The sequence below is a fragment of the Eubalaena glacialis genome, chromosome 13, assembly GCF_028564815.1.
Source record: "Eubalaena glacialis isolate mEubGla1 chromosome 13, mEubGla1.1.hap2.+ XY, whole genome shotgun sequence".
In the NCBI taxonomy this organism is placed as follows: Eukaryota; Metazoa; Chordata; class Mammalia; order Artiodactyla; family Balaenidae; genus Eubalaena; species Eubalaena glacialis.
In genome coordinates, this window is record NC_083728.1 from 5092428 (window position 1) to 5160619 (window position 68192).

Sequence of the window (68192 nt, forward strand, 5' to 3'; positions counted from 1 at the left end):
TTTTGGATGTTTTATGGACAAACAACGTGAGTCCAGAGGTAAACAGGGACGCGCCGAGGTCACTGTGGCGGTGAGTGGTTTGGCTGGGCTGGAGCCAGAACTCCTGACTCCTAACATCCTGACTCTTCCTGATCATTGCCATCGTCATGGTCATCGTCATTGTCATCGTCACTGCCATCACAATCTGACGCTCACTTTGGGCCAAGCACCAGGATTGCAGCTTTACATGCATCTTCTCATTTACTCAGAACAGCTATTGGAGACCATCAGTGTGGTCCAACAAAATGTGCATCTTAAACACCAGAATCACCCTCGTGATGGTGCAGCCCGTAGGATCTGCGTTCCACTGTGTCCGCGCTGGGGCAGAGCTCACCCCATTAACATTTTTGGTAGAGCACAGACAGTTGAAACCCGCCACACACTCTACTTCCCAATAAGCCACACAGCCTGGAGACACTGCAGGAACCTATGGATTTAGGTGGGGCAGGAGAAGGCCACCCAGTGCCATGTCGGGGACCAGCTTCCAAGGAAAGGCCCACTGGCCCTAGGGGTCTGCAGGGAGGTCAGTCGCAGCCCGCAGATGCCCCCCTGTTCCCCCTCCTTCCCCACTGGCTCCTCCTCCACTTCTGGCAGCATCCATCAGGAAGACCAGGACCATTAATGGGGTCTCATCCAGATCCTAGGCCTTTGGTGAGACCTCTGGTTTGAGTTTGCTTAAATTGTTTGCTAAAATTAATGGCATGGGCTTCCCTGGTGGCACAGTGGTTAAGATTCTGCCTGCCAATGCGGGGGACACGGGTTCGGGCCCTGGCCTGGGAAGATCCCACATGCCGCAGAGCAACTAAGCCCGTGAGCCACAACTACTGAGCCCACGTGCCACAAATACTGAAGCCTGCGCGCCTAGAGCCCGTGCTCTGCAACAAGAGAAGCCACGACAATGAGAAGCCCGCGCACTGCAACGAAGAGGAGCCCCCGCTCGCCGCAACTAGAGAAACCCCGCGGGCAGCAACAAAGACCCAACGCAGCCAAAAATAAATAAATAAATAAATTTATTAAAAAAACAAAAACAAAAAACTAATGGCATGTTTCTTAATTTCCTGGAGCTCTGGGGAAACAGGCCAGGAAAAAAAAAACCAAAAAACCGCCTCTCATTCATTTTCTCTCCACCTTCTGCAAATGAAAGAGAAAATGGAATGAATGGTGTGGTTGATAAATGAGAACGGCTGCTTAAAGCCCCGCTTCCCCACTTCCCCGGAGGCGAGATAGGACTACACAGCTCCCGAGAGACTTGGAAGCCGGCTCTTCTCAACGGGTTTCAATCTGAGACCCCACCAGCCACAAGGCACAGGCAATCTCAGCCCCATCAAACCCACCTTGAAACCCGGTGGGAAGATGCTTGGAGTGTGGGAGGGGGAGGAAGACACACTATCTTGTTAACCCTTTTCCTTAGGGGCATTTTGCACCATTACCCCAAGTCACTATTACCTTGGTGTTGCAGAATTGGGACATTCTGCAGTACACTCTATAAATTCTTTTTTAAGCTAGTTTGAGCCAAATATAACAGGTAAGCTGTCCAGACCTGCTTAAAAAGGATAAACCCCAGCTAAGCGCATAAATTACACCCCACTGCTTTTATCATATAAACACGGGCCAGAGAGCCAAGTGCATTAAAGAGGCGAGACACAGGCCCTCATTGCTATCTCATTAAGCCCATTAAATTTTAGGAAAGAAAATACCTTCACATCTTGGGTCTGGCTTAAACTATCAGGGAACAGATTAGAGTTAATTAATGCCGTGAACTCTGAAGCCGCCAGCCAGGAGGCTCCCAGCGGAATCCACACCTGCCACAGACTCGATTTCAGAAAATCTAAGTGGGCACTGATGTGCCCTCCCCTCCTCCCCGCATCCCCGACGCTGGAACCCTAGGTACCTAATCTGTAACTCCCGAATCTGGATCAAGAGATAAACCCCACCCCTGAGACAGAAAGTCGGTGGACCCCAAGCAGAAACTGTGCAAAGGTCTGTCGCTGGAACTCCGGAAATTGCCAGGGGTTCCAGGCTGCAAGACGAGACTGCTAAGTTGCTTCTGGCAAGTTGGAAAGAGCTTATCAATTATTCATGCAATTGGATAAACAGGGATTTTATCTTGTAGCGTGAATCAAGAGATAAAAATTCCATTTCAAGAGGGAGGGTGGAGACTGAACTCTGAATGTTAATTGTAAACTGAAAAAAAAAGAAAAGAAGGAAAGAAAAAATAAGTAAGTTCTTCTGCTTGGGCTGTGCCCGGAGCACTTGTAAGCTTCCCCCCACCCCCAAATTTCTGTCTGCTCCCCTGGAACGTAAGTCATCTGCTCCCCAGACGACGCACTGCCTCTTCTATTGATGTAGTGAACCAGCCATAAAACTCCCACTTGGCAGTTGATGGTGGGACCCCTCTGGATGGATGTTTCAGCCCCCAAACAACACCACCTTCAAGGTATTTCTACTTAAAATCAATTTGCTGCTTCCAGACTGAAATCGGAAGCAGAGGAAAGTTTACAAACAGACGCCTAACATGTCGAAAGGCTCAAACAAAATAAAACAAGAGCAAATCCAACACTCAGGCTACACAGGCCAAAAAAGAATATGACTAATACGACTTCGCTTTCTGTCCTCTCGTCTCCCCTGCCCCCGTGGCCTTGCACCTGGCTGTTCCTTAAAGGCTGGAAAATTAAGCCAAAAGGTGAAATTGGGGAATTAGTGGTTTATTTAGACATTCACATTATTAAATTTGACCACAGATTGGAAAATGTAAATATAAATGGAGAAGAAAGTCCTACATCCCAGCGTCAGCCAGGCTTGTCCTCGTGTGGTCAGATTCCGAGTGACCATCATTTTTATTCTTTCTACTTTGTATTTTCCAAAGAATATATTAGGAACAGTGTTCATGTTATAATGGGAGAGAAATAATCAACTTTGTGCTTTTTAAATGCCACGTTAGGAGCGTAGATTGATTTTTCTAATTGGGGGACAACCATAAACTTTATTGTTAAAAAAAATTAACAGTTTGCGGCCATGCATGCCCTCCAACTTTTCTTTTTTAATTTTTCTCCTCTGACAAAAGCCCCTCAAAATAGAGGAATTGTCACAGTAGGTCTGCTGGCTTGCCACCCAGTTGTGGGGTGGGCAGGGGGGAGGCTGGTGGCTGAGGACAGGTGAGACCCTGTCCGGGCAGCTCTTCTGCAAACACCTGCAGGAAGGAGAAGTTAGCACCTGCGTGGCGCCCCAGGGTCTAGGCAGAGAGAAGCGGAGGGAAAGAACCACCTGGGTGATGCCTCCTGCCCTCGCTGGGCCTCAGCTGCAGGAAGGGGGGTCCACGTTTTCCTCTCTCTTTTGCTCATCTTACCTTTTGGAGTCTGAGCATAAAGTTGCAATCACGTTACTGAGTTCATGGTGGGCTAATAACCCGGGTCTGTGTGAGGCCCCTCCTTTGTTGTATTTTGTCATTTTTCCCTCCCCCGCCCCATCTCCATGCCCACTTCCCTCCTCTCCCACCTAAAGGCAGCCTCTTGAATCTGTTGGACGTATTGCCTTAGATACACACACACGAAAACCTGTGGATGCGGGTCTGTGTTCAGAGCTTCCATGAATAAGCCCTTCTGCTTCCTACCTCTTTCCCGAGACACTACGTTTTCTAGATCTCTCTGTATGGTTGTGTGTATCTGGTTGGTTTCTCCGACATCATCAAGGACCCCCAGTGCAGTCCACATGTTGGACAGACATCTAGGGGGCCGCCACTTCCCTCCCCGACAAAGACACTAGGATGAAGCTAAGACAGCCTGGGCCGGGGAGGAACGGGAACTCAGAGCCCTGCACCTGCCCCCTTCCCATCTCCTCTTCCCAAGGAGGCCCCCAAGGGACCATTTGAAAACCAGTGAACTGTCCATCTCCTGAGGCCCTCCCAGCTCCAGCGCCCTGAGTACTGTGCCCTGCATGGGGTCTCAGGCATGCAGGAGTCACCCACAAATGGAAATGGCCACCATCTTACCAAGGACCACAACCCACCAGGCCCCACGCTGACAGCTTACTTGCATCACCTCCGGAATCACCTCTCTGAGGATTCTCACTTTTTAGATGACCAGAAAGGCTCAGAGAGGTTGCCCAAGCTCACACACCTCATGCATGGCAGCGCCAAGACATGAACTCTGTCCAACATCAAAGGAAAATATAAATATAAATGGAGAAGAAAATCATACATCCCAATGTCAGCCAGGCTCGTCCTCGTGTGGTCAGATTCCGAGTGACCGTCATTTTTATTCTTTCTACTTTGTATTTTCCAAAAAGTATATTAGGAACAGTGTTCATGTTATACTGGGAGAGAAATAATCAACTTTCTGCCAACCATGAGCAGCTCTGGCATCAATTAGAGATGCTGGTTGGGCTGGGGACCCAGAGATTTCAAAAGAAAACCAACCACAAACTTCCCAGGCAAGCGAGCCTGGTGGCATGAGAACAAGTGTTTGCTCTTCACTCAGGAAAGAGTTGAAGCATCTGCCCACTATGCTGGGCTCTGCGGCTGCTCATGGGGGAACATATGGCCCCACTTTGGTGAATGCGCACACGTTGAATGCAGGGACTATGATGTATCTCCACAGCGTGGGGACCAGCAACCCAAGGGCGAGTTAGTGGATTAGTGAATTATTACTAACAAAGTAATAAATGAGAGGATAAAATCAACAAACCATTCAGCTCGGGTACCACCCAGAACAACAATCATGACAACTGTAATGGTAGGTCATTCTACCCATCAATCCATCCACCCATCCAACTATCCACCCATCCATCCACCCATCCACCCATCCATCTAGCCATCCACCCATCCATCCGTCCACCCATCCAACTATCCACCCATCCATCTACCCATCCACCCACCCACCCATCCACCCATCCACCCATCCATCCACCCATCCACCCATCCACCCATCCATCCACCCATCCACCCATCCACCCATCCACCCATCCACTCATCCATCCACCCATCCATCCATCTATCCACCCATCCACCCATCCATCCATCCATCCATCCATCCATCCCACCATCCCACCACCCACCCATCCATCCCACCATCCAAAATGTGTTCACTGAACACCTACGTGTCAGATGCTGGGTTGAGTCCTCCAGTGCCCCCTTCCTCCCCACAACAGCCTGAGGGGGCAAGAAGACTGAGACAGGTGTGAGGGCTGGTGGGAGGAGCTTCTGGGCATCCCAGGGCATTCTCACAATCTGCCTCCCCCAGGGGCAGGTGGACCAGGAGTCATTTAGGACCCAGGCAGTTAGGGTCAGGCTGAGGAGCAGGACCTTAAGCCCCAGAGCAGGTCTCATCCAGGCTCCATCTCACACCAGCTGTGTGAACTTTGACTTCCCTCCAGGGAGTCTCAGGGCCTGAGAAGACTGGATCCTGCACCCAGTGCCCACTTGGGCACTGTCTTCCTAATCCTACAGGGTAGTGTGGGCATTATCCCCATTTTACAGAGGAGGAAACTGAGACAGGGTGAGTTGCAGGGCTGGGACCAGATGAGGCCAGGGAGGCACCCAGGGCTCAGAACGTAAGGAGGTGCTCGGCTCCAGGCACTCACCCTGCACCTGCAGAGCCTGGCACTGAGCACCCCTTCAGCTTTCGAGCCCGGGTCCCCTCACCCTGGCCGTAACCCTTGTGAGTTGCTAAGTGGTAGCATTAAGGTTTGCAGTCAAGTCTTCTGACATGACCCAGTGCTCGTTCTGTGATAGTTTATTTGATCATTCATTCATTCATTCATTCAACAAAACGTAGTGAGCCCCCATCACACACAAGGCCTGTGCGAGGCATGGGGGTGGGTGCAGGCAGGGAGATGCACCAGTGCAATGGGGTCAAGACAGACACCACGGCAACTACCAGAGGCGACAGATGAGTGTCCGTTACCCTGGGACCATGGGCTTTCCCAGAGGACAAGAACAGTTTCCCCATCTGAGACACAGGGGTGGTAGTGAGGGGCTGGTTGACTCCAGGGCCAGCAAATGTGATGCTCTGTAGGCAGGAACGGTCACCAAGTGGGGGTCCAGCCTGCTCTGATCTGCCCTTCACTTCATCCAGAGCAGCCCCCGCCTGCCTTTCCCAGCCAGGGAAGCCGGCCTGGATGTTTATTTGGTTATTAGATAACCAGGCCTGGGCACCACTTCTTTGATCAGACACCCTTGATAACAAGCAGAGGAAACAGACCATTTTATAGCAAGATTTCATGGGGTGATCTTATCTTCCCGTGGTGTTTTTAACAGGGACAAGGACGAGGGGGTAGGTGCTTGGCGGAGAGGGAAGAAGGAGGCCCATTCTGCAAAGCTCTCCTATCGGCCCGGCCCCGGACTTTGATCTGGGGGGACGGTGGGGTGGGAGATAAACACAGAGCACAGAGGGCCGGCCTCCCGCCCACCCTGGACATCTGGCTCATGGCCCTCCCTCGTACGGGTTGTGCTTGGCTCCAGCAAAGCCCGCCCTGTGTCCCCCACATACCCCCTGCCGCTCTGACCACTTGGGGAGGGCCCCTGCGGTTGACAACTCAGAAAAGCGCACCTCTGGAGGCCAAAACGCGATCATGCCCACGGACATGACTCACGGCCAGCAGAGTCCGGGCTCAAGAAATAATTGGCTTCTCCCCCAAACAACCTTATTACTACCATTTCCAGTGTTCTCGGGTGATGGTCCTGTAGGTAAGAAAGGGGTCAGGAATTGAGCGAAAACCACCCTTTCTTCAGCAAAATGCGAGGTCTGGACAATATAACTCTCTTGGTTAAAAATAAATATCTATGTTTGAAGCCAAATAAGTTTAGCTTCAGTTCCTTCTCTCTCTTTTGTTTGATCTCCTTGTGACCAGAGGGGAGTCTCGTTCAAACACTATTTGTTCATTTTCTTTTTCTGTTTCTTTTTTTTTTTATGTTTCTTTTTTTTTTTTTTGCCAATGGTAATGGATATGTAAGGATATTGACAACAACATTGGGATAGCAGAGGAATTGAAAATGCTATACATTGATCAATGGGAAACTAGCTAAATTAATTATATTGCATATACACAATAAAATACCATGAAGAAAGCAAACACATATATAGTCTTTGGTTGAACCATATACCATTCTAAGTGCTCTACGTTACATATACTATCTCACATAATTTCCCAACAATACTACTACTATCCCATTTTACATATGAGACAAGAAGTTAAGTAACATGCCCAAGATGACACATATATATATGTATATATATTTTTTTCTATGCCATAATATTGACATTCAGTCCAGTAATCCTCCACTGTAACAGCTCCTTTACTTTGCTATTTGTTCATTTTCTTTGCTTTTCTCTTTTTTCTTTTTGGAATAAAATCTGCGCTGAACAGGGAGCTTATCTGCCCTTGTGCTTCTGTTTTCTCACCTGTAAAACCAGGAGAGCAGCTCCAGTCGGCCTCGAAGGCCCTTTCCGGCTTCCCCCATCCTCCCAAGCATCACCCACCAGTAGTGTGGGGCTGGGCAGGCGCGGGTACCACCTGGAACTCTCAATCTCAACAGATGAGTTTAGCTAAGACTTAGGCATCACTTTGCAATAGTGTTTCCCTGTCATTCCTAAGCCTCTTCGAAGAATGGCTGTTATTATAGAATGGGCTTTCTCATTTAGGATCTCCAGATTCAGAATGAAGCCAAGAGCACGGTCAGACAGGGCATCCTGTGCAGACACAAGAGCATCCCAGACACAAGCAGGGACTCAGGAGTTCTGCCACCTTCCAGCTGTCTGGCCTTGGGACAGTGGCCCAACCTCTCTGAACTCAGTTTCCTCATTCTGTGAAATGGGGCCAACAAGACTTTCTACTTCTCATCAGGTTGTCCGGATATAAAGTATATGCATCTAAAGCACCTGGCCCACACCAAGGTCGAAATAATTATCAGAAATTCCTCTTACTTATAAATAAGCCAATACAACAACTACTACATGAGCACCAGGCCTTGCAGGGAAGTTCCCATTTCTAATAGCAGCACAATAGGTTCTGAAAGTACTGAATCATAACCCCACCTGAGACATCAATGTCACGCCTCCTCCCCGTGCCAAACCATTAATACTCAAAGCCCCGTCAGTGACCTGGGACAGCAAAATGCCCGCATTCAGGAAGTCCAGAGAGTACAGCCTCAAACACTCACGGACAGAATAGCATGCAGTGTTTAAAACTATCCATAATTGTACATTTTGAAAATTTAAAGGCACATAATTGCCACAAATAATCACAATTATGCAATTATAAATAATCACCCCTCACAACTCTCCCCCCGCCCATAAGTTACCCCTTTCACGGAAACTTAATATGTGGCGCGCGTGCGGCCACTGTCTGCCGGGGAGCTGGTGCCATCGCGGTTTCAGGAAGGCCACCTCGAGTCTCATGCTGTTCTCAGCAATTCACAGAGACCAGAAAAAAATGTCATTTTCAGGAAGGGAATTGATCGTTTCTCTCACATTTCCATTTGTGTAAGATCGCGCTGTGGCCTCATTCCTCACTTTGCTATTCTGTTGCCTCCGGAGAAGAGGAAAGCTAAGGACAGCCCGGGGGTCCCCAGTCGGGGGTCCTTGGATTGAAGTTGAAATTGAAAGGCTCCAGAGGCCCCTGGGAGCCTCACCCAAGCTTCTGCTAAGGAATCAAAAGATGGGGTGCTGTCTACCAACCCCCAGGGTCAAGCAGCCCACAGATGTGGGCGGGTGGGTCTATAAGCCCTTTAGAGGGCAGGTCAACCGCCTGGACGTGCACCCTGGACACGGACCTGTCCCTACGTGCCCAAGTCCTCCCCAAGGGGACAATCTCCATCTCTCTTGTCTTATTCTCTCCCTCTCTTCCTCCCTCTTCCTCATTCTCTTATTCTTTCTCCCTTTTCCATTCTCCTTTCTGTCCATCTCTCTCTCCTCTCAGCCTTATTCCTTTGTCCCTGCCTTTCTCTCTTTGTCTCTCTCTCTCTCTGCCCTTTTCTCTCTTCCCCCTCTCCCTTTTTACTTTCTCTCTCCTTTCTTGGTTCTACCTTCTCTCTCTCTCTCTCTCTCCCTTTCCCAGTTAAGGACAACACAATGAAAACAGACACCTTGATCTATGCATCTCAGGCCTCCACCCCCATCCCCACACAGCTTTACTTCCGTTCTCCCGATGATCTGTGCACGTAGGAACAATCCAGTTACTTTTCTCTAATCCATGTGATTCTCTGTCTCTTCTTCATTCATAAATCCAAGAACTTGGGAGGTCCTCCATCCCAGATGCTACTCCTGTTCTTCAAGGCTTGCCTGCCACGGGGGAGCTGCCTGGGGAGGCCCAGGGCCTGGGGTCAGGGGGGCGGGGAGGAGGTGACTGGTTTGGGGGCATCCCGTCCATCCCCCTCCTACTCCTCCCAGCTGCCTTGCCTCTGAGCTGCCACCCTCAGCTGACTCACTCAGATGGGAAATGGGGGTGGGGGGAGGAGTGGGGGTGGGGGGAGGAGTGGGGGGGGGGAACCGCCCTGGTCTACTCCACACTGTTTGCCCAGATGCTCTTTGGAGCCGAGACGAGCTAATCACAGGGAGCGGCTGTGGGCTGCGGGGCGCCCCAGGTTGGCCACATTCACTGCGCTCCTGCACTCGCCGGCCTCCAAGTTGACGCAACTTTTCCAAGAGTATCTGTAAGGCCTGAATAGAAGCCTTGGGGGTCTGAGGGCCCAGAGGGCGTACAGGAGCTTCCCCTGACCCCCTCGCCCTTCTAGGAAACAGCCTGGATAGGGGTGCGCTTTGGCTGGAGGAGCGCACCGCACCGTCTGACTTGTCCCGGACAAGAGTTTGAGGGAGGCCTCCCTGCTCACTGCAAAGACCTGGTGGGGAGGCAAGAACCCGGGCACGGAGGGGGGTCGACTGGGGGTTCTGAATGGCAGGAGGAGCTGCGCCAGAGGGCTGGGCGCGAGGCGCTGCAGTGCGCGCAACGCCCGAGGCTGTCTCCACCTCTTCTGGCAGCTTGGACCTATGAGTGCGCAGCTCGACTTACAACCATCAACAGCCCGGGGGGTGAGCGCGTGCGAGCGCCGAGGGGGGCGCAGGACCCTCGCCACTTCCTCGCAGGACCCCAGCGGGCTGCCGGAGTCCGCTGCCACCGGACGGCCGCGCGCCCACGCCTCCTCTCCCTGGGGGCCGTCCTGCCACCCCGACGGGATGCCCGCAGCCATGCTTCCCTACGCTTGCGTCCTGATGCTTTTGGGAGGTAGGTGCCACCCTCCCCCCACCGGCTCGCCGCCTAAGGTCGGAAGGGAGGGAGCTGCCGTCTGAAGTTCCTTGGGGCTTCCTGGGGACTGCTGTACGCGCCTGTGAACCGGGCCGGCGATTCCGCGCTTTCCGCTCTCTTCTCCAGCCTCACCCGGCCAGCACCTGCCTCACCTCCAGGCTCTTCCTGGGCCCTGTGTGGGGTAAGCCGGGTCCGGCACCACATGCACGTCCGCCGCAGGCTGACCTCCTGGCAGTCGGAGCAGCTCCTGGTGCCGGGCCCTGGGGTGGCTGGGACCTCCAAAAATATTCAGGAGGATCCCAGGCCCACTGAGACTCCCTCGGCAAGGTACAAGCTCCACGTCACTCAGACCAAGGCTACAGAATCTGGTCTTGCCCACTGAATCCTAGACCTGCTGGGACTCAGAGCTATGTCCTGCAGCAGAGCTGGGGAAGAAGTTAGGGGAGGGTACAGTGACCCTGAGCCCTCCCCTAACTTCTGGTGCCCAGCAGGCCTGGGCCAGGGAGGCAAGGGACCACAGGACCCCTGGTAGAGGAGACAAGTGCCATCTCCAGGACTAACTGCTGTCCCGCTGCCTCTTCTTAGGGCGTAGGAATGAACCAAAGTCTGCAAATGCCAGCTGCCCATGGTGCGCCACCATTGGCAAAAATGACAATGATAACCACAGTGTGCCAGGCTCACCCCCAAGCACCCCCACCTTGTGAAGGGTTAAGAATTCTGGCCCTGGAGTCAGACCACTTGGTTCAAAAGCCCAGATCAGCTTCATATCAACCTGTGTGGCCTTGGGCAGGCATGTCCATCAGCTCTCTTAGACTCAACTTTCTCATCTGTCAAATGGGCTCACCAGATCCTCACCTCTGTCTGGGATTACTGTGAGGATTTCGAGAAGGAGAGCAGGAGAAGCACCTAGCACCTGCTTCCTGGCCCTGAGGCGTCAGGTCCTGCAGGAAGACACGCTGCGCAGGTACAGCCAAGCACGCTTTACTCCACTTACAGGCAAGGAGCAAAGTCAGGTCTCCCTGCAGGAGCTCTGCAATCAGCCCCGAATTTCTAAGCAAGATATTTGAAGAAGAGATGAACGAGGTCTGAAGGAAAGTGGAGGGAAGGTGTGTTAGCAGTTTGAAGAGCTGCAGATACATCCACCAAAAGGGGACATTTATCTTAGGGCTGGGGTGAGAGGTCACACAGCCGTCCACCGTCATGGAGTCCTCCCTCAGAGCAAAAATAGGCCACGGCAGCCCTGTGCCAGGACAGTAAGAGTGGAAGGAAGGGGGCGAGGAGAGGGTGGCTGAGAAAAGAGTCTGTGTACTTTCCTTTTGGGCACGGAGCTGGGAAGGGGAGAAGGGGGATGCTGTGTCTTCATCTCTCCTCCACCTCCTCCCCGGCTGTTCCATCTCGTGGGAATGGGACAGTCCAGCGCAGTAGGATAGATTACCCCCGAAACCTGCAGTCTTGGTCACCGCGCAGTGCTGTTGTCCTTGGCAAGCCCCGAGCTTCTGTCATGCCAATAAAATCACTGCAAGTGTAGCCTCGCGGCTCGTTCTCCGGAGTCCTGCTGCTTTGCTCCTTGGCGACCTTTCACCACCGCAAGTCAGACAGATTCCACAGGAGAGAAGCCAAGAGTGCCCGGCGGGCCCAGGCGAGCGCAGGAGCCCGCTGTGGAGCCCGTGATTCAGACCCAGACGCTAGGAAGGGCGCCGGTCCCATGCGGGCTGCCTTCAAAGTTCCCTGCTCTAAGCCAGAAACCATTTTCCACTGAAACCTTTTTCAAAAGTCCTTTTCACCACTGGCTGTATCACCAGGCAAGAGGATCTTTGTGCTTTAGTGAAAGGAAACAGAACCCTGTTAATGCTTCAGATACTTAGATAATTTAGGTACCTGAGCTGAGGGAAGCCTGAACTTCACGTCTCCAGGTTCAAAAACTTTAGTGTAGGCACACCAACGGCCCCAGCGTGGGAACTCACCTTGACACACACACACACACACACACACACACACACACACACACCAGGGTTTCTCAACCTCGGCACTGCTGATGTTGTGGTCCAGATCCTTCTCTGCTGGGCGCCGTCCCGTGCACTGCAGGAGGTGTGGCAGCATCCCTGGCTCCACCTACCACATGCCAGTAGCCACACCTCCCAGTTATGACAACCAAAAATGTCCCCAAACACTGCCAGATGTCCCCTGGGGGCCACAGTTGTCCCTGGTTGAGACTCACTGGTATGGGCAGATCAGATTCAACTGGTAGCTTTTGAGATGAATCTGTCAAAATCACCGGGTCGGTTGGATTTTGTTATTCTTGCTCTGAGCAATCAGGAAATCAAAGGCACAGTTGGCCCAAGAAAAACAACACAATCTAGGTAGTTTCTAATTTGGATGTTGATTTTTCCCATTTGTCCTCTCTCCCTCTTGTCTCTGAAAATGTCCTCCCTGGGGATAACAGGAGCTAGGCTGTGGGTAAGCGTGGTTAGTTACCCGCTGGAGCAAACCCTCCTCAAAACCCTGCAACGCCAGATGTGTCTTGTGCCAGTGCAGTGGCTTCCAGCTTTGGTTCACTCCTCAGCAATTTCTGGCTTTTAAAAATCTCCTTACTCAACAATTTATGCTTGAGGGAGAAAATGAAAAACCACAGCTTCTTTTTTTTCTCTCATTTGTATTTTTTTTTTCTAATTTCAGTCCTGCTTTTATCTCTAGCCATATACTTTGCAATGGCAAGTTATCATTTAGAGACAGATTAACTAGAACAAAATCACGGGCCATTCCATAATAAGTTAGTTGTTGTTGATATGGGGGCTCTGTTTCAAAACCAAGAGTAAAAACTGGGGAGAAAATTAACTTAAGTACACTCGTCTGAAAAATCAAAGGGGACAAGAGGTCAGTAATTGTATTCGTTATTTAAAACAAAGAAGAATTTTGAACAGAATCTGCCCCTTGCTGCTTTGTGAGGCTTGCATTGTAGACAGATCATCATGGCCAGCTGTTTCACTTATGTTCTGACCGAGGCTGGAATCTCCAAATTCAAAACAACCAACTCAAGGCTAATAGAGCAGCTTCCTTGATTTCCAAACCATCTGGATGGCAAACTAGTAAGAAGCTACATGTGAAGAAGTATTTGGGAAATGTATTGGCAGTTCACTATGTTCATGAAAACTGTAAGCCAGAATGAGCCCCTGGTAAGACTTCCAAGATACAGTGCTTCACTGCCAAAGTCAGCCTCTGAACTTGAGGGCACCTGAGCTGAGCTGGGGGGACTCTAGGGAAGGAACTGAATTCTGAAGTTGGCGCCGGAGGTGGCCATGAGTTGTGGCCAGGGGTGGTGGTGTGACTGTCCCTCAAACCAGAATGGCTTTCAGAAGCCCTTTGTGCAGAACCCCCCCCGCCCCGACCCTGGAGCCGGGAGTGCAGGTGTCATGGTGAACGGGATGTCCCAGAGAATGTCAGGCCTCCCAGCTGGAAGGGCAACCAGTCCACTGGGCATTGGGACACCGGGGAGGCAGGGCTGGTGCCCACCCAGGACCTCCACCTGTGCAACGGGCGGTTGCCTGGTCTCTGCTGAATCTAACACATGTCTTGCGTGGTACGGAGAGCTTGAGAGCAGCATCTTGGGAACTGAAGAGACCTGGGTCCCATTTTAGCTTTGTCACCCATGTCCCCATCAGTGAGTTGAGAATGGTGATAGCTCCACCCTCAAGGGATGATCGAAGGGTTAAATGAGATGTCGTGTGGTCAGCACTGGACACCAAGAACCTTGTGACCCCTCCCTGCTGTTAGTGCTGAGAGCTGGACCCTGCACTCGACTCTCCAGACCCGGAGAAGAAAGAGGCAGGTCAGGGCTCTCAGTCAGGCGCCAGTTCAACTTGAGCTTGGGCGCGTCACTTCGTGGCCATCTCCTTTTGGTGGGTGCTGTATTTTCTTCCCACTCTGATGTTCCGTGTGTCCTCAAGAACACCATGGCTAGTCTAATGATACCGACAACAGCAGCAAAATTAGCAACGGTTCCTATTCAGCAAACCAGGGTCAGCCCTCCTTGTACACCATCTCCTATAACCCTCCTCCAGCCCCAGCTGTCAGCCTCAGTTTCCTGACCTGTGAAATGGGAAGGGTGGCCGCCCTCACTGCTGGGGTCGGAGAGGGGGCCCAGGTGAGTTTCCGATCAGAGAATGCATTTTGGGGGCCTTGCTGTGTATGCGCCACTCACTGGGGGGAGATGCTGAGGACCGAGGAACAAATGGGGCAGCTCCTGCCCTTGTCGAAGTCGGAGTCAAACAGACAATGAAATCTCCAGCGAGCAAGTAATAACAATACGAGAGTGACGAGCACTGTACAGAGCAGGTCCGGGGCATCTAGCCTGAGTTGGAAGGTTAAGGAAGGCCTCCCTGAAAAGGTGAAAGAGCTGAAACTTGAAAAAAAGCGGGCGGTTTAACTAGAGGAGAAGGAGGAAGAGGAGGAACAACCAGGGAGAGGAACTAGCATGTGCAAAGGCCTGGATGTGAAAGAAAACAGCCACATGTTCAGGGACCAGAGAGAAGGCCGCTGAGGCTGGTGAGGAGGGAGTGAAGGTGCAGAGGGTGGACGAGGTCAGAGGTTAGCAGGGGCTCAATCGTCGAGGGCCATGGGGCCTCGGAAGGAGTCGGACATTATGTCAAGGGCAATGGAGGGTCCCCTGAAGGGCTTTCAGCAGGGTGCGGAGGGGCAGGGGATGCCTCTAGAAGTAGTGAGTTCCTCACCACTGGAGGCATCCTAGAGCGAACGGGATGATGGCGGGTAGCATTGGCTAGGGAGTTGCCTGGATTTGCTTCTAGCCCCGAAAGTCTCTGATTCTAAGGAGTCCCACCAACCTCCTAGTACAGGACATGGGCTTTCAACTGTCATTTTGGCCCCCCATAGACCACCCTCAAAATTGAGTGCCCAGTAAGGATACTGGTAATGGTGATAGGCTACACTCACCAGCATTCAAGGTGTCCAACCATCCCGGGCTCAGTGCCACCCCTGCTTCAGCACTTGAGGCAGGCTCTGCCCTGGTCCCCATCATACAGCATCCCTGGGAGGAGGAGCAGGGTGGGACGCACAGCCTCTCCCCAGACACCTCCTCTAGGTCATTACTCTGGCTCATTTTTCCTGGTCTCTTCTCCTCACCACCACCATTAGCATCTAATCGAGGCGGTCAGCCACCCTCAGGGGCATTTTGCGATTTAAAACACTTATATTCTATCAAGATGTAGGAGGTAAGAAAGTCCACCAACTAGAGTCACTTATGTTTTATGGGACTCAGTCCCAGCCAGAGCCTCCATCCAGCTCAGCCGTGTTCACAGCCCAGCCTCCTCCTCTGAGCCCCTGCCAGCGCTCCTTGGTCCCCGTGTGACCCTCATCCCCACACACTTCACAGACAAGCTTTCTTCCTCCTCAGAGAAGATGTCACCAGCCACCTTCTGTGACCAGGACACAGTCACACTGTGTCCGCCTGTCCATCCAGCCACACCCCTTTCCACCACAGTCTCCACACACACACACGCTGTTCCTTCGGCTTCGAACACCGTTCCCTGCCCCTAGCCTCCCCTAGCCTCCCCTAGCCTCCCCTTCCCCTGCAGATTTGGGTATAAATTCCTAGCCGTGGAATTGCTGCAGCAAAATGTGTGTGTTAAATTCTTCTACCAGCCTTCCTTCCGAACGGGTTGCACAGTCAACACGCCTCATGGATGGCCTATGAGAGCCCGCATTTCCCACATCCTTGCCAACCCTGGTCATGATCGTTCTTTAAAAATCTCACCAGTGGCAATGCTTGGTTGTTTAGACTCGCATTCCTTTAATTATGAGCAAAGAGGAACGTCTATCTGTCTTACCCCTTTCATTGATTTTCCTGTGAGATGTCTGGTCGTATTCTTTGCCCATTTTTATATCAGACTTTAAAAAAATCTTTTCTTCTTATTGATTTGTCAGGGCTCTTTACGTAGAGAGGAGTAGCTGTCTCCTGTATATGTTGCAGTTTTTCCCAGCTTGCTGTTTGTCCACCGAAGCTTCCTAAAAGAGAATTTACTCATTGTTCCTCGTTTCTTTCATGTTTACTCCATTGAAACGTGCAGAGGCACATGGGTTTTAAGCTAAATGTGCATTTTTTTACCCAGGAGGAGAATAGATGGCCAGATATGCTTACCATAAATGACCATATATGGGGTCTGTGTGTGAGAGAGAAACTGACTTTCCTCAGAGGGAGAGACACAGCCCAAGCGCTGTGCTAAGCACAGCATCAGTGATACCCCGTTTGATTCTTGCAACCTCCCATGCCATGGGCACCATTTTACAGAAGACGAAAGCAAGACCACACACCCAAGGTCATCCAGCCGGCAAGCCCAGGGGCTGAGATTTGTGGGCCCCTCCTGGGGCAGTTCAGCTCAAAGTTCAGGCAAGGACCTCCCTGCCCTGCTGCCGGTTTGAAAGAACCAGGGTTTAGAGCCAAGTCTGGGCACCAGGAGATACACGCGCTCGGAGGCATCTGGGCTGGTGGTTTACATAACACGACTTAATGGGGAAGATTGCAGCGCAGAGACCACAGGCATGCTAACAAGAGCAGCGTTTTAAATCCCCAATTAAATGTTAATCTGAGAGTTGTTGAAGAGGGAAGGATCCTAATGGTCCATCTACAGAGACCGCAGAGCTGGCTGGGCTCTGGAATTCAACTTCCCACATTCAAATCCCAGCTGCTCCACTGACTGCAAATTACTTAATCCTTCCGTGCCTCAGTTTCCTCCTTTGTGAAACGACGTCTACCCCAAGGGGTTGCTGTGAGAAATAGGTGTTGCTGTCCACGTGAAAAGTCTAACAGTGCTAGGCACACAACAAGGGCTTGGTGATGTCACTCACATCATTATTTTCTTCTATGTTTTTTTAATTAATCTATTTATTTATTTATTTATTTTTGGCTGCGTTGGGTCTTCATTGCTGTGAGCGAGCTTTCTCTAGTTGCGGCGAGCGGGGGCTACTCTTCGTTGCGGTGCGCGGACTTCTCATTGCGGTGGCTTCTCTTGTTGCGGAGCATGGGCTCTAGGCGCATGGGCTTCAGTAGTTGCGGCACGCGGGCTCAGTAGTTGTGGCTCGCGAGCTCTAGAGCGCAGGCTCAGTAGTTGTGGCGCACAGGCTTAGTTGCTCCGCAGCATGTGGGATCCTCCCGGGCCAGGGATCGAACCCGTGTCCCCTGCATTGGCAGGCGGACTCTTAACCATTGCGCCACCAGGGAAGTCCCACTCACATCATTATTAAGGTGACAGGACACTGCCCTGCAGGGTCCAATCCTGGGATTATCCTATACTACCCTTCTTAGGGGTGGCTGCAAGGCATTCTGGGACATCAGGAGTGTGGCTGGAGGGGAAGGGTCAGAAAGGGTGGTGACACAGTCAGAGGAGGATGGGGGTGCAGAGTAAGAGAAGGGAGTCAGAACCCCAAGTCCCTGCTTCCAAAGGCGTGCGGGAGCTTGGGTTGCCTTTGTCTGGTAATGTATCCAAAGTGCCCATCTGGTGGGTGGGTCAGTGTCATGCATTTCAGGAAGTCTGTATTTGTGTCCTAAGGCTACTGTACAAGGTACCACAAACTAGGTGCCTTAAAACAACAGAAACTTATTGTCTCACAGTTCCGGAAGTCTGAAATCCAGGTGTCAACAGGGCCACGCTTTCTCTGAAACCTGCAGAGGAGAATCCTTCCTTGCCTCTCGTAGCTTCTAGGGTTTGCTGACAGTCCTCGGCTTTCCTTGACTCTAAAGGCATCACTCCAGTCTCTGCCCCTGTTGTCCCACGGCTATTTTCTCCTCTTCTTATAAGGAGACCAGGCATCTTGGGTTAGGGCCCGTTCTACCCCAATATGATCTCATCTTAACTATTTATATCTGTAACATTCCTATTTCTAAAAAAAAAGAAAAAAAAAAGGTCACATTCTAAGGTTCTGGGGTTAGGACTTGAACATAGCTTTTTGGAGGATGCAGTTGAACCCATAACACCTACTGTTGTGTATCTGAAAGGCCCACTCTGCTGGGTGGGGTGGCACCAGGTGTTTCTGGGAAGAGGAGATTCGAGAAGTTATGGGATCAGCCTGTAATTGAGAGGTGAGTGGGACAGGACCAAGCCATACCCAGGGACCTGGGAGGGAAGGGAGGCCAGGAGACCAGAACCTAAATACTCACCATTAGGCAGTGACTTAAATAAAATTTGAGGGAATTAGGGACCCACAAAAAAATTATGTATCTAAAAAACATTGAATGATGGGAAGATATTTTGGGCATTATGTTAGAACAGAAACCCAGTGTATGTGCATTTGATCTCAGTTATGTTTTCATGGTGGAGGGGGGCATCCTTATCTTTTAAAATACAGACAAAATCATATGAAATGGGTGGTTATTTCTGAGAGGTGGGATTATGGGTGATTTCTCCCTTTGTCTTTTTATGTTTTTTTCTGTACTTCCTATAGGATCCATTCCATCTGGGGCTGGGGAGTCCACGGAAAGGGGCTGAGTTTGCCCCAAATCTCCCAGATTTGCACTCTGGCACGTTTGCTAGGATCTCAGCAGGAGAGGTTGGTTAGAGAAATGATGGAGGCTGGGGCCTGTGAAACCTGACCCGGCTGCAGGGCTGGGTCCTGGTATCAGAAGTGGGATCAGCCCCAATGGCACCATCTCTCCTGGGCAGTAGAGATGCTCTTAGGCAGGCTGGTGTCCTGGGTGCTGATGTGAGGAACAGCAGTGTCCCAACCATTCAGATATTTAGACAGGAACTTGTACCCTCCTTGCTGCAAGGAGAGGGGGATGCCAAGGTGCCCTGTGTCCAGTCAAATAGACAGGACTTCAGAAGAGGGAACTGGAGTCCTACTAGGGTGGCTGAGGCCAGACCATAGCTATGGATGGATCAATATCATCGATAGCCAACATCCACTGGGCACCTGCTCTTGTTCAGCACTGTGGGAGCATTGTATTATTTCTTCACGATTGCCTTGTGATTTGGGTACCGCTGTTATCACCATTTCACACCTGAGGAGATGGAGGCCACTGGACCAGGATGCTTCTGAAGGGGCAGAGGCCTGGAAAGACTGCAGCCCGGGGGGCTCTTGGTTGCTCAGGAACCATCCACAGCATGTGAGATCCCAGCCCCAGTTAGCGCAGAACTCACGGCTCCCTGGTGGCCCTAAGGTACTGACAGTCTCTCCACACAGTGAGCCCAGGGCCAGGAGACCCACCACCCACCACATAGAGGAAGCAGGGAAGGTGGAGTCCAATGCCAGGGAGATTTATTGTGCTACTTGTTGGTCCCATGAAGTGGGATCAAAGTGGAGCCTTTGCCCCCCAACTTCTTCTCAAGTCCTCTTCTGCTTGAAGCCAAACTGCAGTGGACAAGTGCTGGGTTTGCCTGCCTGGGTTCCATGCTCCCTTTTTCTACCAACAGCAAAGTTTCCCTTACTGGCTCTAATCCTGGAGGACTTGTTAATCAAAGTGCCTCCTCTCCACCTGGGGCATGAGTCTCAGGCCGGGCAAATAGCTATCCCCAGAGCTTAATGTGCATTACAATATTTGAGCTGCCCTCCTCAAGGCTCAATATTAAATTATACACAAAAAGGGAAGCAAAGCAATAGCTCACACCCAACCAATCTTTCCCAAAAATATGCATAAAAACAAAGCACAAGACATAGATGTGTTTAGTTTGGAATTACCAGTGACCACAGCAAAACGAAATCATTTGTTCTTTGAAATGTACAATTAGAGTTGTTTTAACATGTGTTTTTGGTGGCTGGGTGTGGTTTCTAGATCGTTTGAAACTGAAGTCTACTGTTTGGCCCGTCAGCTTTAACCCAGTTCTGATGGGCTCCACTTTCCTTAACAGCAAACCAGAGGTACTGAAATGAAAACCAACTTGCCAGGGGGTGAGAGTGCCTGGACTGTTACAACTGATGTTTGGACTTATTTTTTCTTCCACAGTCTTACAATACTTTTGCATTTCATCTGCCTTTTGCAGGGGAGGTCAAGTTAAAGTAACCATTGAAATCTCAGGAAAGGTAATAACCTTGAGATTGAGCGACTAGCTGCATTTTCCTGTAAACCCCACCCCAAGCTTTCAGGGACTGTAAGATGCCTGTTTGGGGCAATTCAGAGATGTATCCATTTCTGCCATTGATGGTGATTAGGGGCAGCCTGACTTCCTGAAAAGTCAGAGTTCCAGGTTACGTGTAAAGAACTAAGCCCAGTCCCATTCCGGGCATCCGTTATTGCTGTGGACAGGGACCCGGGGAACAGAGATTAGGATCCTGAGCTTCCAGAATCCTGTAAGGGCTTCAGCGGAACATGGAATCACTTGGAATGTGCGTATTCGTCGCCAGAGAGCTTCTCAGAGTGTTTGAGGCCAGAGCTGCTGGAGTTCATTATTAAGAGGGTGAAACATATTCCCTGTCTACACAGATAATTTGCTCAGAAAGCTCTTTTCTTCTTTTTTTTATCCCACTTAAGTATTAATACAAAGACAAACTTCTCTCTCCTCCAAATTCTGATTTAGAAGAACTAAATGAATGAGCGTGCATTTACTATGTTTTTACATAACTTCCTATCATTTCAACTCAACGATGGAAATACTTCTTCATTCCAGTGTTCTTCAAGGGGCGTTCAGTGGGTGCCAACAATGTGCCAGGCACTGTTCCCCATACTGGGGACACAGTAAGGAACAAAAGGGGCCTGGCATGGCCCTCGTGGGGCTGGCATCTAATCAGGCGGGGGGGGGGGGGGTTGGGGGAGCACAGACAATAAATAAGAAAACAAACAAATAAGAAAACGACTCAGGGCGATAGCGCTATGAAAAGAAGAAAAGATAGTGACTGGGAAGGTGGGGTTGCCAGATGAGGTGTCCCTGGAAGGCCCCTCCAAGGAGGTGACACTGAAGCTCGCTCCTAAAGGATGAAAAGGAGCAGCCGCGTGACAATTGGGATGAAAGGAACCTGAGTAGGGGCTCAGCAGGTGCAGAGACCCTAAGACAGAAGGCACTTTGGCCCGTGTAAGAAACTGAAGGAAAATCAGAATGTCTGGGGCAGGAGAGAGCGATGGAGAGCCAGAGAGGTGGGCAGCCCAGCTCACGGGGCGCCTGAAGACCTCGGGGGAGGCTGTGGTCAAGCTGAAGGGCTTCGGGAAGCCAGGGGCAGGTCTGGGGGTTCAAAAGGCTCTCTGGCTGCCGAGTGGAGGACGGGAGGCAGTGGTGAAGGCTGGGGTGCACTGGTGGAGATGGGGAGAGGTGGGACTATTTCCAGGTATGCGTGGAGGCAGGAGGGTCAGGACCTGTCCGTGGACTGGACATGGGCACCGCAGGAGCTTCCTGGGGCTGCCACACGAAATACCACAAACTAGGGGCTTAAAACAACAGAAATCTATTCTTTCATAGTTCTGGAGGCCAGAAGTCCAAAGTTAGTATATCGGCAGAGCCATGCTCCCTCTGAAGGCTTAGGGGAGCCTCCTTCCTGCCCCTTCCAGCTTCTGGCGGCTCCCGGTGTCCTTGGCTTGTGGCCGCATCCCTCCGGTCTCTGCCCCATCTGTACAGCATTCTTCCCTGTGTCTTCTGTGTCTGTGTCCAAATTTCTCTCTTCTTCTAAGGACACCAGTCACTGGATCTGGGCCCACCCTCAGCCAGGATGACCTCATTGATCGCCTCTGGGAAAACCCGATTTCCAATACCACATTCACAGGTACCCAGAGTTAGTTAGGACTTGATTGTATCTTTCGAGGGGGACACAACTCAACCCAAAACAGGGGATAAAGAGATGACTCCCGGATGTGTGGTCTGATATGAGGGAGATGAAGGGACCTGGGGAGGGGGATGCAGACTGTGGTGGTCGGGGTGCCATGTACTGTTGCGGGGTTGTTCACTCTACAAGAAGGATATGCTGTCTGTGCTCCACAAGCCTGGGTAAGAGGTGGACAGCTGGACAAGGGCACGTAGCGGTGGCCTCCAGCCTGGCCCAGAGCTCGGGCTCCATCCTGAGGCCAATGGGGAGCTTGGAGTCCAGCCCAGGAAGGACACACTCGGATCCACGTCATACCCATCTCCCTTTGACAGCCATCTTTATTTAAAAGCTAAAATAGGGCTTCCCTGGTGGCGCAGTGGTTGAGAGTCTGCCTGCCAATGCAGGGGACACGGGTTCGAGCCCTGGTCTGGGAAGATCCCACATGCCGCGGAGCAACTGGGCCCATGAGCCACAACTACTGAGCCTGCGCTCTAGAACCCGCGAGCCACAACTACTGAGCCTGCGCGTCTGGAGCCTGTGCTCCGCAACAAGAGAGGCCGCGATAGTGAGAGGCCCGCACACCGCAATGAAGAGTGGCCCCCGCTTCCCACAACTAGAGAAAGCCCTCGCACAGAAACGAAGACCCAACACAGCCATAAATAAATAAATAAACAAATACTTTAAAAAAAAAAAAGCTAAAATATTAGATTTTTTAAAAAAATCTTTGTGTGAGACGGAAATTCCTGGTCCAAAGTAGGTGCACACACAGAATATTTGTTGAAAGAATGAATGGGAGAACGGAGCCTGTTGGTGATGTGAAGCCAAGGGGGTGAGAGAGGGAGTCGAGAAGGCTTAACTCTGTCTGAGGCCAGAGAAAGGAGGTCGAAGATCCCAGAGCAGAGAGGGGACGGAGCTTGGAAGAGGAGCTAGAGAGGGGGGTCTGGGCCAGGGGAAGGGGGGCTCCGGAGCACAGGAGGACCCCTCAGTCCCAGGTCACATGCTCTGAGGACATGAGAGCTCGCTGTCTCGGGGATGGGGGTGGGAGCAGGGCTGTCACCCCCGGAGCCGGAGAGGTAGGGGCCAGGCCAGCGAAGGCTCGGCAGGGCCACCAGGGGGAGGGAACAGAGCTGATTAAGAAGGAGCCACGGGCGTGTCCAGGGGCAGCGCTAGTTCCCGCGCACGTCTGGGTCTTTTCTCCAGCAGCTCTTGGGGTCAGTGAAGGTGGGTCCAGCAACTGAGCCTTAAGAAACCAAATGGCCGAGGTCACGGCTGCCAGAAGGCAGGCAGCACAGGAGCTGGGGAAAGCAGAGGGCGCTGGCTGATGTGGGAGAAAATCTCTCTTGGCGACGGCAGGCATGGCCAGGGCTGTGGTCTGTCAAGGGGGGGGTCTCTCCCGATACCCATCCTCCCTCCTCTCTGTTCTAGAACCCTTATTTCCACTGGGCGCTTGGTCGTGCAGACAGCGCAGCCTTCTCCAGACTCCCTGGCAGCTGGTGTGGCCACGGCTTGGGAGAAGTGATGTGTGACTAACAGGAAGGGCACGCCCGCCCCTTCTCTCCTTACCCTGGTAGAAACGCAGGCCTCCCAGGTGGACACGGGATGGATGTGCGACTCCAGAAAGGGGACAGAGATGTGAGAGTGGGACCCAGGACCTCAGTGAGGAAAGAGCAGTGGCCGGTGGCTGGAGATGACATCCACCAGGAGGTGATGACATCCACCAGGAGGTGATGAGTGTCAGGGGAGCCCCCACGGACAAGGGGCTTTGCCGGAGGAAGGAGGAACCATGATCTAGAAGCAGCAGGGGCTTAGGACCTGCCACCAGGAAGGCTGACATTCAGGTGGAGACCAAGGTTATCAGGCACGGGAGGAAAGGGTTTGGCGGGTCTCCACGTCCAAACAGGACTTGGGTGGCCAGTTTAAACGGACACCCTTAAACTTCCTCCTTCACCCCTGCCGGCCCCTTAAAGCCCTCTTCCAGGTCAAGTGTGTCCCATCAGCTTCCACCTGACCAATGACCTTTCTTTTTGCCCAAGAGCCAATTCAGGATAACCGAGGATGTGAACGGAATCCTTTTTCCCTTCAAGAAATTATATCCCTGTTAGTCAGGAACGCAATATCTGAAGCTGCACTTAAGCATCCTTTAACAGGTCCCCAATTACCGAAGGGGTGCATTGCGGAGGCTGAAATTTCAGCCGCATCACAGCCAGCCTACACCAGGCCTGATTATTGTGCTGCCCCCTGAACAAATTTCATTATTGAGCAACACACTTTCGAAGCTAGTTTACATTGTCTTTGCTTGGCTGACCTTGTACGCTATTGAGTTGGAAAATGTGGTTTGTATTGTAAGGCCTCTTAATAATTTTTTTTTTTGAAACGAGGGACTTTTCCATTGCAAACGAGACAAAGAACACCATATTTAGCACAAAGAACGCCTCCATCTATTTTGAAACATAATTTTCATTAGCTAAGTTTTTCACTGTAAAGGGGATTTAAATTTTATTCTAAAAACAGTCTGCCACCCACCCACCTACAACACATATTTATGTATATTCCTCCATAAAAAAGGTCTGGAAAGATACTAATAATAATCGTTGCAGCTGGGAAGAGGGAAGGATGCTGAGGGGGACTAAAGGGAATTCTGCTTCTCTGCCATACTTCTTAATAATGCGGGGTGAGCCGGGGCAAGTGTTATGGGTTGAACTGTATCCCCACCCCAGGATTCGTATAATGAAGTCCTAGCCCCCAGTACCTTGGAATGTTACCTTCTTTGCGGAAAGGGCCTTTACAGAGTGATGGAGTTAAAATGAGGTCATTAGGGGGGACCCTGATCCAGTATGACCGGTGTCCTCGTAAAAAGGGGAAACGTGGATGAAGGCTCACTTACAGGGAAACGATGTGAGGACACAGGGGAAGACCGCCGTCCGCAAGCCAAGGAGAGGGGCCTCAGAAGGAACCGACCCTGCGACATCTGCTGTCCCTCCATCTGGGACGTCCAGCCTCCAGAGCCTGAGAGAATCCATTTCTGTCGCTTAAGCCCCCAGAGTGGGGGGCCGCGTGACACCTCCGGGACCTAACACAGTGAGGCACGGCGGGTCCAGCGTCCTCCTCCGTGAAGTGGGGCGTCCAGGTTGCCCTGAGCTGGACACGGAGCCTCGGCGCCCCAACTGCCTCCACCAGCCTCCACCCAAGCCACTCTCACACCGGCCCCACCCCCCAGCCCGGAATCAGTCCCGCTGTCTGCACGCCATGCCAGGCGGTTTTGGAGGGATTATGACCATCGGATCTCACGCTGGCCCGGCACCGTATCTCAGTTCCCCTGTTCTGTCCTCAAAAGGCCCCCTAGCCCTCGGCACTGCTGGCCAGCCCTCCGGTGTCCCCACCGAGATCCTATAACCCCACACTGGCCCCCGCCCCCCTCCTTCTCCAGGGCATCCAGGCCTCCACGGGGCTCCTCCTGGGCGTGCCTTGCCCCAGGGCCCACCCCTCTCCCCTCCCCTCCGACCCCCTCCCCCTCCCCTCCGACCCCTCCCCTCCCCCCTCCAACCCCTCCCCTCCCCCCTCCCTCCTCCCCCCTCCCCCCTCCCTCCTCCCCCCTCCCCCCTGCCAGCTTCCTGGAGGCCCAGTGAACCCAGCCCCCAGGCCCAGCCCGCCCAGCCTTCCCGCTCTGACACCCCTCCTTCCTCTCCAAATACCCCCCCTCTGTCTTTTCACAGGCTTCTGCCCCTCAAATCAGCACCAGCCACATAGGTAATTTTCAATTTTCTAGTAGCCACACTTTTAAAAGGTAAAAAGAATGAAGTGAAATTATATAATTATACATTTTGATTCATATTTAATGGTAAACTTATTTAACCCAAGAGATCCAAAATATGGCCACATACAATCAATATTTTAAAATTATTGAGAGAGTTCGCATTATTTTTGAAATAATGTGCAATAATACTCGAAATCTGGTGTGACAGCACATCCCATTTTAGACACAAAATTTCCATCAGAAATACTCAATACGGCCTTCCCTGGTGGCACAGTGGTTAAGAATCCACCTGCCAATGCAGGGGACATGGGTTCGATCCCTGGTCCGGGAAGATCCCACATGCCGCGGAGTAACTAAGCCCCTGCGAGCCACCACTACTGAGTCCACGCGCCGCAACTAGTGAAGCCCGCGCACCTAGAGCCCGTGCTCCACAACAAGAGAAGCCACCGCAATGAGAAGCCCGCGCACCACAACACAGACCCAACGCAGCCAAAAATTTTTTTTAAGTATAAAAAAAAATACTCACTATGTATTTAGGTTTTATAAAATTTACAGTTGAAAAAGACATGCACGCACTTACCCAAGTTGTTCCAAAACCTAAAAGTGTTCTAATAACTGAATTTTAGTTTTTAAATTTAATTTAAAATCATGTTTCTCAGAAAAGGGACATTAGGTAAAAATGAAGACAATCCGAGTCAAGTATGGACTTTAGTTACTAGTGATGCACCAAGATTGGTTGCTTAATGTCATGTGTACTGCACGCGTGTAACATGCTAATAACGGGAATGGGGCTGGTGTAGACGGGGACTCTCTGTACTATCTTCCCAACTTTTCTGTAAATCTGAAACTCTCCTCAACTCTCCTCAAACTCTCTCCTGCAGTCTCACTCCTCAGAGGGCCCGTGTGACCAGATCTGTGAGTTCAGACCTAGTAATACACACACGCAAGTTCACATAGTGACTTTTGTTTTTCACACGGTTTGCAGAGCCTACTTTTTTGTTTCACGCAACATTAGATCCGAGTCTTATTAACGACGCCTCCTCAGTGCCGCTCATAAGAAGCCCCTTCCCCGCCTCCCCGGCCGCCCACCCCGTGCACGGCCTTGCCCATCCTTGCCCGGAGGGGTCTCCTGCACCTCCACCCCTCTCTCCCCTGCAAGCCCTGTGCTCCCTCAGTTGCACCTGCTCGGAGCAACTCCAGGGCTTCTGTGCCTCGGGATATGGCCCCCCCTGCCCGAGCCCCAGGGCCTGCTCCGCCCAGGCAGCATCCCCCACCTGTGGACCCCACCCGCTCTGCAGGCAGAGCTGCAGCCATAGCAGCTCTCTGTCTTCTCCTTGCCCATCCTCAGGGCCTTTGCACGTGCCGCTCCCTTAGCCTCAACTTATTACCCACGTGTCACTTCCCAAAACTTCCCTGGACCCGCAGGCTGGGGGACCCCTCCTCGCTGGTTTTCCTCTCCATCCCCCGCACCGTCGTGTCGGGGTTTTTTGTGACATTTCATCCCTGAAATGATGTGAACACCGTCTGTACCCACCCACCCACCCAGCACAGCACCCGCCCCTGTCCTGGGCACCCACCTCCACTCCCAGGCCGGGCAGTGAACCCCTCCGGGGCACAATCGGTTTTATTCTCTCCCACACCTGACCCGGGGTTTGGTGTAGATTCTTGCTAATTGCATACACTAAAACTTCTTTTCAGGATTCAGAAAATCAACCTGAACTCATTAACCTCAGGGACAGCAGGACTGAATAGAAATGCCCCTTGCCCTCCTCTGCTCATAAAAATATTCATAAAGCGTGAGCGTGGCTACAGCCCGCCGCGGCAGGCCCAGCGCTCAGCTCTCCGCCATCCTGTCGTCTGTGCTCACTCCCCGCGCCGGGAATGACTGATGCGGCTGCATTAGCCCCAGGCTGGGGAAGAGGAAACAGAGGTGCCCACGAACACGCAAGCAGGGGGTTAGGTCACGCAATGTGACTCCAAGGCCCTGCGTTGCCTTCCTAAGGCCACGGCCCTTTAACACACTGATCTGCAAGAGGGCGCGGCTGTGGGCATTCACACAGGGACCCATGCAGGCTGTAATGCTCTGCTCTTGCTGTCTTGAAATTCTTAATGCTTTCTGAACAAGGGCCCTGCTTTTTCCATATGCACTGGGCCCCGCAGTTTATGGAGCTGGTCCTGGTGGTCAGTGTTTGTGCATGAGTCTGGCAGGTGTGGCACCAGGCCCAGCAGAGTTGTCCCAGCCCTCCCTGAGCTCACAGTCAGCTGAGGAGGCCTGTGATCCCCAAGTGCCCTGATCTGCACTAACAGCGGTCAGTGCTGGGAAGGTAGTGACCAGACCCCCACTGTTCCCTGTGGAGGCAGTGAAGGGGGGCAGAAGGCCCTGGGGGGCACTGGAGGGCCCAACTTGCAACAAGGTCACAGGGAAGTTCTCACTAAAGAGGTGACACTTGAGCTGAAGGATGAGAATGAGCTGGAAGGTCCCAAAAGAGCATTCCTGGGCCAGGGAACTGCCAGTGCAAAGGCCCTGGGGTGAGTACAAACTGGGCATCTTGGTCATTTCAGGCTGCTGTAACGAACACCACAGACTGGGCAGCTTAAACCACAGACATGTCTTTCTCACAGTTCTGGAGCCTGGGAGGCCCAAGATCAAGGTGCCAGCAAATTCCGTGTCTGCTGAGGGCCCTCTTCCTGGTGTGCCTTCTTGCTGTGTCCTCACAGCACCAAGAGAGACGGGGCTCAAGACTTCCTCTTCTTATAAGATCACTAATCCCATCCTGGGGGCTCCACCCTCATGACTTCATCTAAACCTAATGTCTCCAAAGGCCCCCACCTCCAAAAGCCATTGCACTGGGGAGCAGGGCTTCAATGTTTGAATTTGGGGCAGGCACAAACATTCATTCGTAGCACTGGGTGTGACAAAAAGTTGACAGTAAGTCAGTGTGTGTGGTGTGCCAAATGCTGACAGAAAAGAAGAGAGAGCAGTCGTAGGCAAAGACTGGATTTGTAGGACTTGGAAATGGGAAGGGTTTTAAACAGGAGGGTGACTTGCTCCCATGTACCTTCTTATTACATAATATTTGATAACTATGAAAATATATGTACTCTGAAGTATAACATAAAATGGACCCCTGTGAACCCATCTCTTCCACCAAGAACCAGAACACTGCCAGTGTCTTTATCCACCTATATTCCTAAATTCTGTGGTTATCTGTTCCTTGCTTTTTTCAGGGTGTGTGCACCCTGAATGTATTTTTCGGTGCTTGCTCTTGAGCTATGTAAGTTATTATGTGCTGTACGTGTTTTTCTGCACTTTTGTCACTCCATATTAGGTTTCTAAGTTGTGTGTGTGTATTGTTCTGTGTGGCTGCATGTCATGCATTTTTCACTGCTGTGTAATATTCCAATATGTAGAATGCTGCAGGTTATCTTTCTGTTCTTTGGTCTATTCCATCTGTTTTCAATTTGGGGCTATTATAAGCAAGGCTGTTACAAACATTCTTGTACTTGTTGCGGGTACACATGTTCAAGAGTTATAAAATCTGAGTAATGATCTCTTAATGGGTTAGGAAATCACACTAGAGGACCCCAATCTGTGTGTTTTCCTAAATGCTTTCTTTTGTTATTGTTAGAGAAATATTGATTTTAATTCAACATAATAAGGCAAACTCTAGGCATCCATCCATCATCTTTCAGCCTAAAAATTAGCAAAGCTATTGAAACAAGGCACGATTTTTTCCCATACTTGTTACATGGCTCTAGTTACCAAAAGAAAAATTAAGAAAATGTTAAAACATGAAAAGAGAAGCCTGGGATTTTTTTTTTAAGTGTATAAAACAACTGCCACAAAACCTGTCAACCTTGTTACTTATTCTACAGAATAGCACCAGTAAGAAGGGCGTGGATGTCTCATAGTGAGAACCAATACTGTTTCCCGAATCCCCCATTTCCATAATTTGCATGTGCAAGTGCACATGTGTGCATGCTCGTGCATGCATACACACTGGGTGTTGATGTAAAACAGATTTCTGACTGTGAGTCACAGAAAATGTAAGCCACTGATCTCATGTTGTAAACTTTTTTTTTTTTTAAGTATCATTTTAACTTTATTTTTTGGCTGCGTTGGGTCTTCGTTGCTGTGCGTGGGCTTTCTCTAGTTGCAGCGAGCGGGGGCTACTCTTCGTTGCGGTGTGCGGGCTTCTCATTGCGGTGGCTTCTCTTGTTGTGGAGCACGGGCTCTAGGCCCGCGGGCTTCAGTAGTTGTGGCATGTGGGCTCAGTAGTTGTGGCTCGCGGGCTCTAGAGCACAGGCTCAGTAGTTACGGCGCACAGGGCTTAGTTGCTCCGTGGCATGTGGGATCTTCCCCGGCCAGGGCTCAAACCCGTGTCCCCTGCATTGGCAGGCGGATTCTTAACCACTGCATGACCAGGGAAGTCCCTATAAACTTTTATAATGTTCATTTACAAGAGTGGTTTTACAAAGCAGCAGCGTTCCCACTAATCTTCACCTACACTTGCTATTTTTGGAATTCATAATTTTTGCTAATCTCATGAGTGTAAAATGTTATTGCACTGGGCCTTAATTTCCATGGCCCTGACAATTAGTGGGCTTGAATGTCTCTACCTAGCTTTATTTACCATTCTGTTTCCTCTTCTGTAAGATACTGGCTTGTGTCTTGTGCCTATTTTTCTATTGTGTTGTCTTTAAGATGTTTGGGACTTCTTTACATAGTCTGTACGTTAATCATTTGTTTGTTCTGTGTGTTGTAGGTATCTCCTCCTGGTTTGTGGTTTTCCTTTCATTCGCTTTGTGGTATCTTTGGAGTAACAGAAGTTCCTAATTTTAATGTATTTATTAGCTTGTCTCCCAGTGGTAACACTTTTTGCATCTTGTTTGAGAAATCCTTCCCTGTCCTGAGGTCAAAAGATATTCTTCCACATTCTCTTCTAAAAGTTTTAGCACTTTGAAATTTACATTGAAGTCTTTTATCCATTGGAAATTGATTTGGGGGGTTGGTGTGAGGAAGGGGTAGAATTTCTTTTTGTTTTCCCTGTGGATAACCAAACAGTCCTGTCATATATCAAGCTTATACATTTTGCAGTCAGTATCTGAGCTCTCTACTCTATTCTTTTGGTCAATTTGTTTATCTCTTCACAGAATATACACTGTTACAATTACTCTAGTTTTCCATAAATCTTGATCTCTGATACAACACTCCCCCATCCCTTATTTTTCTTCACTTTCTGACACCTTTGCTCTTTCATATAAATTTTATAACCATCTTGTCAAGATTCTAAAAGAATAAAATAAAAAGTAAAATAAAATAACCTGTTGGGATTCTGACCAGAATCCACTGTATCTATGGATCAGTTTGTAGAGAAAAGACATCTCTTGATATTTCCTACCCATGAATATATCACTTCATTTATTTCTATCTTCTGGAATGTCTTTCAGTACATTTTTATAATGTCCTCCAAATATGTCTTGCTTATTTTTACGAGATGTATTCCTAGGTACCTTATACATTTTACTACTACTGTAAATGGTATCTTTTCCCTTCCATCTATTTGTTGCTGTTATAGAATGTAATCTATTTTTTTACATTGATTTATTTTATCCAGCCATCGTGCTAAACACTCTTATTGTTTCCAATAATTTTTCTGTAGATTTTGACTTCTGTTTGAAGGTAATCATATCATCTACAAATAGTGACCATGTTATTTCTTTTCTAATCCTTAAGCCTTTTATTTCTTTTTCTTATCTTACTGCTAGGACCTTCAGTAAATGTTGAGAGTAATTGGCATCCACTGTGATAAGCATCTCTTATTTCTGATCCCAACAGTTTAGTATTTCACTATTAAGAAATATCATTTAATGTAGGGATTTTGGTAATGCCCCTAATCAGCATAAGGATATTTAAAACTATTTCTCTTTTGATAAGATTTTTAAAAAATTGTGAACGGGTGTGGATTTTATCAAAAGTTTTTTCTGCATCTATGCGTCATACATCACATGGTGTTTCTCACCATATATGAATGTGGTGAATGACATTTATAGATTTTTCTAATATTAAACACTTTCGCATTATTGTGATAGACCCAATGTGGACATAATGCATGACCTTCTAATATACTATGTATTCCATTTGCAATATTTAAAAAAATTTTTTTTATTGGAGTATAGTTGATTTACAATGTTGTGTAAGTTTCAGGTGTACAGCAAAGTGAATCAGTTATATATATACATATATGTATATACATATACTTATATCCACTCTTTTCTTTTTTCAGATTCTTTTCCCATGTACTCATACAGAGTATTGAGTAGAGTTCCCTGTGCTATATGGCAGGTTCTTACTAGTTATCTATTTTATATATTTGCTAATATTTTATTTAGGATTTTTGCAACCATGTCCATAAAATGAGGTTGTCCTGTAATTTCCCTTCCTCACACTGTCCTCAAGAGGCTTCAGGGTCTCTCTCTTGTGAGGGTCCTTTCCAAAACCGGGAGGAGGGGCAGGACTCTAGCAAGGTCTTCACGTGGACATCCATTTTTGTAAACGTTGAAAATGTAAGCTATGTTAACATTAGTCATTTAGGAGACAGTCTCTTCCCATTCTTTCGCTGGTCCTTTTCCCTCTGACTACCTTCTATCACTGCCTCTTTCTGTGAAGTGTTGGAATGACCACAGGCATTCAGGGATCCCCCTTAAGGAGAAGGTGAGCTGGGAATTCTTTTATTTAGTGAGATGTGTTCTTGTGTCTCGAAGCCACTTCCCTGTGTTGTTAAGTTATCACTGGCTGAGCAGGTGGGTGGCTGGCTTCCAGGAAGACTCTAGCCTCTCACTGGACTCCCTTCCCACTGTCAGGACATGAAGGCACATGTCCTGAAGGTACATGAATCTGTCCTCTGGCACCAGTCACCAGAACCACAAGGGTAGAGAAGAGACAAGACATGAGCTGCCCAGAGCTGGAGCTAATGTAGGAAATGTTGTTTCACATCTCATAGCTTATAGGTGAAAGAAACTTAACAGAGGTTTTCCAAAGCTTGATTACAACCCAAAAAATGTATGACATTATAAGGAGCTGTGGAGCTAAAAAGAAACATTTCTAAATTATCAAAAGCCAAAAATACATTCAATCAACAAAGGCGAAAGAAAGACTGAATGGCCTTTCCGTTCTTGCCATAGAAAAAGAAAATACAAAGTCTTGGTCTTATAAAGAGGCCATTGAAGCCTATACAACCCAAAAGATGCAGGAAGAAACTGCTGTAGAAGATTCAAGCTGTTGATTAATAAAAATAGTATGTTCTGGATTTTGTAATGTGTGTAATATTTGTCGACTGTATAAAATTTGTAATTTCATATGATTTTTTCTCATTCTCAATCAATATGTACTTTTATGCTAATTTTGAATTTTTGTATAAATTTGCACCCTTTTTCTTCGGAGGGTCTCACAAGTTGAATAACCTTCAGACTCCACAAAACCTGGATCTGCCCTGGGTGACAAAGGACTCACAGAGGAGCTGGAGGGGGGGTGGGCCCTCTCCTCTTGCTCTTTGGAGGAATTTATGTAAAATTGGAATGATCTGTTTCTTTAGACTTTAGTGGAACTCCTCTGTAAAAACACCCCGGCTTGGGTTTTTTATTTGTTTGTTTTTTGTTTATTTGGGGGAGTGACAGTGGTAACTTACTGTTTGATTTCTCAGTTATAGAACTATTCGTGTATGTATGCAGGATCTGTAGTTATGTCCCCTTTTCATTCCCAGTATTATTACTCTCCCTCTCTTCTCTTCTCTCCCCATCCACCCACTGTGCCACTCCGTTCTTTCTTTCTTTTTCTGATCAGTCTTACCAGAGGTGGATCCAATTTATTGGATGAACTTGGGCCTTGTTGATTCTGTCTTTCGAAGCTTTGTTTTCTACTTTATTAATGTCTGCTTTTTTTTTCTTATTATCTCTTTCATTTTACTTTCTTTAGTCTTATGCTGTTTCTCTCGCTCTAACTTTTTAAGTTGGATAAGTATCTTGAATGTTCAGACTTTCTTCTTTTAAATGTAAGCCTATAAGCGTTCCTCAAAGTTTTGCTTTCTTCACATTTCACGTGTTTTCATAGGTACTATTTTCACTTTTCGCTTAGCTCTAATTTCTGTTTTTTATTTTATTTTATTTTGATTTCTTCATTGAGTGGTTCAGAAGTATTTTAAATTTCCAAACACAGGATTTTTAAAATTGTTTTTTATTTCTGACTTTTAATTTAGTTGCAGAAGTATCACCTGTATGATACCAATTCCTTGAATTTGTTGAGATTTATTCTATGGCCTCATATAGAGTCAGTTTTTGTAAATGTTGCATGTGTGCTCAAAAAAAATGTGCATTCTCTAATTGTTGGGCACAGTAATCTATTTATATATAATTGTGCATATACTTACACAACACACATACAGATGTACACACATATATGTATATGTGCACACACGTGTATAAAATGAATTACGTCTATTCACTATTTTTTAAATCTTCTGTATCATTACTAATCTTTTGTCTGCTTGACCTATAAATAATTGAAAGGGTTGTGCTAAAATCTCTCATTATGATGACGGATTTTTCAATATCTCCCTATATAGCAATTTTTGCTTTGTATATTTTGATGCTATGTGATGGTCACATCTTCCTGGCAGATTGGACCTTTTATGGAGAGACCTCTATCTTTAATCATGCTTTTTATAGTAAATCCTATTTTATCTAGTTTCAGTTTTCTTTTATTTTGTATTTGGTAAGGATTTTCAATCTTTTTACTTTGACCTTTCTGTGTCTTTAAGCTTCAAGTATAAAAGTAACATATAGGAGGAGTTTTAAAAATCCAATTTGATAATGTCTGTTAACTGGCAAGTAAATGAGATTTGTTTTTATATTTTTGTTTTCTACAAATTGTGCTTTTTATGCTTTTTTCCTACTTTCTTGTCTTTTTTTAAAATAAGGTGTTTTTTTTTTTTTAATAAGGTTGGGTTGTACTTATTCCTATTAATTTTTTTTTCTTTCTTTCTTCTGATTTAGAAGTTATATGATACTTCTATTATTTTAGTGGCTACTTCTGAAATTATACCATCTTAATATCTTAATCCTTTTCCTGATAGTGCAAGGAGTTTAGAACATTAACCTAATCATTCCTCTTCCAAATTACATGCTACTGTTTTCCAGTATTTTAGTTGATGTCCTTTTTTTTAAACTCCACAAAATTATAGATCATCAGTTTATTCACTTTTTTTGATTAAATTTTCAAGTTCTTTGCTCATTATACCTTCTTAAAAATCAGACCTTCCTTCATCACAAATTCCTTTGCATACAATATCATTTCATATAGTGGTAAACACTCTCAGTATTGCTTATCTGAAAATGTCTTTGTTTCATCCTTGATCTTGAAAGGTTGTTTGGCTGGGTACAAAAAAAATCTAGGTTGTTGGCTCTTTTCTCTTCTTTTTCTCTTTGGTGTTCTGAAGATTTAAGTGTTGATTTATTTTTACTAATCCTGCTTGGTACTCACTGTCCTTGCTGGTACCAATATTTGGTTTCTTTTATCACTTCTGGAAAATTATCAGACAATTTTTCTTCACCTATTGCTTCTCCTATAACTTTCTTTTCTCTCCTTCCAGAAGACATTACTTAGGCTTTCTCACTGTAGCTGCTATGTCTCTTAACCCCTTTTTTAGTTTTCAGCCCCCTCTCTTTCCTGAATTTTGGGTAATTTCTTTACATCTATTTTCCAGTCCACTAATTCCCTTTTCAACAGTATCTAATCTACCCCATGATCTAAGCACTAAGTTTTTATATAAACAATTATATTTTTTTATTTCTTAAAGTTCCATTGATTCTTTTTTCAAATCTGTTTGGTCATTTTTATAGGTTCATGTCTGTTGTTCATTTTTTTTTAATTCCATATTTTATTTCATTAAACATTTCATACATACTTTTCTTTATTTTGTGATAGTAACTGCAATATCTGATGCTCTTGGGATGTAAGCTTTTTATTTCTGTGAACTCTTACTCCATAGTGGGTTGTTTACTTGTGTATTTGGTGATCTTTAATTGGAAACTCATGGAAAACTTTGGAACCTAAAATGATCATGCTTTTCTTAAGAGAACATTCATATTTGCTTCTCCCAGGAGTCAAGGGGCACTAGCAACCCCCTAAATCCTGGTTCCCCACAGCCTCAATGCTGACACTGACTTTTGCTCTCAGGAGAGTCTCCACAGGTCCCACTTCAGCTCATTGTGGGGACCAGGGAACTCAGAGGCTTCCCTACTTTCTGGAAAATTACGCTTTACATTAAATCTAGTTGTGCATAGGGAGGGTGTCCCTCAGAATATTCAGACTCACACTGCAGAATCAGGATGCCAGTTTACATTTTCTAAAGATCACACTTGCTGCTCCATGGAGAATGGATTACAGGGGGCAGAGTGGATTCTGGAGAAACAGAGAGGGACCAAGGTCAGTCTTTCAGGTGAGAAATGATGGCTTTACCCAGAGTGGTGGCAGTGAAAATGAGCAAAAGTGTATGAATCCAAGTGGAGTATCTGCTTAATAACTTGTGCCTCTTTATTTATAGGTATTTCACAATCACACACAAAAATGTGTGTTTGGCCACAAACTTTCATCAGCTTGTAATTTTTCTTGCATTGTTCATATGTTAGATTTGCAAAAAGTGAAAAGTTTGATAATATCCAGTGTGGCCAAATGTGTAAGGACATAGATACTTTCCTATACCATTGGTGGACGGTAAATTGAAACAGCATTTTTGGTGGGCAATTAGGTCAAATCCATCAAGATGTTAAATGCACATACAATTTCTTTGTATGACACCCACAAAACTTATACCAAGCTACATTAAAAGGATGTCCAACATATTGTTGTATGTTAAAAAATTGACCACAATCTAAATGACCATCTACAGAGGATTGGTTAACTAAATCAAGATTCATCTGTATAATGGAATACTATTTTGTCTTTTCCACAAAGGGATAAGTCTAAGATGGAAAGATATCCGTGATAATTTAAGTGTGAAAAGCAAAATGCAGAACGATGTGTATAGAAAGATTGCACTCATAAAAAAATTTTAATAGCCAAATAAAAAACATATACAAAACATATGCAGAGATTGGCATGAATGCATTTTCTGGGAGGATGCACAAGAAACTGTTAAAATGATTCACTTTGGAGGGAGCAACCAGGTCTTCAGGGTAAAAAGCAACTTTCACTTTTCATTTTACAACTTTTTTATACATTTTGAAAATTCCACTGCAAGCCACATATTGCTTTTGTTTGAAGAGATTAGCCTGTTTTTATTGGACTCTTCTTGATTAGAGCACCTGCTTTCCCTGGTTATTACATCTCCTGTTTGTGCCACTTCATCATTTCCTCAGGTTCTTCCTTCAAAGACCGTGAATATGTCTTAGTCCCTCCACTCCTAAAAGGCCAACCTTCCTCAAAGATTTCCAAAATCCATTATTAAGTTAAAAACATAGATTTCCTATAATATACATAGGACAGTCCCATTTTTGTTTAAAAAAATTGAATAAATGCAGGTATGTGTGTGTGAAAAGAAAAAAAGTCTAGAAAGATTTATTCATTCATTCAGCAAAAATTTATTGTGTGCCTGCCATGGGCCAGATATTGTTGTGGAGATGGAGGTTCAAAGGGGACCAGGGTCCCCGTGCTCGGGCTCTCTTGACAACCCAGACTCTAGAATCCAGAGGGTAACATATACCAGCAGGTTAATGGCAAGGCACTTTGCATGAGGCAATGGGCGTGAGCTTTTATATCACCTTCATGCTTTTCTGTATCTTCTGATTCATTTTTTTGCCCTCTGTATGGCACGAAAGAACTTATATAAAAATAATAATTAAGCCATAAAACACAATCTCTCTATCGCTTTGGTCTTGTCTCTCTTCTCCAAACCCCTATACTCATCTGTGCAATCGTTGAGACACTGATACTAAAACATTTTTCATTGTGTATCTGGATATCAAATTTAAGTGGGCATCTTGTGTTGTATCTGCCACCCTACTTATATACAACCTGCCCCCTGGCACTTCTGCATCTCCCGGGGTGGTCCTCCTTGGCCCCTGCCTGGCCCTTCCCGTGGGGCTGCTTTCCTTGGGATTCTGCCTCTGGCTGACTTTACCCTCTGTCCTCGCCACGCGTGTGCCTTGTAGACACATGTGTGGCCCCAGCCAGCTCCTCATGACTGGCTCTTCCTGGATGCCCTGTCAGCTCCTCAAATCGCACACCCCCAAAACGCAACTCTCCCCAGGTCTCCATCTCAGGAATAGCACCACCAGCCCCCCCCAGTTTCCTGGCTGAGAACCCGCATAGCCATGACACCTTCCTCCCTGCCTTCACCCCACGTCTCAGCAGCCCCAGGCTGGCTTTCCCATCTCCAGCACCTACTGCTCAGCACCCCACTTCTCCAGCCTCGCCTCCACACCTGGGATTTGAGGTGGTCTCCCATGGGTCACCTTAAGCCCCTCCTTCCCCTCCCCGACATCCACGAGGTCATCCTTAACACAAGCCAGCAGGGCCTTAGCGCCTTGGTCCCCAGCCGCCCGTCATTGTGTGCCACCAACAGCAATCTGGCCACATCTGATTGCTACTGTCCTATAATTGGGTCAACGTTTCTCTCCAAATCAACTAACTCATTTTCACTTATTTTTAAAGATAACCTATCCTTGTATGCTTTAGCCTCATGCTAACAAAATCCCAGGCTGGATGTGTCAGTTATCCAGCTGAGTCGAAATAGACATGTAACTACTCAGATGTAAACTGTCCATCACCTACGCCTGGAATCACCGGCAGTGCCACCCAGGTAAGCACGGGGCCCCTGGGGAAGCACTGCCTTTCAAAACGTCCACCTGCTCTCCGCCCCCGCACCGCGGCGCTCCCTCTGCTTGAAGCACACCCCCAGCTCCCCCGGTGCGAGCAGGCCTCCCGTGCAGCTCCTGCCGCTAATGACGTCTGGCTCAGCCCGACTGTTGGTTCACACCTCCCTGCTACCTCCTCAGCCTCCGCCCGAGTGCCCATTACGGCTCTCTCCACCTGTCAAGCAGCTCCCAGTTCCTATGACTCTCAAGGAGCCCGAGGGCGGCAAGGCTCCTCCTGGCGGCCCCCTCCTTGTCCCTCCCTTCAGCAAACCAGACCAGAACACCTCCACTTATCCACTGGGTCCTCGCACCGAGCCTTCGGGGTTGCCCTGGCTCAGAGCATCAGGCCCTGAGCCCTTGTAGAAGCATCTTTGCCACCCCGTGGTCAGGCACACGGTAGGTGCTCTGTCGTGCAGAGACCAGGGACTGTGTGTGCCTTTGGAAGGAGAGTGGAGTTTCCAAGTAACAGAGCTGGTTTGCAGTTTGGGCCTTTCCACCGACCGATGTGCGCGATGGAAGCTAGACACTCTGAGAGACTCCTTTTCGGAGCCTCTGTTTGCTCGTCCGTAAAATGGGGGGCAATCTCAATACCAACCCCGAAGGCTCGATGTGAGGACCCAGTGGATAAGTAATCGTGGGCTCTGCAGACTCTAGAGCTTCACAGAAATGTGCGCCTTATTATTAGGATGGTAACAAGATGCCCGATGACTAATCCACCGTGCTCATCCAATTAGCACTGCTGCCGTCCCCTCGGTGAGCGGCGTGCTTTCTCCCCAGGATAAGAACGCAGCCATCCAGGGTCGCAAGGGAGGGCAAGAATCACAAGCCTGTTTATTTACCATTTAGGAAGCCGGCGCATTTTCCTGTACCTTGTCTGCGACACTTAAGCCAATATTTGCGTCTTTGGGATTCTATTTGTATGGTAATTTAAAAACAGGGTTCGGACTTACAGCCGGCCTTTCTCCCGAAACTCCAAAAGCACATTAATTTTCTAGACAGTAAAATAATGCCGTAATTAAATATTACCATTTCTTTTAAAATAAAATCCGGTAACTCCCAACAAAATGGGTTTTTCGAAACATGATGTAGCTTTTCCCTCAAAATCGCACTCTAGGGAAATTCCTTATTTCGAATGTATGGAAGAGACCACGAACTTAATCTCAACACAGTGTAAGAAAAATTGACTTGTTAAATTACAATAATTTCCTCGCATTTTAAATCTCCCTGCTTCCTGTCATGGCTGACCCAAAGGCCCCCCCTGTATGCGTGTTTGGGGAAAAGCCCCGAGGAGCCGAGATGGTTGGTTTCACTGTTGATGAAGCTTCCCAGATGCCCTTTCTTGTGGTTCCAACCGGAGTGTTTGTTCTGCGTTGCAAACTTCTTCGAAAGAAGAAGGAAAGGAGGCGAGGCTAGGTGAGCCCGTGACCCTCGCCCTTCGGTCTCCAAATACGTCCTCTGTGCAAGCGGAACCCAAGACCGCCCACGTGGAAGGAAGCATGCGCCCCGGCGCTGGCCTTCCAGGGGCTCCCTCTTCGCCAAAGCCAAGGTGAACGGAGGGAGCCCGGAGGCCCTCGGCTGGAGGCCGGGTCTGGAGGAGGTGGTGCCGGGTTTCACCCAGGGCCGCCCAACCGCCCCAGCCAAAGCTCAAGAGGGCCCCCTTGTGGAAACTCCCGAGAACAGCCCCGTAAGTGATGCACTTCCCCCAACGCTGGGGCTGCTCGCCGGACCCCCGCCCACACACACACATCTCTGCGCAGCGCTCAGACCCAAAGGCACTCAATGGAGACCGACAGACTCCATCCTGCTCTCCTCGAAGCCTAAATACTTCTGTGAGACAAGAAGGCTCTTGGCCCCTCCGGGGAAGACGTGGTGGAGAACCAGTTCCTAAGGCCCCATGAAGAGTTAAGCTCCTCAAGCTGGCGCCCCAAGATCCCTACTCCTGCGCCCTTTTCCGGGAGTCTTCACCGCGATTACACAAACGTCTTGTTCTTCTTGAATGTGTCAAAACCTTGGGATTACCTCTGCCAAATTCCTGCTCTGTAGAACAATGGGAGCTTCAGTCTTCTGCCAAGAGAGCGAAGAAGGATTCAGTCCAACGGGAGACTTCTAGACACACGTTCTGTTTAGCAAACACTGACTTGTAACTACATCCCTCAGGGCAGGCACCAGAATGTTCCGCGAGACCCAGCCAGGTTCAGAAGCCCGGAGAGATCTCACACTCTATCTCTCCAGGCCCCAAGTCCCCCTCGCCGCACCCCTCGAAGCACGGGGCTGAACGTTGGTATCCATGGAGAGCACTGACCAAATTTGGTATACATTAGGAACATCTAAGGGGCCAACACGCAGATCTGGGAACACAGGCGCTAAAGCTGAGCGAAGGAGGCCTTGTCTCCGAGACACCAGAACATCTGGGTGAAAAGGGAAACACTTCCATCACCCTGATGCCTTGGCTATTTGGAAACAGCTGGGCTTTGGCTGGAATTTTCCAGTTTTCATCTGGGTGGAAGCCCCAGCCAGAGCGAGGAATAATTAGTATTATCATGGGGCTGAGGGAGTTTTGATGTGAACGGTTTTTGTGCTGGAACAATCCTAAACAAACAAACAAACAAACAAAAACTGGCTGATGAGCCAGGCCTGGTGGGCTAGACTTTTTGTCTTCCAAATCCCCCATTCCTTTCCCATCCCGTGAGCTGTGCGTTTCCACTTCCATTAGCAGGAAATGCTCAACACAGGCCGCTGGGAGATAGCTACGCGAGGTCAGCCACTCCCCTTGACAAAATGTTTTCAATTTTGGAAACACAAACATAAAACAGTCCCCTTCTCCAAGTGGCACCAATTAGGTCCACCTTTTCCACCGACCCCCCTGGTCCAGCCCCAGCTGGGACTTTTAACCCAGAACGGGGGAAACAGTGACAAACCAAGCTATGTCCCTTCAGTAGCCTTTCAACACACTGACATCCGAGTCTGAGGCCCTCCTGCGCCTCAACGGCTCAGAATCTGTTTTTCCGGGCACGTGGTCCCTCCAGAATTCCTCAGGGCAACTTTAAACTCTGAGCTCACCAAGCAAAAGAGGGCACATTGTTGCCATTTTGTCATCACAGTCCTGGGATGCTGCAGGGCTGGGAGGTGGTGTGCACTTTTTTCTAGAGCACACCATTTCTGAGTTTCCCAAGAATGCAAAGTCCATCCTGCCTCAGGCCCACGCCCCAGCCTTGAAGGCAAAGACTCTCAGATTAGATGGATAATGAGATTCAATTATGGCCAAATGAGGGACATATGAGGAATGTGAAGGCCAGCCATCCACACCAGAGGGGACGTTTAGGCTCCTTAGAATTCAAAGTTTGTCTTCATATTTCTGTGATTTGCTGGTACTGTCATAGCGTGCCAATCTGTAACCCTCTCCGGGGAGTTTAAACAGAGACTCTGCGTGCCTTTTGTGCAATGGCTTCATTGGAAAGCACATCTTTTGCTGTAGCAACACAGTGACAGCTGCCATTTCAACAGCCGGTTTCTGAAGCTTGTTGGCGAAACATTCTCTGTGCGCTGTTGCACGCCAGCCCATCTTGATTTGTAAAAGGCTGCCGCCTCTAATCAAGAGAGGTTATTTTTTTGGGTCGGGATTTTTATTTAAATGTGCATAAGCTTCCAAGTACAAACATTCTAGGTGAATTACCTCAAGCTAAGGACTTTGAAACAAACCAGAGGGTTTCAGACTTTTTTTTTTTTTTAAGCAAGAGAACCCTTTTTTCAAAGCAGATCCTAATTAGCCTCCCACTACATAAACCAGAGCAAATGGCGGAGGCTGCGGGGGCTAAAGCAGAAGGCGGGAGGCCAGAGTCCCACTCACTGGGTCTCCCCTTGTCTCCTGAAAAAAACACCTGTGGGCTTCAGAAAACAGCTTGAAACCTCTGATGCAGTGAAATTTGACACACACATCCCATTCTTGAGCTGGAGCTATGCTTCCAATACAGCAGCCGCCAGCCACATATGGCCCCTGAGGCCCTGAAATGTGACCCATCTAAACTGAGTTGTGCTTTGAGTGTAAATATATGCCCGATTTCGAAGACTTGTATTGGAAAAGGCATATAAAATATCTCATTACTAGTTTTCATATCTATTACATGTTGAATTTATACATGTTGACTGTATTACATATTCTATTGGGGGCTGGATAAAAATATCGTTAAAATTAATTTCACCTGCTACTCTTTAGCCTTTTTAATGTGTGACTCACAGTCTCTGTTTATTGAACAGTGCCGTGGAGCTAGATGGAGCCTTCCTTGGGGGTGTAGAACCATATCAGCGTCCTGGTTTGGCTGGGGCAGGTCCCAAAGGTCAAAAGGCTATAAGGCCAAGGACCCAGCATCAGGTTCTTTTGCCAGATCCGGCCCATCATCAAAACTCTCGGCAGGACTTGATGCTCAGACTTAAATCTCCCTTTGTCTACTTCTCTTTCCTCTCTACCTGCTTGGATCAATCAGGGTCCCCAGCCTGCTGGGAACTCCCTTACTGACTACCCTTTCACCCTCAGCCAGATTCTTAGTGATCCCAACAGCTGCAAGCCTTCTCTTTCTCCACTTCCATTTCAAGCCTGACCCTAATAGCCACACACATGATGGAAATCACCAGCCAATTTTTAGGAGGAGAAACCTCAAGGGGGTGGGAGAAATGTCAACAAGGAATTCATGTGCATTGGTCTTATGGAGCACAAGTCATTCATTCATCCATTCAACTAAAAGTAGCAATCACAGCTAGCACTTATTGAGTGTCTACTATGTGAAGGCGTCGTTCTAAGTGCTGTCCATGTATTGACACAACAAATATGTATTTAGCATCCATCGGGCACTGTGCTAGGGGCTGGGAATCAGCAGGGAGCAAGAGAGATAAGGGCCTGTCCTCGTGGAAGGGAAAGGAAAAGAAAGGATAGGAAAGGAAAGGAGAGAAAGGAAAAGGAAAGGAAAGGAAGAAGAAAAGGGGAAAGGAAGGAAGGAAGGAAGAGAAAGAGAGAAAGAAAAGAGGGAAGGAAGGGAGGAAGGAAGAAAGAAGTTGAGGCACCTAGAGCGACACCTCAGTAGCAGTGAGCACCCAGCACCTACATCTTGGTTTCTAAATACTATTCTCCAATAAAAGGAACCAGGACTCCTTGGAGAAATGGCTGATTCCAGGGCTGGGTCAGGAAAAGTACAAAATGAGCCTGGAAGATCCTCTAGAGCCAGAAAATGAGGACATGCCCAAAAAAAAAAAAAAAAAAAAAAAAAAAAAATGACAAGTGCATGTAAAAAGGACCCAGGAGCTAAGTCGATGGAGCTGCCAATGGCCAAATCAGGGACAATTTGAGCCACAAAGTAAATAATGACAGCAATGGATTGTAACCTATAAAATAAATATCCCTGAGTTCATACTAAGACAAATAACAATTGAATAAAGAGATAAACAGGGAGAAGGGACAGTGCTTCCTTACAGCACAATTCCAATCAATAAATCCAGAAAGTTATAGATAAAACAATAAAAAATAAATAAATCCAGAAAGAATGATGGAACTAGAAAATGACCATTTGGAAAACACCACAGTAATAACTGTTGTAAGTAAGAATCGTCAATGGTCGTCAATAGATGCTAAAATTAGTGGGGGGAGTATAATGGAAAACAAGATATTTGCATGAGCTCTAAGTATATCCCCATAAGATAATTATTAATTGCAAAGAGGAAAGGAGTAATTTAACAGTGGAGAAACCTGGCAGACACCCCCTTAAGCAAGTGGTCGAAGTTAACATCACCAGCGTTGAGACAAATTGACATCTCAGTACCTCCTGAAGCAATGACTGAGAGGGGCACAACATTGCTTCCTTGGGGTTCCTGCCAAAACTGCCCAAGCTGAATTTAATCATGAATAAACATCGGAAACCCCCAAACCGAAGAACACACTTCAAAATAATTGGCCAGTACTCTTCAAAAGTGTCAAGGTTGTGAAAGACATAAACCAAAGAAGCATCTCTGATTGAAGGATGCTAAAGAGACGTGACAACTAAGTGTGACGTGTGATTCTGGATTGGATCCTGGACCAGCAAGGAGATGTTACTGGGACAACTGGTGAAATCTGCATAGGATTTGTAGACTAATTCTAACATGGGATCAGTGTTAATTTCCTGGTTTTGATCATTGTACTATATATCTTTGCAAGATGCTAACCTTTGGGGAAACCAGGTATACTAGAGCTCTTTCTACTGCTTTGGCAAAATTTCTGTAGGTCTGAAATGATATCAACTTGAAAAGTCAAAAAATAAAAGTAAATAAAAAACAGCAAGCAGTTAAGTAATTGAGAGAGGTGATGAGTGCTGCACAGGTGAGATGGGAAGGGGAAAATAGCAGAAGGGAATGTTTGATGTCAGCCTGCCAGGAAACGCCGATTATGCTGAGACCCCAGTGAGTGGGAAGCACCCAGCTCAAAGCAGAGGGAGAGGTGCTCTGGCCGAGGAACAGCATTGCAGCGGCCCTGAGGCAGGAAAGAGTTTGCTATTCATCCCTAGGAACACACAATAGAGAAGTATGGGGGGATCTGATGTATGGCCCTGGAAAGACAGGAAGACAGCCGATGTTGAAGGGCCCTGGAGATCATAAGGAAAAGCGTGGAATATTACTCCAAGTGTGTTAGGAAGTTTTTGGCCATTGTGTAAATTTCCTTTGAGACACTTACGATTCTTTGGAATTATAATCCATAGTGGGACTACTAACAAAGGTTAGGGTGCTGGGAGACCTGGGTGGCCCTTGGTATCGGTTGTGAATTGAATTGCGTCCCCAAAAAGATATGTTCAAATCCTAACCCCTGGTACCGGTGAATGTGACCGTATTTGGAAATAAGGTCTTTACAGATGTAGATGCAGTCATATTGGATCAGGGTGGACCTGAATCCAGTGACTGGTGTCTTTATAAGAGAAAGAGAGGGAGGTTTGGATACAGAGCTGCAGACACTCAGAGAAGAAAGACGGCCCTGTGACGACAGAAGCAGAGATTGAAGGGATGCAGCTATAAGCCAAGGATGCTTGGAACCCCCGGAACCTGGAAGAGGCAGGAAGGGCCCTCCCCCGGAGTCTCAGGAGAGAACGCGGCCCTGCCCATCCCTTGATTTCAGACTTCTGGTCTCCAGACTGTGAGAGAATAATGTCCTGCTGTTTTCGGTCCCCCAGTTTGCTGTGCTTTGTGGTGGTGGCTCCAGAACGCACAGCCATGAGGGGAAGTGAGGAGTTAACCTCCGTCTCTCCCTCTTCGTTCTGTGCACCCCCCTCAGGCTATTGACCACGTTTACTTATTAAATAGTTACTTATTAAATATTATTTACTTAAAGTATTACTTAATTTTTTAAAATCCAGCTCAGACCAAGCCCCTTTTAAAACTCAGTCTTGTCCTTGGCAATGTGGGCTGTGAAAGCACAATTTTGCTACGGTAACTGCAGCTGCTTTTTAACACCCTCTAAAATCGATGCATAACCACTGGAACAAGAAATGCTCACCACTGCACCTAAAATCACCTGGCACACCTTCCAGAACCTCAGAACAAGCCAATTAGGATAGGGGGGGAAAAGAAACAAAAAACAGTGCTTTTCTTTTGCTTTTTGCCCCTAAAAGAAAGGTATCTGAAGACCTGATTATTTCTCCCTCTGCTCTGGCTACAAACCCCACGTCCTTTCTCCACCCCTCCCACCCCCCCGCCATTGATTCAGACCTACGCTTTTCATGTTCTTTGAAGAAAACACGGATGGTGGACCTGGGTGTAAATCTTCTCCCAAGGCTCCATTTTTCATCTGGAAAATGAAGATAATCACGTCCATCTAATAGAAGTGTTGTGAACAGTAGATAAGAAAAGTAGATAAGAAAAAGGCAGATATTTTTTATTCCACTTATACAAAATATCCAGGATAGGCAAATCCACAGAGACAGAAAGCAGGTTACTGGCTTCTAGGGTTTGAGAGGAGAGAGGCGTGGAGAGTGACTGCTAATGGGTACGGAGTTTCCTTTTGGGGTGATGAAAAATTCTGGAACTAGACAGAGCTGATGTTTGCATAGCCTGGTGAACATCTTAAATGCCACCGAATTTTAATTGTATGCTTTAAAATGGTTAAAATGGTGACTTTTATGTTAGGTGTATTTTACCATATTTTATTTGTTAATTGGATAAGAAGCATCTGCCTGGGGTAGGGCGGCCAAGTCTCTCCACCCTCTGAACCTCAGTTTCTTCATCTGCAAAATGGGGGCACTGACTGAAGCTGGACCATGGGCAGTCATGCAGATGACACCTGCTGGTCCATAGGTATGGCCGGCACCTGGAAGCACTCCATCAGTGCACTGACAGGCTGCCTTCCCTGGGATTCCTGGGTGAGACAACCTCCGCTCAAGACAGACTCCAAGATCTCCCTCCCCCCTAAGACCCCAGGCAGGTTCCACACGGTGTTTGCCAGGTAGCCTGCTCCTGGCATTCTGACTCATGATCATACAACAGGCTGGAGCAGATCATATTTTAAACCCCAGTAGCCTGGTCTGAGCAATTCGACGCTCTGGATTTAATTCTGCAGGTAATTTGAACGAGGCGATCTAATTTCAAATGTCCTGCTCTTATGAGTGCCAAAGCAGCCTAATTTTTAATTGGTGGGTAAACAGTAAATAATGGATGGCGGTAAGTGGACACCACTGTTAATTAAAAATCCATGGTTGATAAAAATCAATTTGGCCCACGCATTTAACTCAGTCTATCAGGTCCCCAGGAAAAGTTGTGCGAGCCGGCCCACGGCACCGTCTGCTTTCAGTTGTGGTTTCCTGAGCTCAGACTTTTCTAGGGGAGAAAAGAGGGAGAGAAAGGAAAGAAAATCTATAAGCTACCTCCAAAGCTGGGACTGGAAACATTTCATGTGTTCATTTCTAATCGGTTGCTTTCATTTTTGCAACCTTGAAGTTGACGCTTCAGCCGAGAGGCAGTGTCACGCTCCGCTCGGGTTTTTACAAAGAAGGGCTCTAGTTGTGTTTTGTGTTTTGCATGTACATGTTCTGAACATGGTGAGATTTCACCGTATCTCTTTGTCTCCTGACTTAATTAAATCCCAATTTCTCGCAGAAAAGCAAGACAAACTAAAACACACTTAGCGGGAACATACTATCTCAGGATTCGTGTCAAAATATAACGTCGTGAAGGCGACATCTCTTCGAGGTGCCTTCAGAGGGAGGACCTGGGGGAAAGGCTCGTTTCCTTTTGAACAGAAAACATTTCCTCAAGAAACCAAGCTTTGTGGAAACAGCGCCAATGTCATATTCGGGGCCTGTTCACGGTTTTGCTCTGAGACATAAGCTTGATTTTCCTACCAGGCAAATAACACACACCCCCTTTTGACCTTTTTCTTCCCTTTGCTCCCATCCATTCCCCAAATCAACACTTTCATTGTCAAGCTTCACTGACAACCAGTGATGTTCAAATTAACCCGCAGAATTGGATCCAGGGGACCCAGAGGGTCCGGGTGAAGTGGATTTCAGGAGCACAAGAAGGCGGGAGCCGTGGGCGCGGATGCATGTACGTCCCAGCTCAGGATTCCCGACGGGGCCATGCTGGGCGTTTGGCCCAACGTGGATGCCCACTCATCCACCCCAACATCCTGGCTCTGGTCCCCAAAAGGCTAGATGTGCCCGAGTTAACACAGAACCACTCTTTCAAGACTCCCCTTGGCGTGGACTCACTCTGCAAAATGGCCCTGAGAGCCCGTGGGGCAGCCCAAGTGCCCACTGTCCGTGGGGACACCACAGCCCTGGTACATTGGTTGTTTATTTTCAGCTCTCTTATTTGGCTGTTTAAAGCCTATAAATCAGGTGTAGGATACAGCAGGAATATACAGGGACCCAGTGCTACCCAGGATTTTTACTCATTCCTTCATTTAGCCCCTTCCCCTGCCTGCAATGCAAAAGGAGCCATGGCTAAGCCATGGCCTGGCTCAAAGCCCGGCTCTGTCACCGGGGGCAGCCTGGGCCCCAGGCCAGCTAAGCCCGGCTCGCCCAGCCCATGGCTCTACCCATCAGAGGCAGCGGATGCTAACACCATCTCCTGGGGTCATTGCAACGGTGAGCTAACGTATACAAATCTAAGATAATATAATAAAAATGCACGGAGCCGGTCCTGAGTGAACAGGAGCCACTGATGCCGCATCGTGGTCCCCGTCAGTGTCACTCCAGTTTTCGCAGCTGGTCCCTGGGGACCCCGAGAGTCTCCCGGTGAGACCCCAGACCTCCAGGAAAGTGAGGAATCCACTGTGAGAGGCCGAGGGGGGGCAGAGAGTTTGGGGGCCACGGGCCCCGTCAGACGGCTTCGAAGGGGCAGGGCGGGGACCCCAGCTTCCCTGGCCGAACTGCCCTTCCTGACCCGGACAGGACCACGTGACTGTGTGCTGGGGGGTGGGCGGCAGGGGGCATCATTCTTTCACTCCTCACTCAGCCCACACGCCCTCCTGGGCCTCCTGGACAGGCCCAGCCGGCCTCTCCAGCTGCCCGCCATCTCCGCCAGGCCCCCGCGCCCCCCGACCCACGTCAGCCACAGGCGTGGTGGGAAGAAGCGCCCTGGGAAGGCCTGTTGCAGGAGCGGGGCCAGCAGGTCGAGGCGGCCGCCCCTGGGCGCAGCCTGTTGCTGTAACATTTGGATGCTGCTCGTGTTCACCGAGCTTCCCATACGTCCCACCATCTGGGCTGCGTCAAGCCCGACTCGCTGAGCGGGGATGACAGTTTCTAGGGGAACTGCTGCTCTTTAGCAGCTGAAGGCCCTGGTGGTCTCACCTCTGAGCCGCTCCTAGAAGTGAAGATCCCACGGCCAGGCCTGGCTTGTCTCTACGAGACGAGCCCATCTGGTGGGGGCGGGGACCTCGGGCCTGCCCCACTGCTCACAGCCTCCTCCCTGAGGCCTCCGAGCCCTCCCCGGCCCCGCTGCTGGCCTCACGCCTCAGCCTGACCCCACCACACGCTTCCCGAGTGAGCACCACGGTGAGCCGGCGCCGGCCAGGTCCCACTCGTGGGGATGGACGACACCCGGGCCTGGCACCACGGGGGGACCATGAAGGGAGTGGCCACGAGCGGCGGGTGCAGGTCTGGCTGCTCCAGGGGCAGAGGTCAAGCAGAGCCTGGGCTCCTGCTGGGAGGGGGTGGAAGTCCCACCGTCCGGCTCCTCTGAGTCCAGGCTGCCTCCCGTCCCGGGTGCAGGGCCCGGCGGCACTCGGCCACGGCAGGCAGGCGCGCAGAAGGCAGATGAGTCCCGAGGCTGACTCGAGGCGCCCCGATCTAGGGAGCCCGTTGCTGGCCGGGCAGGTGAAGAACCAGGGTGTGCTGGGATCGCTGACCCGGGTCTGTCTGCTTTGCAGCCCACTCTGCAGAGGCAGCCGGGATGGCAGGGGGTAGCCGCCTGAGCTGGGGACCACACTGCCAGCAGCTCCTGCCCAACAGAGCGCCCGTCACCGCACTGCTGCCCCCACGCCTGGACGGGCCCTGGATCTCCACTGGGTAAGATCCTGCTGAGGTCACGCTGACCACAGGCCCCTCACCCACCCTGAGCCTCAGTGTCCCATATCTGTGAAACGGGCACAATTCGTCCAACTGTCCAGAGGCCTGCCAAGCACGTGCTTGCTTGCCGCCCTCCCCAGAGTGAGCCTGGCGGGTCGGGACTGTGTCGGGCATCCTGCCCCAGCCACAGACAGCAACTGGATGAAATGCACTTGTTCCACACGTTGAGCACCTGCTGTGCAAACACTTATTGAGGAGCTACTATGAGCTGGGTGCAGGGGGAGCTGCGGTGGAGACAAGCCCTAAACACGGAAACAAGTGACATAAACTTGAGATGGTGACAGACATAAAATGGAGGATGTGAGAGTGAGTGGCCTGGGAGGGCTCTTTCGAGGGCGGTCACAGAAGGCTTCTCGGAGATGGTGACATTCAGTCGAGATCTGAAAGGAGGAAGGAGTCAGCCATCCAGGGAGCCAGGGGCAGAGCCAGGCAGAGGCAGCAGCTGGTGCAAAGGTCCTGAGGCCGGAAGGAGTAGGCCAGAGAGGGCCCAGGGGTCCTGCCTGCCCATCGAATTCTCCTTCTAACCTGACAGGCTCACCTGACCTTTTAAAGGCCCCAGTGCTGCTCTGGGGCGATAGGCGTTGTGCTCTGCCCTCATCTGCGGGGCAGCCAGCTGGGTCCTCCCTCCCAGGGTCAGGGAGAAGGAAGGCAGTGTCCTCCTCCACACCCAGTACATCCCCTCCTCCCCGGCCAGCCCCTTGCGCCAGTCCCATTCTGGGGTCAGGGACTGGACTTTCCATGTCCTCCACGCACCTCCCGAGGTCAGGGAGAAATCCAAGTGCCAAACATCTGTTAGCGCACTGGGGGAGGAAGGGGACTTGAGTTCTGCAAACATGCTCTGGATGCATTCCCAGGCTCTGCCCCCTCCTCGACTCCACAGGCCAGGTGGGATTCATGCACCACTGGCCGGGGTCACTCTGAGACAGAACTGAGACATGGGGAGGATGGGGACTGGCTGCAGGCTGTTCCTGCCCCAAGACAACAGCATTCCAGATAGTTCTAGAAACTTCTAATATTTTCTTCCTAGAAAGTCCCCCATTGTACCCTTCAGACAGGCTTTGCTGTTTTCTGGGAGTAGTGCAGGGAAAGACCCAGAGTCTGGGAACCACCGAGCTGTCTGGTGTGACCTGCTGCGTTCCTTTGGGTAAATCTTCCCACCCTCGGGCATGTGAGTCACCTCTCTCCATTTTTAACTACTGCCTGTACTGGTATTTCCTTACGATTTTTCTTTAAACCAACTTGCTTTTGTTGGTGTAAATATATTCATGCACTTTTACAGCTTTATTGGGGGATAATTGGCATACTGTACACATTTACAGCACTATGATTATTTTTAAAGGAAGTGTAACATCACTGGCTATGGGGAGCTGAGCCACTTGCCATGAATAGGAGGTAACCATAAAAAGAAAGTCAATGAAAGCAAAACAACATCATTAAATTTTCACCTGATTCGCTGCCTGCCTAAGGCCCTGAGTCTGTTCACTTTGGGAGAAAAGGGAGATTGGTGTTAAAGACACATGAACTCCAACCGAGACTCTCTCCTTAATATAACCAGAAAGACTGAAAGAAAAGGGTGAGCAAGAACATATTTCTCCTGCTCCAGCAGCGCTGGTATGAAACATTTCCCTGGTTAGCGTAACATTGTGCGGGGGGTGCCTGCATGCTCTTCTTCCCCGGGAGCTTGTCCACCATCCAACCCAGCGGAGCCCCGATGGGAGAGTCCCAGAGGCTTCCTGCCCCCCAGCCCAGGGTCTAGGAGTGACTGGGGGTCTAGGAGTCATGGTTTCATCACCAGCAGAATAGGGCCTGGGGGGTCAGGGCCAGCCTGACGCCTGGCTTTGCAAATAAAGTTTTATTGGCACACAACCACGCCCACCAGGTATATACTGTCTCTGGCTGCTTTAGCTCCAGAACCACGATCTTGAGTAACTGCCACAAAGACAGAAATACTTATTATCTGACCCTTCACTGGAAAAGTTCGCTGGTTTAGGTCAACAAGCCTGTCACAGATGTGGGTGAAATGTGGTGGCAGGGGGCCAGTCAGCTTAGCCAGGGGGGAGACAATGTAAGCACCCATCATTCACGATTCACTCAGCGAGGACCAGGGTTGGGGGGTCCAGTGTGTGCCAGGCCCTGGACCAGGTGCCAGGAATCCAACGGGGAGAGAACAGGCAGGACCCTTCCCCCGGGAGCTCAGAGCACAGGGCTCCCCAAATGGTGAGAAGGAGCCCCCGTTTCTTAAGCTCCTCCCAGGTGCCACCACTGTGCTGGCTGCTTCCCGGAAACCCTGACTCTGGATCCTGGGCCTCCGAGTCCCAGAGGAAGGAGCCAGGCGTTATCCAGGCTCACATTCCTCAGGAGGGACAGAAATGGGATTTGAACCCGGGTCCTCTGGCTGCAAAGCCTGTGTGTTTCTTGGGCCAAGGGGGATCCATGGGACCCACGGGGAGCCGGGCCAGGAGGGAGGATGTCCGCTGAAAAACGCATTTGGGATGGCATGGAAGGAAAGCTTCTGCTGAGGCCACAAGGCAAAAGTGGAAGGCCCCCGGCCCCCAAAGTGGGGCTGAGATCAGTTGGGGAAACTGAGGCTGCAGGCTCCCAGCCCCGAGCTGAGGCCTGAAGCAGAGGCTGTCGGAGGGGGACCCCGGGGCAAGGCTGGGGGACTCACTGCTCTGCCCGACCCCCTTCTGCCCCCGCAGCTGCGAGGTGCGCCCGGGACCCGAGTTCCTCACCCGCTCCTACACCTTCTACCCCAACCGCCTCTTCCGCGCCTACCAGTTCTACTACAGGGACCCCTCGTGCCGGGAGCCCGCCCACTCACTGCTCATCAAGGGCAAGGTGCGCCTGCGCCGGGCCTCCTGGGTCACCCGGGGCGCCACCGAGGCCGACTACTACCTGCACAAGGTGGGCGTCGTCTTCCACAGCCGCCGCGCCCTGCTCGACGTGGCCGGGCGCCTGGACCAGAGCCGGGCGGGCCGGGCCTGCGCGCGCCGCCTGCCCGCCGCCCGGGCCTGGCTGCCGGGGGCCCTGTACGAGCTGCTGGGCGCCGGGGCTGAGCGGGACTGCGCGGCCGCCCTGGGCTTCACCATGCACGAGCTCAGCCTGGTCCGCGTGCAGCGCCGCCTGCAGCCCGAGCCCCGGACCGCGCCCCGGCTGGTGGAGGAGCTCTACCTGGGGGACATCCACACCGACCGGGCCGAGCGGCGGCACTACCGGCCCACCGGCTACCAGCGCCCGCTGCAGAGCGCCCTGGTGAGTCTGGGGCCCCGGGAGGGCGAGCTCTGAGAGCCTGTGGGATCTGTCCCTGCCTAGGCCCCTCTCTGCACAACCCCCCTCCCGGCCCTGACCCGCACTGGTCTGCTTGCCTCAGGACCTTTGCACATGCTCTTCCCTCCGCTCGAGACATCTTTTCTCAGGTCTGGTCAGAAGGAACTCCTGGGGAGTCTTCTGGAGTGTGGGCCTCCTGACATCCTCCTCGTGGACCCGGCAGGGTCCCTTCCTGCCCCTGCTATGCACGGGCAGGTCCCCCCTCCCTCAGTTCCCGGCTCAGATGTTCCCTCCCATCCCCACTCTGCACGGTTCCCAGCACTCGGCACACTCTGGGCTGCACTGTTTGTTTACTGGCTGACCGCCTTCTCCCAATAGCACCCGTTGGGGGGGGAGGCCCTGTGCCCCTCCGTGTCCCCACACCTGGCCCAGGGGCTGGCACACAGGCTGGGCCAATAAATGTTGGTGAATGAACTAGGGGGGCAGCTTCTCCAGAGCTCTGCCAGGCGGCCGCACGGCCCTCGGAAGGCCCCTCTCGAAAGCTCCATGTGGACCCACTGTTACCCTGGAGCCGGCGGCACTGGGTGCTCCCCGTCATACTAACATCAGGCGGCGCAGCGCTTTCTCAGACTCTGACTGTTCTCAAGATGCCGGCACCTGGGCATCTTCTTAGAAAGCACAGTCAAGTTCACCGTCTGGCCTGGGATTCTGCATTTCTAACAAGCTCCCAGGTGGTCCATGGACCACCCTCTGGGCAGGAGGCTGCAGTCTAAAGGGAGATGCCCTCTCTTTGAGATGTGCCCACCCCAAAGTGAATTTCACGTTAAGTCGATTTACCTAGACTTTAACTTAAAGACATCACAAACAAACTCTCCTGATTTGGGGAAGATCTAATAGCCCTTTTTTGTCCGATGAGCACACAGGCAAAAAGAAACTGAACTTTATGTGTGTAAAGTTCTCCTGGCACATAGCACAGAGCCTGGTGGGCAAGGCTAGGGCCTCGTGACCACTCCAGTGAGTCTGGTGAAACCCCAGGACCCCTCCTCAGAAAAATATTTGTAAAAGCATAAAATAAAAGACATGGGATTTAAACAAACCAATTCTATTAAAAGAGTTACCCAAGTCTTAAAACACCCTGAGGTGGGAATACTATGAATGGGAATTCTTTATTCTCCCTATTTCAAAGTAGCAATGAGTGTAAACAGTGTCTCTAGTATCTGCAACACTGTTAATATGAGATCGGCCACAAAGCAGAAGGTTCCACTGAAGCTACAGGGGTTTGTTGCCCACATTCACAATGAGAAGAAACTTTTGATTTTAGGTTGAGGTTTGTAAAAATGAAGTCGAGGTTAGGACTCTGGGTCAAGAATGTCTGTAGGAAATACCCAAGGGATATTTTTCAAAAGTGAGAATGGATGGATGGATGGGGGAATGGATGAGTTCAGGCATCCCTATCAAGTGCTCTTTGAGCCCACAGGCAACCCTCACATGTTCAGCATGTACTGAGTGCCTGCTGTGTACTAGACACTTAAGGAATTAAACCAGATGGGGCAACATCTCACCCCTGAGAGCAGCTTCTTGTCAAAGCATCCCCAGTGTGTGTGTGGGGGAAAGGGGCACCAGGTTTGAGCCCATCTCCTTTCTCTCCTTCTCCCACCTCCCTCCTCCCAACCCAAGATCTGGGTAGCAGAGAAGAAGCATAACATGAAGCTCTCATGATCAGAAAATCAGCCTGAGTTCTCTTCATGACCTCGAAACGATTCCCCTTTTGGCAGCCAATGTTCTAGGCTGGTCTGACGTCCGTCCTTCTTAGAGTGGAGAAGGCACTGGTGGTGGGGTGATTACCGGCACCCACCACCTCATTAGGAGGGCAAACTGCTGTGAATGCAGAGAGAACGGACCCCGGGGCACAGAGGATGACAATGTCATGTGTCCCCAGGCCAGGCTCTGGGGCTGCAGACTCCTGCCCTCCTGCTGCCTGACCAGCCAGGGTGGCCCATGCAACCTGCAGTGCAATTGCCAAGCAGAACATACAGGACCAGCAGGGCCAGATGTACGGATGTTAAATTAAATGTTCACTCACCAACTGCCCCCCTCCGCATGAAAAAAAGAAAAAGGAAGATAATTTCACAGAAGGATACACTGCAGATAAACCCCCCAAGTAACGAATTAGTCATTACCTTATGCTCTCCGGAGCCTCAGCCTTGCCCACAACCCAAACCAGATGGTAAACATGAACATTTTAAGAAGTTAATTAATTTAAAACCAATTTGATCCCCAAATTCATTGCCTGGATATAGAATCCTAATCAATCAGCCAATGCTCGACCAAAATCATCTAAGCCTGGTGTCACCTCTGGGGGTTAATTAGAAACTGTATGTGCTGTTGGTATAACTTTATATAACAGGCTTAAACCAGTAAGAGTTTGGCTTGCACACAAGTGTGAATTCTGCTGGCTGGGGCCTTGTTTATTAACACGTGCAACTCCGGACCTGTGCACAACGATGCCTGGAAGGTTTTTGATAGAGACAGGTACTTTCTTCCATCCCCTTCCAGAGCATCAGAGAAGGAAATGCTTTCTCTCTCCCTCTCTCACCTTCAAGTCTTGCTAGTTCTCCATTTGTTTCTGCCATGCAGAAAACTGCTTGCCCCAAATTACCAACCAGCATCCCCAGATGTCCTGTCTGCAAAAGATATCTCTTTTGAGGGAGAAAGGCAGCCCTGAGATTATTTTGATGTAATGCACTATGTCCTGTCAATACACATTAGTGTAACAACAGTTGGAATGTGGGTTAAAATGCCTAAATTAGAGGAGACTCTTACCAGCCAACATTCCAATTACCTGCACTCCAGCTAACTACCCAGCTTTCTTGCTTCTTTCCGTCACAAACCTTTCTGTAGCCATTTATTAGCATTTCCAAGTGCCTTCTAGTCCTCTGGGTCAAAATCCCCCAAACCAAAAACAATATCATTTTCTGTATTATGGAAAAAAAGGCAACTTTAGGTTCATCATAGAAATAAACAAGAAGAGCTTATAATGTAGCAATCCAAAATAGAAAAAAAAAAAGTCTGTTCTCAATCGTCCAATATTTTCTTTCTAAACTAGAACTCCCAAATGCCCCCTTGTTTGGCAAGAAACTCATCCAGCAGCAATCTGTGGAAATCTTTTGTTTTTTGAACAAAAAAAATTGAAGCTGTTTTCCCAGCTGGGGCTTCAAGATGCCTTTCCCCTTCCCTGTCCTGTGTGCACCCGTGGCCCTGGGTGTCCTTCTGGAACTGCAAAAGCTGGGGATGCTTGCTTTGACAAGTGGCTGTTCCAGGACATTTACCTCTCAGAATGATGCTCTGAACTAAATTCTGGGCAGCAGCTCCCTTAAAAAAAAAAAGTCTGTATCTGGTTTCTTTTTGGCCTGGACTGAACTTTTTCACTCCAGAATGCAGACTGACTACTCCCACGCAGTTTGGATTAGCATCTGCTTCCTGTTGACGTGTTTTACTGTAAACCCAGCTCATGAGAATTTATAAGACAGGGGCAACTGTAAATAAGGCCAAAGCGAGAGGAAAACAGCCTCGGGCAACTGAGGACTGTGGCCGCACCTGACAACGCAGAGGGGGCCGGGTTTCCAATTATAAATAACACAAGCATGAACATCTTTGTGCCAAATCTCTTTGCAACTTTTCAGCCACGCCTCAGCACAGACGCTCAGCAAGGGGGTTCCAAGGGCATGAGAATTTTAGTGGCTGTAAGGCAACTGTGCATGAAAAGTGCTCAGCACGGCTCCTGGCCCTTACGAAGCACCTAAAAAAGAATGAGTTGGGGGTGGGGGAAGTAACGACAGGCAGGAGAAAGACAGTAAACATTAACGGTCGAATTTCGGGACCAAGCAGGCCGGGTGTGGGAAAGGACAACTTCTTTCAAATCCCAGGACACAAGTTCCATCTCTCCTTCCTTCGTTTGCCCAATACACGTGCTGTGAGCAGGTACTGTGCTAGGCCCTGGGGATGGAGCAGCCACAGAGAGACAGCCTGGGCTTCCTGGAGCTTACTCTCCAATGAAGGAGGAGGAGTGGAGCGCAGAGGAAATAGGGAATGACACGTCCCTGAGCACTAGACGGGGCTGAGGCCCACCGTACAAGGGGTGGTCGGGAAAGGTCTCTCTAAGGCCTCTGAGCTGAGACTGAGAGGTCGGGAAGGAGGCAGCCAGGCTACGTGCCGGGGGGAGTTCCAGGTAGAAGCAGCAGCAGGTGCAAAGGCCCAGAGGATGGAGGAGCCGCCAGAGGTCCACGAAGAGTGAAGTGGCCGTCCGGGCTGCAGCGGGGGAGTGAAGGGGTGACGGGCGGCCGGGGGCGGGACCCCAAGTCAGCCCGCTGCAGGTGCACCCTGACTTCCCCGCCTCGGAAGTCACGGCCTTCCCTTTGTCTCTGCCAGCACCACGCCCGCCCCTGCCCGGCCTGCAGCCTCATCGCCCGCTCCGACGAGCACCACCCGCCCGTGCTGCCCCGCCAGGCGGCCCTGCCCCTGCGCCTGGGCGGCCGCTGGGTCAGCCCCGGGTGCGAGGTGCGCCCTGCCGTGCTCTTCCTCACCAGGTTCTTCACCTTCCACGGGCACAACCGCTCCTGGGAAGGGTATTACCACCACTTCTCGGACCCCACCTGCCGGCAGCCCACCTTCACCGTTTACGCCGCCGGCCGCTACACCAAGGGCACGCCGTCTGCCAAGGTTCGTGGCGGCACCGAGCTGGTGTTCCAGGTCACGCGAGCCCGCGTCACCCCCATGGACCGGGTCACCACGGCCATGCTCAACTTCTCCGAGCCGAGCAGCTGTGGCGGCCCGGGGGCCTGGTACCTGGGAGCCGAGCGGGATGTCACGACCACCAACGGGTGCCTGCCGCTGGGCATCAGGCTCCCCCACGTAGAGTACGAGCTCTTCAGGATGGAGGAGGACCCCCTCGGGCAAAGCCTGCTCTTCATCGGACAGAGGCCCACTGACGGCTCCAGTCCCGACACCCCGGAGAAGAGGCCCACATCCTACCAAGCACCCCTGGTGCTCTGTGACAGGGTGGCCTGGGGCTTCTCCAGGCCTCTGCTGCAGACGCCCGTCAGCGGTGGGGGGCTGAGTCCCCCAGCGGCCCCTCTCCCCTTCCTGCTCCTGGTTCTCGGGCTGGCCTTCCTCCAGTGGCTATGAAATTGGTCTCTGACTTCCAGACGGTGCCTCAGGACACTCGTCCGACCCCGTGGACTCCCTGCTGGCACAGACCCCTCCACCCGTGACTGTCCTGGACAGTTACACAGCCCGGCCTGTGTCCTAAGTGGCTCAGCACCTGAGTTTCGACAGCACCTGCAGCGTCTACACCATGGCCAGCAACTCGAATCATGACCACAAACTCGGGCATCGCAGCAACGCCAACTGCTCCGAGTTCCTAAGTGCTCACTCCCGACTCTCCTGGGCAGCGCGCGGGCCAGCGCCGGGGAGTGGACCTCACCCGTCTCCCTGCCCGACGGCACCCGTTCCCTCGCTGAGCCCCTGAGGTTCAGTGAAATGGAAACACGGCTCTGCACGCGGGGGCTGCCACTGCTCTGCTGAGTCTGTGGGTTGTTGTTTAAAGATTATTAATTCGAATTTAGCAATACAAACTGAAACCCGAGCCATGAATTAGAGATGCTGCTTCGGGCTTCCAGCACGTCTCAGCTCACTGGCAGGGGGCTCGTCTCTTTGGGGGCAACTCGGCTCTCTTGAGTCGTGACTGCTGGCGTTTTGTCTGCGCCTGCCTATGCTTCTGTGAGTCAGGCCTCGAGCTGTCAACACCGCGAGCGGGTAAATCCAGCCCTCCCGGGCCAGCAAGCAAATAAAGGCGGCCCCATCCACACCAAACCCCAGCGTGTGGGGCTGGCGGCCGGGGTCAGGTCTTCGGAGGAAAACAGCGTTTCCAGCCTTTGGAAAGTAATTAATACTAATGACAGCGGTGACACTAATGTGCTCTGTAATTAGCCCTGCACAGGCGTCCTCTGTTTTCAAGATTCCCTGTGCTTGGCTGACAAGGAGGGAGAGAAACCTCCGACGCGTCTTTGGGACCATCCTAGGGTCAGCGGGCTACCCGGCCACATGTGGAGGAGGAGGGAGCAGAGGGCCACACCTCACCCAGCCTGCTCGCTGCGGTGCTGATGTGATGTTCCCTGCTCAGAGGGGGCTGTCACCAAGGTGGGGACAGGCTGTGCCTCTCCAGGGACCCTGCCTGTGTTCCCAGGGCCTCGTCTGTACACTGTGAAATTACCTGGCATCCTGGTGGGCTCAAGGGTTTCTGGGATGCTGTGCCGACGATTCACGCCCTCCTTCCTCTGCCCGAACCCTGTCTCTGGCTCTTATCACAGATCTTGAACAACAATTGTCTGTGAGGCTGATGGTGCTTTCAGAGGGAAGCCCTTGTCCTCTGTTCGGCTGTGTGGGGTTCAATCAGCCCGCTGAAATTGCCCTAACTTATCTACACAGCCTTCTTAAACAAAACAAAACAAAACAAAAAACCCACCGAGTTAATATTCTCTGTAGGTCTCAGAGAGCTATGAGTGTTCGTGGCATATTTACCAAAGTACAAGAAATAATTAGATTATTTACAGTCTCAGACTGCATCGGGGTGGGCGGTGTGGCAGTGTTCCTGGTGGGGATGAGGGTGGGTGGTGGGAACATGTCCACAGCTGAGCAAGTCTTGTATCCAAGGCTTGAGGCAGCCATACCACCATTTATCATCAAATTTGAATCTTTTAATAAAATTAAACAGCCTGAAAAATGTTCCTGCTGGTTATTAAAGTCAACCAAGGGGATTATGGTTCTAAAGAAAGGAAGTGAAGTGTCTTGAGAGAACGTGTCAAAGAGAATAAAACAAGTGGAGGTAAACCCCAGCTCTCTCTGTTATGCACCTTCACTTCACGCCACTGCCCTGTCCTAATTAAAGCTCTCTGGGGGCTTTCAGTGCACACAGAATAAAATCCCAGGTCTAGCGATAACCTCCCCTTGCCCTGGCTGCACTGGGGTTCCTTCTGTTTCTTGATCACACCAAGCTGTTTCCTGCCTCAGGACCTTTGCATGTGCCACGGCTGCTGCCCAGCACCTCTCCCCCCAGATCTGCAGAGGCTCAGCTCCTCTCATTCAAGCCTCAGACCACATGTCACCTCCTCAGGGAAGCCACCAGGAGCATCCCCCCACCCCCACCCCGAAAAGCAGCCTCCTTTTGCCGGCTGTCCTATCTATCCAGCCCATCACTCTGCTTTATGTTCTTTATAATGCTTACTGATCAGTGTCTGATTTATTCATGCTTATTCTCTGCCTCAAGGGAAGGACTGAGTCAGTCACTGGGATCTTTTCCAGCAGCTTCAGCTGTACCTGGCCCATGGTAGAACTTCAGTGAATACAGTTGGCTAAACCAGGTCGTTGGTGATCCTGGTTAACCCTTGCCAGCGAAGAAGTCACTGCCACATGCCCGGCATGCCTCCCTCACAGGATGCCCCCCAGTGCAGGGTGTGACTCTGCAACTTGCAGAGAGAATGCAGGCTCGGAGCAGACAGGGACCAGCCCGAGGCCACCGCAGCCAGGCCCCAGAGCCTGAGAGCTGAGCCTCCATCTCGGGGTGTCCCTCTGGGGCTCTGGTCCCTGGCAGGGGTGGGATTCGTGACTGTATTTGGGGAAAGCAGTCCAGAGCTGCTTTGTGGGACTGGCTGAGCCTCCCCTAATTAGGAGGCCCATGCTCAGGAAGAGAGAAGGTTCCTGGCCCCACTGACTGGACTGAGGCACCCTCCCATCCCCGGCATCTTGGTTCTGGAGCTGACAGAAAACCCCAGGCTCTTTTCTCCCGGGCAAGAAGCCATGCTTCCCAGACTCCAGGCTCCAGTGAGGGGTGGGTTTGGGGTCCGAGGGCTGAGGGGACTCTCCCAGGGATGGGGACCCACCTTATTGTTAAGTCTGGACCCTCCACATAGAACCCAAGATAGCTTTAAGCAGAAGAGGGGAAAGTAAAACCCACAGTTCTAGTTCAAAACAAAACAAATGTTCTCCATTGTATGTTCAGTCACGTTTGAAAGGAAAACAAAAACAAAAACAAAAACAAACCCGTGCAGTTTGTAATTTCATAGCACAGGCTCCCAGGAGGGTAAATGAGTAATTTTTTTTGTTGTTTTTTTTTTAATAAAAAGTTTAAATTGTATACAGCTCTCAGAGGCCCATTAACAGATGCTGGTTATCAAAAGAAGTTATTTCTTTGCTTTCTGTAAGCGAATGTGTTTAATCTCCCAGTGGTGCTGCTGGCCTGATCGACGGCTCATGGTGACGCGGGCTATGCCGCACTGCCCTGGTCCCTGGGGCCGGTGACTCAGGCTGGAGCCGGGAGGGGCGCCGCTTCCTGCTGCAGGAGGGGCCGTGGCCCAGGCGGGGAGGGGGTGGACCTGGGCAGCAGCGTGTGACCCCCAGTCTGCCCCTGATGGCCTTAAGTGACAGCCAGCCAGTTCCTTGTCACCCATAGCCCCCATCAGGTGGATATGAGCATGGAGTCAATTACCTGCCAATACTCCTGAGGACGCACCTTCTCAGCTTCCAGGCCACCCCTCCTGCGACCCCCGGATTCCCCAGACCCCCCTTTTGCCACCTCCATCCTCCCTCAGCCCCAGCCAGGTGGCCTCCCTGCTCTCTGGAACTCGGTCCCCCTCAGGCTCGTTGCCTCGGCTCCCCCCTCTCCCTGGAGTGCTCTGCCCACCAGGGCACCCTTTTTATTCCACCACAGCAATTTTCAAGGTCTCTAATACTCTATTTGTTCGTTCCCTTCTTTCCAGTCAGCCTCCCTCATCTACAGCACGAGTTCCTCGACAGCCAGCCCTTGTCCGCCTGGCTCCCCGCTGTGCCCCTGTGTGTGGAACGGAGCCTGGCACAGAGTAGGGGTTCAATAAACACCGATTACTTGAAGAAATGCTCTGAGACCTGGCTGGAAGTACTCTGAATTCAAGCATCAAGATGATAGCCACATACTTTAAATAGCAGCTTGGAATTTTGATTTTTTTTTTTTTTTTTTTAATAAGATGGGCAGAGCACACCTCTGTGATCTTGAGGATACCTGTTTTCTGCTAGCCAGGCTCTCTCTAGGAAGGACATTAGGGACTGCTGTCCCAGCACAGGGGGAAACACGGCCTGACACGGGGTCCCCCAAGACTCCACCTCAGGTTTCTCATACTTAACAGAGGTCAGGGAGACTGGGGCCCCTCAGCCTCACAGACACACCTAAGACTCTCCTTCTCGCTGCTTCAGTTTCCCCACCAGCAAAATGAGTTGAAACCTGGTAATTCCTGGAGCCACCCAGCCTCAACACCCAGAAAGCCCATAGCTGGCAAGTGAATCCAGAGGAATCAATGATATATATTCTAGGAGAAATGGCTTTAAACCAGGAAACTCTCAGTGAGGATGGGTCTTTTCTCAGTGATATCATATTTATTTCCTAAGGGCTATTAATAACTTACTACTCTTCCGCTTACATTTGGTATTTTTTTAATCCTTCAGGAGAAAAAAAGTTAACACAAAACTTAGGTGGTTATTGCTTCTGTTAAAATCAGCCATGTCAGTTTAATAAGACCTACATATATTGACTTAGCACCTACCATGAGCCAAAGACTATACTGGGTGCCTTGGAAGGACGGTCTTCCAAACTTCTGGCTAAAGTGGTCAGGTAGAACACACGCTTTTCCCTCCAATTCCTTCTGAAGTCCCAATAAATTACAGGAAAAGAATTAAAAGGCACAAAATCACACAGATAAACAAAAAAAGGAAAAGACAAAACAGCCAACAAGAGATGTCAGCAAAATTCTGGCATCTGGAAAGCTGATGGGCCACTTATCATGGACAGCAGGCTACAGAAAGCAAAAGAAAAGGGCTGGCAGGTTGGTCAGAGGGGTAGAGCTCAGAAGCATGTCTACTCATGCTCTGAAGGCTTAGGAATTGGTGGCCCAAGGCACCTCAGAGGCCGGAGAGCAGTGGGGCTGAAAACAGGAGGACCATTTGCAAGTCTATAGAAGGAGTTTTGCCCCCAGATTCTCTCCCTAACCCCTCTAACAACCAGCAGTTTAATCAGGGGATCTTCGTACGTGGAGACCACCCAGGGCAAGGTCAGGTATGAAGCTGAAAATGGAGTAAAGACAACTCTACACATGAAACAGTGAGGTTGTACAGTCTCTTCCTTCTTAAGAGATGATGGCCGGACTAATGCTGCCAGGAAGGAGACTGTAAGATTCCTCTTTAGAGAAATGAGCCCAAGGTAAACCAACTACAGATACTGACAGCTAGACATTCCCCAAAAAGGTGTCTGTTAGGTCCCTACCCAGTTAGCTTTCATAGAAACCCACCATTCAACAAATCCCACCTTCACCCATGGAGCTTCCCATCAGCTTTTTAGTGCTTCACTAATAAATACCTAAGGATGGTCAAGGATAACCAGGCATTTGAGAAAACCTCCAAAATGATAGAGACACAAACCTAGTCCAAAGTGAGTAGTAAGTAGTAGATAATGCAGGAGACAGAACAACAAAAACTATACTTTCCTCGGTGAAAAGAATGTTAACCTTTTAAAGACCACAACCATTTTTTAGTCCCTCATATAGAACATCAAAATGAAAGCTTCTAGAACAACAACAAAAGAACGATAATATCCGCAGTGAAAAGAAAATTATATATATATCTAGCAAGAGCAGGGTGCTATAAACAAATAATAGTAAGTGGAAAAGAAAGAATTCTTGAAAATGATAAATACGTTAGCAGAAAAAAAAATCAAAAGAAAGTTGGAAATTAAAGTTGAATAATTTCCCCAGAAATAGAAAAAGGATCAGGAATTAAAATGGCCTTAGACTTCTTATGGGCAACACTGGAAACTGGCAATCAGTGAACAATGCTTCAAAATCCTCTGAATGATTGCCAACCTTGATTTTTATACCCAGTACAGCTATCAACCAAGTGGGAGGGCAGAATGGAACACTTCCAGAAATGCGAAGTTCTCAGAAAAATGATCTCCCACGTACTCCTCCGTCAGAAACCTGCTAAAGGATGTGCTCCACCAAAAGGAGGTAGTAAAAGAAGAGAAAGCTAGAGATCCAGAAAACAAGAAATCCAACCCAGAAGAGAACAAAGGGAGTTCCCAAGATGAAAGAGAGGGAGGAGCCCTCCTGGGATGAGAGCTGTGCAGCAAGCCCAGGAAGCCGTCAGTCCAGAGAGTAGCAACAGAATGCAGAGCTCCAAGGAGCGACCTTTCTAAGAAAAAAATCACAGACTACCCAATGTGCAAATGTACTAAAGAGAGTTATACTTCTGTCAGAGTCTGGGGCTGAATTTATCATAGAAACTAAGCGAACAAAGCACTGAGATTTAGTTACTCCGGGGAGAAAAGGATTGTGGATAAAAGGGAAATATAATCATAGAACATACAAGGCAGAGCTGTGAACAATATTTTTGGTAGTCTTAATCATGCAAAAGGATACCGACACAGCCAGAAATGATGACATAACACTCTGAGAGGGACAGGGAAGGAGACTCTGCTTCAGACAGGGATGGAGAGAAAGGTTAATGGAGCTAAATCCTTATCTTCCTGAGAAGGAAATCAATAGATAGTATCTAGACATGAAAAATCAAGAAAAAGTAATACAGGCACATTATTCAGAAATACAGAGGTTGATACCCAGAAGAAATTAGTGCTAAAACGGCTGTCTCTAGGCAATGGAAGCTGGGAGTGATGGGGGTGTGCTGGTATTCATTATGAGCCTATTAGAACTATTTGGCTTTTTACACCATGTACACGAAATGCTTCAGTTAAAAAACAAAATTAAAAATACCACATGACCAAATCCAATGACAAAACCTAGAACGTCCCTTCAAATTGCTCTTAATCCAGTAAAGGGACAGAGAGTTGGGGGGGCAGGGGTGGTGGGGTAAGGAGGGTGCCGTAGAGCAGGCAGTGCCAGATGATGAGAGAAGATAACACCTTCAGTCTGCAAAGTAGGCTTATCCTCAATGTCTGAGACTAAAGGGAAATACCCAAAGTATGACAGGGCCACAGGGACTGGATAGCTATTCTTTGATGGTTTCATCTTTACTAATGGAAGATACTCCTATGTTTTGGAATCACGTTTAGGACTGGCAACGTGACTTCAAGGAGAGGCTTAAAATATAACGGTGGGTCTTGGTTTGACTTTAAAAAGAGTCCTGCCTTGCATACACATTTTCCTAACATTTTTGAAATAGCATAAAAGTACATTTTTCCAAAAGTCCATAACACTAATTCTGTATTTCCCCAAAGTTTTGCTATTTGTCTGCTTCTTTGACGTGACCTTAGCAGTTAAACGTTGCTAAGAAACAGAAGGTCTACTTGAAAAAAAAAGGAAGTCTAGACTCCGAGTACAATTTCCGAGGGTATTCTCAGTTTCTGACGGGGCATGCCACTCCCGTTACAGGACCCTGGCAGATTCTCAGGGAGATTTGTCTTCTAATGCACTAACGAAAGCTCATGGCAAATTGGTGTGGTTATTTCCTCAGAATGGCACCTTTTGTGGTTTAAAAAGGCCTCTATTTCACAGCTTGTATTTTAACCCTTTAAGGATTACCACCATTTTCAGTCCCTCTTACAGAAGCTCCCTAGGGACTGGGAGGCTGAAACACCCCACCTCATTCGCATCCTCTGTGGACTCCGTAGTCAAAGGACCCCAGGAATGTGACACGAGATGTTCGGACTGGTGCAGTAGTGAGGCTGCTAATGCAGGTCAACAGTCCAAGCTCAATTCGTTGGCCACGAAGGGTGATTTCCCCCCCCCCTGCCCAATCCACTTCTATACCCTTTGCTGCATGTGATTTTCCTATTAGTAACACCATGTATAGATTCCTATTTGCACATTCATCAATGTGTGTCCTCAGAATCTTCATTTTTGCTGTTCTGTCATCAGCCCTTTGTGTGGCCTTTTAATGTCCCTGCAGATCCTTTACCGTATGAGAAGCTGCTCAACCTCATGAAAAGAAACCACAAATTAAAGCTGGGAAACCAAGTGCGCTTTTCAGATGAGCAAAGATCAAAAAGGTGGACGATGCAACACGCTGGTGAAGGAACAGGGAAGGAGGCAGTGCTGGGACCACGTGCTGCCACGTCCTCTGGAAGACGATGTGGAGTCACATGACCAATTTTACATGCAGGCGCCCTTTCCTGTTTCTCTTCCAGGAACTGTCTCATTTACAGGGGAGTCTGCTGTAGCTGTGTTTGCAGCAGCGAGACTAGAAATGACTTAAGCGCACCTCATAGAGGGCTGGTTAAGGAAATGATGGGCACATCACCCAGAGGAGAACTACAGAACCATTCAGATGTGTTGTGGCCATGAAATGATCTCCAAGATGCATCACGAAGTCCACCAGCAGCACTCAGGATGGGGCGGGGCGTGTGTGCTGCCGCTCGTGTGCAAGAACACACGAGGGCTCTGCGTACACAGGCGCACAGGGAGAGGCTCTCTGGAGAGAGTCCAACAAGAATGGGGCACAGGAGCCCCTGGAAAGGGGAGCGGGCTTGGGCCTGGGGGCCACTGACTTGGAGCTGTCTATCCTTTGGTCTTGTATGAAGTCTTACTGTTTGCATGTGTAACTTTCCCCGAAGAGGTTAAAATGTTTTCAGTAATGTTTTAACAAGATAACATCAGAAGATGGAGCCTATCAGTCACGGCTTAAAGACCAGCACCACCCCACCTTGCAGGCTTGGAGGCAACTTAAGACGAGTGACCAATCAGTACATCCATGACAAATGCCTCCCTCAATAGGAAAACACGGGGATGCGGGCCTGGGCCCCATGCTGAAGCTCTCTGCGCAAAAGCTTCCTCATCAGTAAAATGAGAAGGTTGACCTAAGTCATCCCCTAAGTCTGTTTTTGGGCACAAAATATCTGATCGTTCGCTTAAACCAATTTCATGTTCCTAAGAAGTGGTGAGAGAGGGCTGTACTGTCTTCTCTAAAGCACAGCTAAATTGCTCATAGGCCATCCATTCAAAATAATTGTACACTGAAGCATCCTTTAAACATATTCAGAGCACAGAATTTATTGAACATAATATGGAGATGGCTAGTACAAAAGTTCATGCCTCAGCAGGGCAGGTTTCGTCAGGCTGACACGGAACATGTGAGAACATGCTGTGAACGGCTCCTTCGAGCTGGACACTGCAGAAATACACCTCCTTCCCTCCGGGAAACAGAAAATTAGCCATAAAACCGTGAATTTATTACATATCAGATAACCAACACGTACGATGGTAAAGAGTCCTTTCCTACACCAACTTTTTAAATGAATTCCATGTCAAAACAGGGCATACAACTTAAAATATATAAAAGAAAAATTATGAAAACGAAAGCATTCTAAGACATCTCTTAAAATACTCAATTCCCAAAATGTTAACATATACTGAAGTCAGAATAAAAATCCTGATCACAAACCACAGAGATCTTTTTTCAGGACAGGGAGTGAGATACAAAGCATGGAAAGAACAGCACGTGTGACTGAAACTACTTCTTTACTCAAAAAAGTTGAGAGGAGGTGAAGGGAACATTTAAATAAAAATAGATCATTTTGAGTTTCCTATAAGAAGTTCCAAATGGCAGCAGTTTATAAATTGTCTTTTAAAAAAAACGAAACACTA

General features: G+C 49.4%; 1 protein-coding gene across 3 annotated transcripts; it reads left to right on the forward strand.

The window, feature by feature from the left end:
• The first annotated feature begins 9575 nt into the window (after positions 1-9575).
• On the forward strand, positions 9576-60165 carry APCDD1L (APC down-regulated 1 like). 3 transcript variants are annotated; one of them, XM_061209377.1, is made up of 5 exons: positions 9576-9685; positions 9767-10254; positions 50052-50190; positions 52950-53502; positions 57946-60165. In XM_061209377.1, the coding sequence occupies exons 2-5, from the start codon at positions 10020-10022 to the stop codon at positions 58699-58701; spliced, it is 1683 nt and encodes a 560-aa protein (XP_061065360.1). In that variant the 5' UTR covers positions 9576-9685; positions 9767-10019; the 3' UTR covers positions 58702-60165. The 3 variants fall into 3 exon arrangements, with proteins under 3 accessions (XP_061065360.1, XP_061065361.1, XP_061065358.1); XM_061209378.1 differs by having other exon boundaries at positions 10011-10254; XM_061209375.1 differs by having other exon boundaries at positions 9576-10254.
• The last annotated feature ends 8027 nt before the right edge of the window (positions 60166-68192 follow it).

Bases quoted from the DNA above. Each gene is read 5' to 3' on its own strand.
- APCDD1L (XM_061209375.1), top strand. From the start codon at position 10,020: ATGAGTGCGCAGCTCGACTTACAACCATCAACAGCCCGGGGGGTGAGC. The intron at 10,255-50,051 runs GTAGGTGCCACC...TCTGCTTTGCAG, and splicing joins CGTCCTGATGCTTTTGGGAG to CCCACTCTGCAGAGGCAGCC. The intron at 53,503-57,945 runs GTGAGTCTGGGG...TGTCTCTGCCAG, and splicing joins GCCCGCTGCAGAGCGCCCTG to CACCACGCCCGCCCCTGCCC.